General features: G+C 29.5%; 3 protein-coding genes and 1 long non-coding RNA gene across 5 annotated transcripts; 1 reads left to right on the forward strand and 3 right to left on the reverse strand.

The window, feature by feature from the left end:
* Nucleotides 1-8,202: 8,202 nt before the first annotated feature.
* On the reverse strand, nt 8,203-11,241 carry LOC145955892 (uncharacterized). Of its 2 annotated transcripts, XR_014432634.1 has the most exons (6): nt 10,904-11,241; nt 10,300-10,481; nt 10,150-10,227; nt 8,922-9,001; nt 8,546-8,635; nt 8,203-8,356 (listed from the first exon to the last, which is right to left on the reverse strand). It is a non-coding gene; the product is annotated as an uncharacterized LOC145955892 (long non-coding RNA). The 2 variants fall into 2 exon arrangements; XR_014432633.1 differs by lacking the exon at nt 8,203-8,356 and having other exon boundaries at nt 8,457-8,635.
* Nucleotides 11,242-22,166: 10,925 nt separating this feature from the next.
* Nucleotides 22,167-24,757, reverse strand: LOC109800503 (peroxidase RIP1). The gene is made up of 3 exons (XM_020361286.3): nt 24,496-24,757; nt 23,503-23,697; nt 22,167-22,859 (listed from the first exon to the last, which is right to left on the reverse strand). Exons 1-3 carry the CDS (start codon nt 24,703-24,705, stop codon nt 22,293-22,295), a joined length of 972 nt encoding a protein of 323 aa, XP_020216875.1. The 5' UTR covers nt 24,706-24,757; the 3' UTR covers nt 22,167-22,292.
* A 5,687-nt stretch (nt 24,758-30,444) lies between these two features.
* On the reverse strand, nt 30,445-34,015 carry LOC109800689 (peroxidase RIP1). The gene is made up of 3 exons (XM_020361521.3): nt 33,768-34,015; nt 32,423-32,617; nt 30,445-31,324 (listed from the first exon to the last, which is right to left on the reverse strand). The coding sequence occupies exons 1-3, from the start codon at nt 33,969-33,971 to the stop codon at nt 30,764-30,766; spliced, it is 960 nt and encodes a 319-aa protein (XP_020217110.1). The 5' UTR covers nt 33,972-34,015; the 3' UTR covers nt 30,445-30,763.
* Nucleotides 34,016-65,861: 31,846 nt separating this feature from the next.
* LOC109796096 (peroxidase 4) lies at nt 65,862-70,446 on the forward strand. The gene is made up of 4 exons (XM_020355731.3): nt 65,862-66,249; nt 68,555-68,746; nt 69,139-69,307; nt 69,841-70,446. The coding sequence occupies exons 1-4, from the start codon at nt 66,016-66,018 to the stop codon at nt 70,230-70,232; spliced, it is 987 nt and encodes a 328-aa protein (XP_020211320.1). The 5' UTR covers nt 65,862-66,015; the 3' UTR covers nt 70,233-70,446.
* The last annotated feature ends 1,643 nt before the right edge of the window (nt 70,447-72,089 follow it).

Raw genomic sequence — 72,089 nt, forward strand, 5'->3', positions numbered from 1 at the left:
CAATTTAATTTTTTGTCCTTTATTTTCAGTATTTTAACTATTTTTATATCTATTTTCTTTTTGGGGATTACTCTGTTGGTTCCCTTTTGTGAATATTTTGCTTTAGCACAATTTTTAATCTTGTTGATACTTGCTTTGCTTGTGGTCGATTCTGGGTTGTAGTTGCTTGATGTTTATGGTGTGTGTACCTTAGACATTTTCAAGTCATGTTAGATCTTTAGTTCATGACTAGTTGCATACGGGTTTCAATGTTGATCATAGAACTGAGCTGAGTGTGATAATTTGTGGATGCATAGCCAGGTGAGGTTTGAGCCTAAACACTGATGAGTGAACTACGCTTAAGTTACATGATAGACTTTGCTTGAGTTTCCCTGGGGGTTTGCTTATGTTGTGCACTTATATGATCAAGGCATTCATATTTCTTTATTTTGTTAACCATCTAAGCCAAAAAGCCATCTCCACTTTTCACTTGACTCATACCTTCCTAAACCTAAACACCACACCTTCCACTTGTCCCAAACCATGAAAAATTAACCATAACCTTTGCTTTGGTTAAGAGAGCAAATTGATGACATCAAATAAATTTGGGGGAGTTGAAGAATGAGGAATTTGGGAAAAAGAAAGTATGTGGTCAGCCATTCAAAAAAAAAAAAAAGAAGCAAAACAAAAGCAAAAATATTAAGATGCAAAAGAGTAAATATGCATCTCATAAAGGCTAATGGCTTGGATCCGATAAAGGGCATGTGCCAAAATGTTGTATTGGGGTATGGAGAGGGACATCATTGTAAAATCTCAATTGCTCTCTTAAGCTATAACACCTTCAATCCTTGAAAAACCATGAAATTGCTACTGCTTAACCTAGATTTTCCCTAATAAAGACCTTGTGATGAGTGCCTGCATTTGTTTTACCACTGGTTTCATTTGGAAACGAAGAGCAAAGTTGAATCATGTGGCGTGAGTAGTAGATATGAGAGAAACACTCACCCTGATACACTAGTGTGCATAGAGAGAAACACTTTCCTAGTGAGGATGCATTCACAGATAGTCATTAACTTTTCTCAGCTCTTTGATCTCTTTTGAAACCTTTGTTTGCACCTTGTCATGTTCCATTGCAATAATTGTGACTTAAAGTTCATCTGAGGTTCATGCTTGCGAAAGGAAAATATAAGTGAACTATGATGTAGAATTGGACACACATGCATTGCTTGTTATCTGCTAGATTTATTACCTGTTGCTTGAGGACAAGCAAGGTTCTAAGTTTGGGGGAGTTGTTAAGTCTCAATTTTACTTCTTTTTGGATGAGACTTATTGAACAATTCCACTCATCCTCTGAACCATTGCAATATAATTATTCTCTTTTTGGTTCATTTTACTTCTCCCCAAGCTCGTATTTGAAGGCAATTTCGGGGGGTTTTCTTAGCATTCACGCAGGGGCGCCTCCTTGGAGCTGCAGAAGGGATTCTCAGAGCTTGGGAACGTTCGTGTGTGGATCTTTCCTTCAGTTTCTTCATTTCTCTCTTCCATCTCTATTTTGTATTTACCTCATTGTTGAGTGGTTCTACCCATTTTTGTGGGGTTAGATGTAACCAACGAATTCTAGTGTAATCGTTATGTTTTTAATGATATATATATATATATATATATATATATATATATATATATATATATATATATATGTTGTTCATTCATTATTGTGTACGTTTCTATGCTTAATGCTTGCTTTGGATTGATCACCCTTTGCATGATTTAAGGTTCCATTGAGTATTGGGAAATACCATTGAAACTAGTTCTGGAACATATGCCTAGTGGAGATTGTATCTAGGGATAGAGTTTGACCCATTAGTAGTCTTAAACCCTAATCTGTAATGCGGGTGTAGGTATTGGGTACTCAAGGGATTGATATTCTCCCACTGTCATGTTTCCTTGTTTTAACTGCATATATTCTATTTCTTTAGCCCTCCTAACATCATTAGGAAAATATTTTTAAAAAAATTTGGCTCTAAATACTTCCCATGTAATGATTATTCCCCCTCCTTCTAATAATCTCCTGGTACTATCCCACCAATATTCTGCTTCTCCTACTAACATAAATACTGCATAGTTTACTTTTTGGTTATCAGGACAGTTCATAACTCGAAATATTTTTTCTATTTCTTTAATCCATAATTCAGCTTTTCAGGATTATATCCTCCATCGAATTGGGAAGGTTTATTGCTTCTAAATTCTATTAGTCCCTGTGACTCCCCCACTCTTTCCGGTTGTTGATTCCTTAACAAGGTGGCATCCATGTCTCTAATAGCCTGCACAGCCTCAGTCAGTTCTGTATTTCTCCTTCCTGCCATCTGAAATTTATAGATTAGTTATTATACTAGAAACATGGTTAGCGCATTTCCCCAAGTTACACATGGAACGTTGCTCTGATACCACTAAAATGTAACGTCTAAAATATAAAAAAAAATTAACCCTAATTTTATATATATTTATATATTTACTTATAACTTATATTTATATATTGTTTTGGATTGAAAACATAAATAAGTAATAAATAAAAAAATTAAACTTACATCCACTTAGTTAACTTATAAGGTCTTAAAATATTTGTAAAATTATATACATAAATCTAAACTACTCAAATTTTACATTATTATTTTCAATATTCACATACATCTCATTTTATTATTATGAGAGTACATACCTTACATATAGCTCTTTATATTTGCATCATATCAAAAATATTTACAATAATGTACATTTTTATGATCTACCTATTACCTATACTATATATATACTATATTTACATATCCGGTTGATATAAGTTTACTATAGGGTTGACATGATTGGTTGGAGGAAGATAAAAAGTGACTACTATCTGGCCATCTATAACTACGGGATGTTGCTGGGTTGGTGAAAAATAAAAAGATGACAATCCTATTCCTTGAAATGTAACCGCGTTGGCAGCTGCGTCCATAGCTCAACTAGTGCCTGGAAAGACTGCAGTGATAACGGTAGTAAAAGGGCCAGGAAGGATTGGTAGATCCATCTATTATAACATATTAAATTTTCACAAACAAGAAATAAGGAGTGACAACACTTATTAAATAAATATATTTAATTAAATAAAGAACAAGATTATATATAATAACATAAAAATTAAATAATAAAATTTGAATCATTTTAATAGTGACTAGTCAAGATAAATGAGCATTATTGTAGTATCAACCAAATGTCAACAGAATATTTACCATGAATGATTACTCATTTAAATCCCCAAGGTCAAACCTCCAGCTATAAATAATTCAAACTTTATCTTCTATGGCCATAGAACAATATTTATGTTCATAAATACGTGAAGAAATAATAACAATAAAACGAGTCCAAGATATCACAACTATATCATAGTTGATTATAAATATATTTATAATAAACATATTTACGTAAAAAGAATATATTTAAAAGTATCAATGATATAAATAAAAATGACAATCATTATAAAATAATTAAACTATAAAATATGAACATCTTAACAATTATTATAGATAAAAATAAACATAGGTTAAGCAAATAAATGAGGTTAGGGGCACCCCACTAAATAAATATACATAAAAAATAACATAAATAAATAAACATAGTAGTATATAAAATTTTAAAGAGATAAGGTTCTCCTCCCCCTTACCTTGAAATATATATTTGTAGTTGTGTAACTTCCTATTTTCTTACTGCTCGATTCCTCTTTTCTTCCTTCTCCCTTACTCTCTTTTTTTTTCTCTGCTCCGCTTGGTTTCTCAAATTTGGGTGTCCCAATTTACTATCACTGCTACCTATTTATAATGTTTACCGTAATGATTACTTTAGTTAAAATGAAATGGTAGTTTAATTATAATTAGCCAAGTTTCATCTTCGTTACATAGTTGAATATGCCTCATAATGTATATATATCCGTTGCCATGTAACCCACTGCACATGTGACATGTATATATATCCGCTGCCACAACTGCATATATACATAAATCACTGCACATTCCTTTTCTTTTCCTTTTAATTAAAAAAAGACCAAAAAGACCATGTAGGATTCGAACCCAACACTAAATACTTGAAGTCCTTAAGCACAAGGAGTGAAACCACTGAACCATTTTATTTTATATGTCTATAACATCATGTAAATTTATAATAAGTTATTTCTCATGGACAATACTTATAATGTAATTAGTTAGTACACACATACATATATATATATATATATATATATATATATATTATATATATATATATGTATATATATATATATTTATTAATCTTACTGAACATAAAATTTTATAAAATAAAACACTATTTATTTATACTAATTAATTTAATTATTTATTTAATATATATGTAATTATATTAAATAGTTTGTTATGTAATTATAATATTATAAATATCTATAATATCATTGGATTTATACATATATCTATATAGTTATATATATTTAATAATTAAAATATTATTCTAAAAATATGAATTATAACTAATTCTAAAAATAATAATACAACCATTTCATTTATTTTAAATAAGGTAATTGAAATTTAAAAGAAGTATTATTTTAAGAATATATATTTATATATATATATATATAATATTAATAATGTTGTATTACAAATTTAGAATATTACAATTCTTCCCCCCTTACAGAAATTTCGTCCTCGAAATTTTTATTGCTTAGAAATAAATAAGGATAGTTTTTCCTGATTTTCTCTTCCAATTCCCACGTAGCATCTCCAGTAACATCATTCCAGATGACCTTTACCAGTGAAATCTGTTTGCCTCTCAACTGCTTGATCCTCCTGTTTGTGATCTGTACAGACATTGTTTCAAATGTAAGGTTATCCTTTAACTATACTGTATCAGACATTATTACATGAGATGGATCAGAAATATATTTTCTTAATTGAGACACATGAAAAACATTGTGAAGATTAGAAAGAAAAGGAGGCAGAGAAATTTGGTAAGCAACATGACCTATTTTTCTGAGGATTTGATAAGGACCAATAAATCGAGGTGTGAGTTTCTTTGATTTCATTACCCTACCAATTCCAGTTGTTGGTGTAACTTTAAAAAATACATGATCACCTTCCTAAAATTCAAGAGGTCGTCTTCTTTTATCAGCATAACTTTTCTGTCTACTTTGAGTCGTTCTCAATTTTTCTTGAATCATTTTAATCTTTTCCGTGGTTTGTTGCACCAATTCAGGGCCCAAGATTAAATTTTCTCCTGTTTCAAACCAACACAAAGGAGTTCTACATCGTCTCCCATATAGAGCTTCATACACTAGTGCAAAAAAGGGTATTTACGTCACCCAATTTACGTCGCAAACCATAAACACCGACGTTGTAAAAATGCGGTGGCAGTTTCGTAAATAAGTGGAGACTAATTTACGTCGGATCCCCCATAGACCGACGTAAATTAGCTAATGTACGTCGGGGCCCTCTAATCCGACGTAAATTTACGTCGGACCCCCCCACTGCCGACATAAATTTACGTCGGAGAAGCATAGTTCGACGTAAAAAATTACACTATATTCCCCAACTTACCATTTTCTATTCTCGCGCTCACGGTTTATACGAAATCCCTCTCATTTTCTCTGAATTTCTGAGTCTCCCACATCGTTTATTGCTACATTCAACGTATCCAAGTCTCTAAGTGTCTGCACGTTGGTCGTTTGAGGTTAGTTTGTTGTCCACGTAATTTTTTTGTTTTTTTTTGCTATTTGTTCCTCTAGAACGGCCCGTTCTCCTTGCAGAACGGGCCGTTCCCCTTGCAGAATGGGCCGTTCTCCTAGCAGAACGGGCCATTTTCCTTGCAGAACGGGTCATTCTGCTTAAATTGTTGGCTTTGTAAATTGATTATCTAGAACGGCCCGTTCTAATTTCAGTACGGGCTGTTCCAGATGCATTAAATATTGACTTTTTTAGGATTGACCTTTAGTTTACCATCGTATTAGTAGAAATATTTATGGATTTTATCCAAAATTATTATCGATTTTTTAGGTTTGTAGTTTAGGTTAGAAAAATTATGAATAACTGAGTCAACAGTTAATTTGTGTTAATATATAGATAATGAATCGTTTTAATAATGAGAGTTTAATTTTTTAAGGATTATGGAAGATTCTGGGTCTGGCAGTGGAAGGAGGGAAGGTAGATCTGTCACCCGATTGTCTGGGTTGACAGCTGGGCGCATTGCCAAGGAGAGGACACCGATTGAGGTGGATCCTCGTTCTAGCAAGGCATCAGGCCCAAATGCTGCCAAGTTTAAGAGCTATTTGGGAGTCCTAGCTCGACGACATGTTTCTATTATCATTCCATCATGGGATGACGTTCAGGAGGTTGACAAGAACCTCATGTGGCAGGATATTCAGGTATATACTTTCACATCCCTTGAATATTATATAACTTAAATACATTATTTATTAATTGTTGTTATTTTCATAGCAAAATTTTGACATTCCCAATACTGAGGGCATGAGGAGGAAGATGTTATCTGCCCTGGCCACCAGGTGGAGAGACTTCAAGACTTTCTTGACACGGGAGTATGTATTTGGAGAGCGACAAAATGAGACTCCCTGTCTAAAGTACCAGATCACTGATGAGGAGTGGATGCAATTTCGTGCCACTCGATTGGACCCTTCGTGGCAGGTTAGTTATTGATAACTCTTACATTGACACAAATACTTAAGGTATATTTTAATTAATCTCATTTTCTTTTTTGTATTATTGCAGGCTAAAAGAATAGCTTCCCAAGAACGACAGGCCAAGAATGATGCACCCCATCTATTGTCAAGAGGGGGATATGAAAGAAAAAAAAAGGGAAATGAAGAAGGCTAGGGCAGAGGCAGCAAGGGTTGAGTCTGCTGACAGTGTGGAGTCACCTTCCCGCCATGAGATGTGGATAGCAGCCCGGACAAAATCAGATGGGCAAATGACTTCTGAGTCTGCAAGGGTCGTTGCGGATAAAATAGTAAGTAAAAATATACAAACTAAGACTCTTCATTTCAACTCATTTAATTCATAAGTGTAGTTTAGGGTATACTTATTGTTAATATGTTGTAGGAGGGTTTAGTTGAGCAGAGCACCCAGGGCTCATTTGTTTTCGATGGTCGGAATGATATCCTCACAACGACCATAGGAAGGCCAGAGCACGGAGGCCGTGTGCGTGGTGTTGGCGGTTCTTGGAGCCACCGAGATTTCTTTGGTACCCGATCATCGAGGAGCACTGTTGAATCTTGCAGTCAAAAGGTTATGCAGAGAATGGAGCAGAGATTGGAGAGTCAGTTTGAAGAGAGATTGAAGAATATTCAAAAAGAGTTTGAATAGAAGTTTGAACTTTTGGCTCGTTCTCAGCAACAGACTGCAGTTGCTCATGATGGTGTTCGAGTCAACACTAAAGGGAGTTGTGCTGCTCCAAATCCCTCACCGGATCAGACTCACACTGATGTACCAAACCAGTGTGAGTTATATGTTGAGGATGACCCCCCACGGTTAGTGGCTATTGGCCGAGTATTTGAGGGTGGCTCAACCATCCATGGTGTCCCTCTACAGCCAGACTGGACACGGGTTGTGTCCCTCTACAGCCAGACTGGCTCAAACATGTATGAGTGACTCAAGAAGAGATATATACATGGCTCCATACGTTGACGGGTTAGTTTTTTACACTACAAGAAAAATCAACATTATCTACGGAAAAAATCCGTAGATAATGATGAAAATCCGTAGATAACTGATAATTATCTACGGATTATCTACGGAAAAAAATCCGTAGATAATAAGGTCGTAGATAACGTTATCTACGGAAAATTTTCCGTAGATAACGTTATCTACGGATTTTATCTACGGATATAGAATTTATCTACGAATGCGTTTAGCTACGGAATTTATCTACGGATGCGTTTATCTACGGAAATTTCCATAGGTAACTTATCTACGGAAATTTTCGTAGGTAACTTATCTACGGAAATTTCCGTAGGTAACTTATCTACGGAAATTTCCGTAGGTAACTTACCTACGAAAATTTCCGTAGATAAGTTACCTACGGAAATTTCCGTAGATAACTTACCTACGGAAATACCTTTCCACACCAATCTTTATAAATAGTTTTACCTGGTTAGAAATATTAATAAAATCACTTCTCAGGGAAAAAAGCATAAGCAGAGAGCTGATACGAATTACAGGGAAAATAAAATGGAAATGAAGTTTGGCTAATGTTTCAATACATGCAAGCTTTAATTGAGGGACCAATTCCCTGTACCGTTCCAACACTTCTTCAAAACCATGACAAAATCTATCATCATAACAGAAACTAAAAACTTCCTGGTCATTTGTTGATGCTGCCAATACGAAACCCACACACAATATAACTCATTATTAGACTAGGTTGATGAAATAAAAATGACAATCAAAGCCAAGGTCAGATACAAAAAGAGCAAGAGAATATAATAAAAATGTTTTCACAATTAAGAAAAAAGTGATTTATAATATAAGGATTTATTAACAAATATTTTGTTAATCTCTCTTACTCTTCTGTTGTATTCACATTTGTTTTCACTAAACATCCGAGCTGCTTCTGAATTTGCTGGAGAGTTAGGATTTGGGTCGCAAAGCAACGACTGCAATAGGAAATCCAGTTTCATGTGAACAGAAAATATTCAGAACAATGCAAAAAAAATGCATTCTATCAAAATGCTTACTAATTTGTTGAGTGATGGAATTAAAAATGAATACAATAAATTCTTATGGTTTTCTATTTAAGAAGGAAAAAATCTGACATTACAAAACAATGAAGTTATAAAAAATAAGGCCATATGAGCTCTTTCATAACTTCACAGAAGCATAAATTCAATGCCAACATTAATAGTCTTAAAGCAATGTCAAAAGATAGAGGATAACTAGGACCTGAATTGAGGTAAGTATTGCAGCTACATCATAAATTGGGCTCCATTGATTTTGTAAAATGTCCAAGCATATGCTTCCATCTGCGTAAATGAACTAGTCAAAAGCAAATAGTACTATTCTCTTGCAGATACACTGATCCATTGGAAGAAACTACGAAACAATATTGAAAACCAAGAACAAACACAACCACTTGGAATGATTATGTAAGCCAATTTTTTTTATTTTATTTTGGTGTAGAATGTAAGCCAATATATTATGCACAATTACCATTTCAAGTAGTTATTCTTCATTCATGGTAAATAATTTCACAGTAAGTTCCACATTAGAAAGTCTCCAAAACTATTTGTTATGAGTCTTACAACTGGCACCATGGCACAGAAGCTAGGAGTCAAAAACAAAGAAATGTAGAGAAATTTTGGGTATTCTTATGGGTTAGGAGTTATGAAATTCGAGGAACTCTACTTTTATTATAAAAATTTCCCAAACAGAGACGGGTATAGAGAAAAGGACCACTTCATTCTTTGTTCATGTTATCACATAAAGTTTAGCATGTATTTATTAGAGAATGGATTTTTTTAAATATTTTAAAAAATATATGTATAGCTTAATTTAAATCAGGACAGAAGTAAACAACAACATATGTTTTATTTCCTAAATAACTTCTCTACGAGATGTTGCAGGAAGACAAAAATTCACCACCAACGAAGTTCAAAAAATGTTTCTCCAGGGAATTCCCAAATCCAAATTGATTTGGTGGATTTAAATAATGATTTTCAGTTCTGTTTAAAGTTGGATAGTAACCCTTGGGTGCTGAAACATAAATAGTTCAAGTGGTTGGCATTTCAATTTCATTATGTGATTGCAGGGTCCTATACATTTTGGCTCATAAAGAAGCGTAAAGTTGTGTGTAGGGTTTACTTATATTCAGTGTAACACAAGGTTGATTCAATTAATTTTCATGAAACTCAACCCACCAAGCCTTTATTACATATTTTATCTAGAATTAAAGGTTACAACCCAGCAATGTCACAACCACTTGGGTTATAATGAATTCTTCATGTTAGAATTGCATGTATGCATGCAACGCTAGAGGATAGAAGCCACGCATGAACAAAATAAATTAATTATAAGTGCTATAGCATAGGTACTTGCATTAAGTACAAAGAAGTAGCCTCTTTACTGCACCAAATATCAATGCTAGACAATACAACACAAAAATAACACTTACGCAATAGAGACCAATTCCTTCAATCTCTCTAGATCTACAGCTTTTTTTAAAGGTGTCATCCCATAACGCTTTTGTTCCCTGGAAGCAAGCTATTTAGAAAGAGTAACTAAAATAAATAATGTTAATAAACATTAATTAAGTATCACTCACTTAATTTCATTTCTTCGCTGAATATCCTCCTCCTTTTTTTGTAATTTCTTCACCTTTTCCTCAACAAAAAAATCAATGGCACTCCCAACATCTTGATTGTTCATTCGCAATGCTCTTTTTGCATCAAGTTCAAAGAACCCCATGCTCATAACAAGTGATAGGGCTTCATCTGGCACTTGCAGCTACAACAAAAACAAGACATTGATTACAAGAGGAGAAAAGTACAAAATGTCTATTTGGCTGGACAGTTAAGTTCTTTCTCTTCCTTCTTTGAAAGATAAAAAGGGTGTAGGGGGCATACAAAAAAAAACACAGTCTATTTCAAAAAACCTGAAGCCAGAGGGATTTTCAATATCTACCGGTAGTGGTGTCTTTAAAATTTAAAATTAGTAATGCTGAATTCTGAATGTTATAGGAGCTTGAGCTTGAGTTGATCTTTATCTCATTGAAGTGCATCTTGTAAGACTATGTTATATGTCACAGCGACCAATAACCATAGCAATGAAACATGGAGACCAAAAAATAGAACAGAAGCATAAAATTTTGACTTTCTTTCTTCTACCCAATTAATTTTTCAAAATATGCTATAATACTTTAATCACACCTGGACAAATTTTGCTCTTGCAAAGCCCAATGCTTTTCTTGATTTCTCCAACTGCCCAGTATGATATGCCACCACCCCTTCAAGCAGCTCTACTCTCAAATGCCTGTGAATGAAGGCAAATTAATCAGCTTACAAGTTGAAGAAGCTCTATAAGCTAAAACTAGTTTATGCATACATTAAAAATAAGACTTTGCAGAAGCTAATAAGAAAAATGGAACCCTAGGCTCGCTGAAGGACTCCACGGTGCTGCTCATGCCGCTGGTGGTGGGCCGGTTCACCTGGACCACGGGCTCGAACTTGGAGAAGCCGTGGGCCTGGTAGAGGGGAATCTGGTCGGACTCAGGCCCGCGAAAGGATGGGGCGGTGTTGTTGTAGGACGGGGCAGCATCCTCGGTGGAATCGAAGGTGTCGATCCAGACGAGCGACTTCTTCCAGGGATCTCGAATCTCGACTGCGAAGCGGCCCCAGGGGCGCTTCTTGACGCCGTGAAAGCGCGTCTCCTTGGGCAGAGGGTGGTGGTGGGCGGCGACGGCTCTCCCTCGGTGCATCTGGGTGTGGAGGGTGCAGAGAGTGGTTGTTGGGAGGAAGAGCAAGAACCACCAGGACGGTAGGTTTATTGCTCTTCTACAAGAACCATCAAGACAAGAGGAATGGGTTTGGGTGATGTGGCAGAGGAAGGCAAGGGAGTCAGAGGGAGAGGCAGCAACGACGGTGTAGGAGTGGAGGAGGGAGTTGGGGAAGTGGGGGTTGGAGGAGGAGGTTTGGGGATTTGAAGAGAGGGAGAGGAGGAGGGGGTTGGTGTTTGTTTGGAGGGAGAAGGGGTTAGGGTTCGCGATTGCGGAGCGGAATGAATGAGTAGGGTTTTTAGTTTTTACACTCCATTTCTTTCCCTTATTTATTTATTTATTTGTTTTACATTGTACATTACCCTTCTAGTACTGTAATAATTTTGATTGTTTAGGGCTAATACGTGGAAATAATTTTTCTTCCAGTAAAAAAACTAAACATATGACTCTCTCTCTATATCATGTTAGGGATGAAAATAAGTTAATTCATACTTGGAATATATATATCTGATTTATTATTTATTATGAATTTTCTATAGGTCTAACCTTTTTAAAAATTTAGTCTATCTTAATAAAAGTCTATTATATATTAATGATATTAATAAATTTAACTTTTTAAAAAAATTAACAAATTTATTTTCAAATATATTATTACGAGTATTTTTTAATTTACGTGATAAAAATATATTTTTCCTCGTTATCATTAAACAGGTTTCCCGTAAACATGATCAAAACATTCTTATTTTATCTCTTTCTCATAAACAGGTTTTCCGTAGAAACCCATAGAGCACTTTAATACATATCAAAACATGATCATTCTCAAAATCAACCACATATCTACACATCACATCCAACAAGAAGCCCAACAGAATAATCAAAAGGCAAAATAGAAAACGTTCAGAACGGCCTGTTCCAAAACTAGAATGGCCCGTTTTAAAATCACATTTTACCTGCAACGCCCATATTTGGAATGGCCTATTCCCAAATCTAAACGGCCCGTTCTGGCTTCGCATTTTACTCATATAATCATGTGTTGGAACGACCCATTCCAATCTAATCTTTATAAGCCATTTTTGTAGTCTAGAATGACCCATTCTAGTTTGAGATTGACCCGTTCTTGGTTACTAAAAATCAAAATATTATCCAAAAAGTATTATAATAAATAATGAAATTAAATTAATTAAATCTTATAATGGTTATTAGTATCAAAGAAATTGCTCTAGATTTTAGATTTTATTTATTATGTTTTATAATAAATAAAATCCAATATTAAATCAAAAGATTATAACAATCATAATTCAAATCCAGGTAAATATCTTTCATAATCAAAAGAAATCTAATATTAAATCAAAAGATAATAAAAATTATAACTAAAATATTCATAAAATTTCTAATATTAAATTTAGTATATATTAAAATTAATTAATTAAATATTTGTATTTAAGAAATTATTACAGATTTTAGATATATATTTTAAAGTTTTTATATTATTAAATTAATTAAAAATTAATTATATTTTATCACTTTTTAATCAAGTGAGTGAATGATAATGAATTAACTAAAATTCTAAAATATATTTTAATTAAAAATAATTTTTTGGTAAATACGGTAACTAAAAAGTATTATAATAAATAATTAAATTAAAAAAGAATAAATTTTATAATGATTATTTTTTTAATGATGTTAAATTAAATATTCTAATTATTTTATAATAAATAAAAATGAAAAGATAATAAAAATATGTTTTACCTATGGAATTTATCTACGGAAATTTCTGTAGCTAAGTTATCTACGGAAATTTCCGTAGATAACTTATCTACGGAAATTTCCATAGATAACTTATCTACGGAAATTTCCGTAGATAACTTATCTACAGAAATTTCCGTAGATAACTGGACATTATCTACGGAAAAAATTCCGTAGATAATATTCCGTAGATAACTAAATTTTATCTACGGAAAAAATTCCGTAGATAATATTCCGTAGATAATTAAATTTTATCTACGGAAAAATTTCCGTAGATAATATTCCGTAGATAATAACAGTTTTTCTTGTAGTGTTAATTGGTTTTTTAATCATGGTAATTTTATAACTAATTTGTTTGTCATACAATGTAGGTCCCATTGGCAGTTAATGGTAATCATTCCTAAGGAATACACCGTGGTGTGGTTTTGTTCACTACATCGAAAACCAAGCCACGAAATTAAATGCCAATTACAAGGGTAACTACATTTTTTCATTATGTTTTAAAACTGTAATTATATATATTGGCTAACATTTGTTTTTATTTAAATTAATTAGAATCGTGTCTGGAGCTAATATTTTAAGTGGAAGAGCCAGATCATCAAAGTCATTGCATTTCATATACCCTAAGGTTAGCAAATTAATTCATACAGTCAATAATATTTAAATTTATTGACTTTAGAAATAATAGTTATTTGTTTCTCATTTTAGTGTAATAAGCAACAAGACTCGTTTGAATGTGGCTATTACATCATGTATTGGATGAGAGCCATAGTTTCTGTGGGTATTACTGATTCTTGGGCGCAGGTAATTCATATCAAAATTTATTTAACTATATTTACCTTTAGGATAATTAACATTGCATATTAATGACACTTAAATTAATGTTTCAGGTCTTTCAAGATCCATCTCCATTGCCCGAAGATGAGTTGCTCAAGATAAGAGAACAATGGGCATCTTTTTTTCTAAGTTTAGTTAGTTAGATATTATGTTTATAGTTTGATAGTTAGTTAGTTAGATAGCATTGACAAACATATATTTTATAGCTTTTTTAGGATAATAGGATTTACATTGTCATAATTTATGTTTTTTAAGATTTATATATTATTTTCTTTTTGTCATTCAATTTTGAAATATAATTTGAATTTCTATTCTGGACTGCCTGGTTTAGATTTGGTATTTTGGACTATATTTATATGCAGGTGTTGGGTATATCAAAAATTTATAAACGTTTTAAAAAAAAAACTCCCACAAATTTACGTCGGACATGGCCTCGTCCGACGTAAATTTACGTCGGACGAGGCCATGTCCGACGTAAATTTGTGGGATGTTTTTTGTCCCTTTTTACGTCGGTCTGGGAGAATCTCCGACGTAAATTTACATCATGTTTCAGAGGCGACATAAATTTACGTCTCCCGTATTAACGTCGGATTCTTTTCCGACGTAAAAGGCTCAAAATAGGCGACGTAAAAGACCCTTTGTGTACTAGTGATAGGGTGCCATACCTATGCTAGAATGAAAACTGTTGTTATAAGTGAATTCAATTAAAGCGCAGGCGATTCTTTAAAACCGCCGCAAAATATGCAACGTTATTTCTTTTATTTGGTGTAGTGTCTAACTCAACCCTACAAAACAAATTTGTAAGGTGAGATCTCTAGTCGATAATCTTAATACTCTAGAGTTATCATTCACTTATATACTCTTTAATTATCTTATCTCTAGTCGATATGAGACTTAAGTTTTTCTCAATAAATAATTATCGCTAATAATAAAATTTGGTGTGGTGTAAATATATTTTTAGTAGTCATTATATATTAGTCTATTACATTTTTATTAGATAATAATAAGAGTAATTATTTTATTATTGTTAAATAATTATCAATAATAATAAATTTTATTGTAGTGATAATAATAATAATAATAATAATAATAATAATAATCCTTTACTATGATGCTTAGTCCATTCCATATATGATATATCATCATTTTTTCCACTAGTACAAAAATGGCTTTTAAAATCGGGGTTTTAAAATCGGTCATTAGGTAGCCGATTTTAAAAGTGACGCGGTGACAATTTTGTAAATAATGGCATTACTTTTAAAATCGGCTACGTTATGACCGATTTTAAAAGTCTCTGATGCTACTTTTAAAATCGGCTCTTGAATAGCCGATTTTAAAAGTGGGACTTTTAAAATCGGCTCTTGAACAGCCGATTTTAAAAGTCTACTTTTAAAATCGGCTCTAAACAGTCAATTTTAAAAGTCTACTTTTAAAATCGGCTATTGAGTAGCCAATTTTAAAAGTATTACTTTTAAAATCGGTTATTGAACAGCCGATTTTAAAAGTAGTATTAGAGGGTTAATTATATTATCTCTGCTCCCATTGCTCCATTCTCTTCTATTTTGCTTCAATATCATATATATTCTTCTCCTTACTCTCTCGGACTCTCATCTGAAGTGTGCAGCTTCTCATTTTCTGGGACGAATACAACATCGAGGTAACATTCTCGTCTCATGCGTATTATTTCATTATTTCTAGGCGAACTTTGAGTCTGGAACGGCCCCAGAACGGCCCGTTCTGCAAGCAGTACAGGCCGTTCTGCTTGCAGAACGACCCGCTCTGGGGCCGTTCAAGGGCCATTCCAGGCACTCTAAGTTCGCCCGGAAATAACGAAATAATATGGTGGCAACATGGGAGAAACCATTGGCAAGTTGAAACTGAGAGTTTCCTAACATAATAGTTTTGCCCTAATGCGCGCATGTGTCACCATATTTCATTTACCTTATAAGTTTTCATTAGCACTTAATTTTGGAGTTTCACTAGTGTTATAACTTCACATATACCTACACATATTTGTTAAGTATATTTGTGTCTTCCACCTTGTTATAATGCGCTTGTTTCTTTCTTTTCCTTAGATGCATGGTAGATGGTAAAAATGAGTGAAACGCATAGAGAAATGGAGAAGACTAGGAGAACTTTGAAACAATGGCTCTCATCATCGAAGGTTCTATGGAGCATGATATTAGTGCAAGTTTTTATTAGTGGGATGCAGCTATTATCAAAGGCCATACTAGTTAAAGGCTCTTTCATCTTTGCTATCGTTTCATATCGCCATACGGTTGCTGCCATTTGTATTCTCCCCTTTGCAATCTACTTTGAAAGGTAAGTTATTTTTTTTTATTCTTTTTATTATTTCATGCTTTGCTTTTATTCTCTCTATTTCTCTCTTACATTGTTTCTTCCTCTTCTTCAACTCCTCAATTCTTCATTTTCTCTTTTCTTTTACCTTCCATGTTTTTGGTTATGAAAGTGAATTGTTAGAGAGCATTTGCGGGAGAAGGAGAGAAGTTTGCAGGAGAAAGATAGTGTGAAAAAGGGAGATTGTGGAATTATATTTTTTTCATTAAAATAATATCATACAAGAAGAACTTTGTTATGAATATTCTCATAATTAAAAAGAATATAGAATTTTTAACTAAAGAATAAGTTATCACCATTAGGGAGCAATAGGCTACATTTTTCATTGAAACATTGGCTAGCTACGAGTTATGATTATAGTTTTACTCATTTTGTAGTTTAGGATGTACATAATTTGTAAGTTACTTTGATTACATATATGGTTGACATTTACCAACTATTGTTATTTGTATGTAATTTAGTATATTAAAAATATATGAATTGTCTGGTAATTTATTAATTTGCAGGTTTTGTTCAGGGATCTTCCTAAAATAAGTCAAATATTTAAAAAAAATTAACAACTTTTAAAATCGTTCATGCCATGACTGATGTTAAAAGTAGGACTTTTAAAATCGGTCATGCCATGACCGATTTTAAAAGTCCCACTTTTCAAAATAGGCTCTTTTAAAATCGATCGGAGAACCGATTTTAAAAGTCAAAAACGACCGATTTTAAAAGTGTTTTTTCCATTAGTGTCCCATCCTTTCCAACACCTTTTTTTTTTCTTTCCATGTTGGATGAATTTCTTTCACTCCTTGTTGGGCCACTCCACCGTCTGATTTTCTATTGTTGGTTGTCTGTACTTGTCCTGCTTTAGACATTCCTCTACTGATTTCCCCTTCTATGATTTGTTGCCTTCTCTGTTGATTCTTCCACACTCCTTGGGTTAGGGGTGCTTATGAATCGGATTTTTCAAAAATCTAAACTAAATCGAACTGATCTGTTTTATAAAAGTAGATCGATTAACCGATCCATTTTTTATAAAATGTATTGGTTTGATTTTTTAAAAATATGGATCAGATTTTTTTGAAATCAGATCAGTTTGGTACAGTGCAATTTTTTATTTTTTACTCATATATGGATCATTTAAAAAAAAATCGAACTGAATCGATCCACTTTGTAAAAAATATATCGGATAACTAAACCAATTTCGTAAAGTGGATCGATTTAGATTTTTCAATACGGATCGGATTGATTATAAATTGGTTCGGATCAATTTGAATTTTTTTGTCGCCCCTACCTTGGGTATAGTTTGAAATGTTTACATGCATTTTTACATTACCAAAATATATTATCTAATTATTCTTCAAGACATTTGTCATTTAGAACATTAAGGAACCTGACAAAGCCATAACATTGACCCATCTATCCCTTTTACTAGCCGTGAATACCTCCCATATTCTCCCTTATCTTTGTAAGACTTTCCATAGATAAATTTCTTTGTATTCCTTCGAGAACATTTTGAAAAAGAAAGTCAATATGCGTCTAATTGTGTTGTCTTTGACTCACCCACCATCATGTGCTTTTCGTTCATTCAACTGACTTGCCATTCTTCAAAATTGTAAGACAAAGCTAATAATGGTGGGTAGATTAGAAAAAACACAACTGTAAGATAAAGCTTATGTCACTCAAGACTTTAACATTTTTATATATTAATGAAAAATTTTAAAAATGTTACGAAAGTGATATTTTGCAAAATTTTAATAATGTTGCTATTTTTTTTAAACTTTATAAAATGATAACTAGTATTAGCATAAATTATACTACCATTTATACTTTATATGACTTTTTTTACAAGTCCTTTAAGGTTAAAAATATCTTAATTTTTTTTTTTCTAAAAGAGAAGATGTCCTAAGTTAGTTATCATCAAATCTAAATCATATATCAAAGTTCATTTATCTTAAATTTCACTCTATAGTTATATATGTGACACCCTCTACCATACCATGATACTTAAAATAAATAAACTAAATCAAGAAGTTTATCATAATGAAAATCCATTGTGTGTTCAACATAGAGAGTATGACATGTTAATAAAACAAAACCAACTAATATACAAATAAAATCTATTACAAGAAAACTAATAATTATCTCAAAACATGACAAAAAAAGATAATCCCTAACCAAGTCTCGATGTCACATCCTATTAGAGCATAACCTTTCTATGAGGATTAAGTCTCATCACCAACATCCTTAACATCATGCTGAAGAACAACACAAAATAAGAAGAGTGAGAAACATCTCACTCTGGCTCACAGCATAAGATGTAGCTGAGCAACCAAACACAAATAAAACATATATCAATATAACATAAATATATCGATCATATAACATATTTCATTCATTCACAATATAACAACTGAATATCACATAGTATTAAGATGCATTATGTAATGGACAAGGACTATATGTTGTCATGTATGTGATGTCAGTAAAAATATATATCACATATCACACTTGTGCATTGCCGCTAGCAATATACACAAAGTAATCTAGGAGTATATGTTAGGCCATACCCTCTACATACTCTCACTAGAAAGACATACTACTAAGGCCTGATTAGGATAGCTACGTCACGCAACATACATCCCATGCTCACGAGGGCAAGACTGAGACTTTCAAATGGAGTTATCCTCATGATTGGTTCTCAAACTTTTACACAAAGGACCTTCCCTAACAATATATTTCATATTGTATTCTTTTAAAACATTTTATACATATGATGTATGTCAAACAAACTTTATACATTAACATTCACATGGTCTTATACCATAACACATCACACATCTTATCATATTATATCATGGATAAGCTTCGATTAATTAGAATTCTCATCATATGACCTTTGTAAGATCCATACACATCAAATGCATCAATATCAAAACACACTAATCAATATATACATAACTCATAATATGTCATATATATCAATGACATACTCACACTACAATCAATTATTAAGTAATACAATGATTACACAATACACCTCAAGTAAGAATTATTATGAGATCATTTAATCATATGTTAGAACCTCAACTAAAGTCACTAAGATTAATGTCACAAAGAATTTAAACCAATAGCTTAACTAGTCTAGCAACTTTATATATGAAGTCCTTAGATATCACTATCATTAAAACACCTCTCAAGTCATTAACAATCAACTTACATCATAGCCTATTAAAATTCTTTTCTACCATAATTCATCCTTCCAAAACATTGATATAAGTAACTCAAACCATTAATAAGATAAAAAAACTTACAAGATAAAACTATTCATCATCATCATTCACAAACTACATTTCCACAACTTAACCTTCTAAGACATCGTGTGATCCAAACGTCCTATCTAGAGTTATATATATGATATCAAGTTGATCTTATTTTATTAGAAAGATAAGGCAATTATCTTTGATTTCTATGTTGATCTTAAAAGCTAATTATGTCATCTACTATTTTTTAAAAATACAAAATCGTAACATTTCTGCCTAAACGTGATAGTTTGACCTTCGCTCAGTAATTTGATCATAACTAGTTCTAGACCTCCTTTTTAAGTGATTTCAAAAGAATTTGAAAGCTAACATGCAGGGCTACAACTTTTATGAAGATTACACAACTTAGTTCTATCATTTAAGTCTACTCGAAAAGCTTATAACGTATGCATATTATATTTCGCACACAAAATATGAGGTTCATCTTTTAACTCACATAACTCGGTCGTTCCTTAATATTTTTGTGTGATTCTTAATTCTAAACTATAGTTCTAAATGTCCAATTTCTAACCCAATAATCAAAACTCAATTTCCCTAATCACACATAGAGAAATCAGATAAATACTAAGGTATGTTCATACCAAAAATTTCAAAATTTGACACAACTCACATCCAAGCTCTCTTCTCTTGATCGAATCAACAAAAATCAAAATTAAAGTTTAATACTACTCTATTATATCATCAATTATTCAAATCCAACATCAATTTTGCATTCTAATTATATATTCCTATTAATTACTCACACAATATCCATTTAAGGTGTCCACAAGAACCCATAAGCAATCCAAACTTCACAATTATAGGTCCAATTCACAAAATTGGAGATATATACAACTACACAACCTCAAATAGAACAACAAAGACAAAAGAACATATAATGTAATCAAATGGAAAAACCCTCTTATATAATACAAGCAACAAAGAAGGGATTGAGAATCAATTTCGCTACCCAACATACATCCCATGCCTAAAACAAGACTTGTAACAACCCGGACACACCAGAATGAAAGCGATCCAAATTAAGATTGAACCAAGTAAGAGATTGTATAGTTGAGAATGATCGACTTAAAAGGAATTAATTTGTACTACTTATACCAACAAGATGCATCTACTTTTCGGTAGCTTATTCCATAAGATCCCCACAATTAATCGTGAGTTGAAAAATCTTGTATTGGTTTATGGGGTCAGTCGTTGATCCTAAAAACATACGAACGTCTCAAAAAGGGCTACTCATGGAGGGTTCTAATCGGTGAAAGATTCTAATCAATGAGGAGTGCGTGAAATGTCATCGTGTGAATTGTTGTTAAGTGGAACTGCGAGAGGTCAAATCTGAGGGGCGTTACAAGAATACTTACTCTTCTGTTACCTCGATGATCACCAGACTCTCAATGATCACCAAACTTTAGAAGCGGATCTCCAAGGTTGTCCCTGACTACCTTTGTTTCTCCCTTCTCTTCTTCAAATCATGAGACACACGTGTTAGTGATAATGTGAAGTGAAACAACCCTAACTCTACTATTGCATTTATAGAGACGCTAACTCTAACAATCGCATGACCCATCCACGAAAGCTCAATTAATCATTTGTCACAATTATAAAAAAATTAAATTAAGAATATATCTTTCAAATAATAGATAAATAAGCTATTATCTTAAAATATCTTTCAAAATATATTATTACCCTAATTAATGATTTCTCACTATTTTGAAAATAAGTAAAATAACTACTATTATTTTGAAATATCACTCAGAATATAATACTAGCCTAATTAATCAATTAAAAATATTACATATAAATATATAAGATAATATCTCTTCGAATAATATAATTTTGAAATCTTTATTTTTCTTATCTTAAAACGTTCATAAAACCTCCAAAATAATCAAAATTATAATATCTAATCAAAATATGTTAAATAAAATATAGTTATATCTCTAACAATAATAAATAATTTCACAAATCTTTCTTTAATTAGCAAAAATAATCAAAGTCATTTAAAAAAATCTTTAATATAATTACAAAACTTATTTATTTAATTAAAATATCCTTTTAATAATTTTATAAAACTTGGAATGTTACAATATATACTCTTTTTGTGTCATTTTTTAACTTGATGTGGAACTTTAATTTAGAAAATAATTAAAAATTAGATAAGTATATTCTATATGTTATTCTTTTATTCTATGTGGGACTTAAAAACAATTAATTTTAAAAAAATTTGTTTATAAATTTAAGTATTGTTGTGCTAAATACATTTATGTTTTTATAAACAACATTTTTACAAAATAAAATAAAATAACTAAGATGAGAAATTATAATACCTCCTGAACACGTGCACTAATGCGATAAAACTGATAAAAATAAAATAAAATAAAAAAACCTTCAAAAGCCTTGAGCCTCAACCATTAACAATGTTTTTTTTTGGTTTTTTTAAACCTTGAACATTCCTAATAAAAATAAATGTCAATCAACATTAGCAATATTTTATTTAATATTCTTAAACAAAATTTAAACTTTAAAACAATCTCATTCGCATCATTAATTATGGAAACCCTAGCATCACTAAGAAAGCATTTAGTTGATTCTTCTACAATTGTTTCTGATCTCTCCAACACTCCCAGTAAGAGTCTTCATGTTACCCATCTTGACCATGGAAGCCTTAAAATCCCTAGCAAAAGCAAAAGGGTTCTTGCTGTATAGCTTCACCAAATTGTCACTTTCACCACCATCTCCTTTGAAGAGCTCTTGATCGGAATGAAGTAGACCCTTTTTACTCAGCAATGCAGAATAGAATGAAGTGTCAAATCTTGAGGGAGTGGCACGATCCAATGCTGCCAGATTGCTATCTCCACCACTACTTCTAGGGCACGTGCCCTGCAAAGAAGATGCAAAGTTGGGGTCTATGTTGGTATCATTGTAGATCCTGTTCCTAAAGGTGGAGCATTGGGCAAATCCAATGGTGTGAGCACCAGAAAGAGCTACGAGGTCTTTGAGGTCCAAACCATGAGACTGAAAACTAGAAAGAAGCTGAGAGAAAGTGAAAAATGGAGGAGGAAGATTTGAGTTTGCAGCATCCTTGCTAGCAGTTGTTGCATCCCTTCTGCCTAGTAAAACTTTGTACCAGTAGAGTGACCCTCCCAACTGTTAACATAAATCCATACACCACCTTAGAGTAATGATACTCATGTATTTACTCTCTTCTTTTTATCCCAATTTTTTTTTTTATCATATCATTTATTATTTATCATCCCTTTTAATTTTACACCTTAAAAAAATGATGTACGACTATATTTTTGCTTTTTTTTCCAACCCCTTTTATACACCCTAACTCATAAATTTCACTAAAACCAAGTTAAATTTTCCTTAAAAAAAGGATATAGTGTATAAATAAATAAAATAATAAAATCCGATCCTTGTCTAGATTAATTGTAAACATATCAAATTAATTTATCTAATGAACACAAGGGAAAAGACCGTGTAAAGAAGCTCTTAATCAATATATGTAGTTAGGTGTAAAAAATAATGAAAGATAATAATTCTTCTTAAATAATTTTTTTAGACTCTTATTATTTATTTATTTATTTTGCTACTCTGAGGCCCATTTTATTTATGGCACAAAAAGGAATGTTAGAAACTTATTTGGCTCTTTCTCTTTTTTTCTTAACAGGGTAGGAGTAAACATTTATGGGTCTGAAAATTTTATTTTATTTTTTGTTTTAGATTTTAGAGTAGATATAATTAAATAGCAATGAGAGAATAAAACTAGGATTAGTAAGAGACTCACTATGGAGACAGAATCACGAGCAGCTATAGCTAAGATATCAGCACATGATACTACAGGACGTTTGCAAGCTTTGTCAACTGCTGCTTTAATTTCATCAATTACTTCCAAACCTCTTAGTGACCCAATATTTGGTAGGGCACTCTTCTCCCCGGTCAAGTTCGGGGTGTCATCTAGCAGAACTGATCCATCACAGCCCTATACACATTGTTTCGAGGGCACAACATAATATTAAATTATTAGTAATATATAATATATTAGAGATGACATGCTTCCATGCATTAATAATTCTGTTAGAAACTTTCTGCTATATATGGCTTCTGACTTGGACTACCTTTCCTCATTTGTCCTTTTTCTGCGTTCTCATAGTTTAAACTAGAAATTCTTATTTACATTATTCAACTTGACCTAGTCAACTTGGATACTTGAAAATGATATATATGATCGATATTCCATGGCAAGGAATTTGGATTCTCTTCATTTTTTTTCTCTTCATTTATTCTTTATTTCATATAGTTTATTATATAATAGATATTAAATATTAATCATCAAAATGTAATATCTTTTATACACTCAAAACTTTGTTAGGAACAAGGAAATAAACACTAAAACATGGAGAGGATTCAAATTCATTGTCAAGAGGGGACTAAAACAAAAATCAGAGAAAATTACCATGAATGATAAACCTCTTACACGTTATTTCGAAACAGTTAAGATAAGCACACGAAAACAAGGGTGTTTAAGAATTAAGATTAACCATTTGCAGATATATGTGGGTGTATAGTTACACTACTGTATAATATTTGTTTACATTACTTGATTTATAATTTTTTGTAAATAAAATTTCTCATACAAAAATGTGATATAAAATACCTGTCTCAGTTGGTTGAACATTTATACGAGCTATGCTATTTAACACCGAATTTGATAAAAAAAAAATATATGCAATTAATGACACTAGACCACTTATCATGCATGAATTTGTAATTAACTCACATTGACAAAACAGTCATGGAAATGCAAGCGAAGTAAAGATGCTCCCATGCGTCGTTCACGGAATATTGCTCGTTGAACAACTGACTCAATGATAGGCAGTGCCTGAGGGCAAACTTTGTCGTAAAATTCAGGAGTGAGTTGTGCATGAGAAGGGATCGTGACAAGTGTGGCCATGGCAAACACAATGAAATATTGAAGACAAGAAGCCATTTCGTTTTTGATCGATCTTAACAAGTGTTATTGACTTTTGAGTTTATCTTGGTTGTGTAGGATTTAATGATTTATATAGAGAGGAAGTAGCAACTAGTTTACTTGCTTCAGTTATTTACATAATATTTTAGTTATCGTCGCGTTCCAACCGGATTTTGGTTAATACCATTGACGTAAAACCGTGTAAGAGAAATGTTCAAATATTATTACCTACACACATCTCCATGCATTGCATGCAATTACCACTGCTTAATGCATGCCAGCTTGAGAAGGGAAAAAGTCGCATGTTATGCCAAAAGTAAGAATGTTAACAAAACAAAAACAAAAACAAAAACAAAGTGAAGAAATTTGAAAGAATCTTGCCCTAAAAAATTGAGTGATCTTTTCGGTGTATAAAAAAATACTGTATATAAGGGTATGTACACGGAAAGTTTTGAAACGCGGATTCACGAAACAAAAAGAAAAATGAAAGCCATAAATAGTTGAGGAAAAAGATACAGAAGTAAAGAAAAAAAAATGGAAGTGTTTGATAAAAGTATTGTGAATTATGTCGGAGAGTTTTACACCAAGAAACATTTCACACAATAGATAGTAAATAAATTACATAAGTAAGTTTGACATTATAATATGAGTTAATTATTCATACACTGTCAGTGTAAAGTTTTTTACACTGGCAACCAATGAAATCTTTTAAATTATTTTATTTTATTTTTATTTAATTAAATAAATAACTGATATGTCACTATTAAAAGATATGATTGGTTGTCAGTGTAAAAATTTTTTACACTGATAGTGTATAAATGATTAACTCTTATAATACAACTTCAAACATTTAAAGAGACTTTTAATACAAAAGACGATCTCACCCTTGAATTTCCTTCCACGGTATTGAAATTTTATATTGGAGAGCTAACACTTCACACAATAAATAATGAGAAAATTATATAAGTAAATTTCATACCACAACATAACTTGAAATTTTAAAACATTATGTAAGTAAATCTTTTTCACTTATATATTACTCAATATGTCTAACTCTAATCATAGATTTACTTCATACTTAAACTCCAACAAATTATATGAATCATTTCAACGTATTATTTAATTTCAACTTTCACTCATCAATTTTTATCTCTAAATTGATAACATTTCAAATAATTTTGGTCAATGATTCCAATATATTATATCATTTTCTCATAAAAAAATTTGTGTAAACCATATCAATTATTAACATATAAAAAAAAATATTAACGTATAAAATTATGAGCAGGCTGCCAAAAGTCAATACCAACTTTTCGGTGTAAATTGATTATAAACATGCACTTGAGGCACTTGAGAATAGCTAACTGGTATTTTTTCTCATTATAATTATTATTTATATATGAATATAATAAGCTCGCATTGAAAATTTTCAATCAAGTAGAGTCGACAACATTGGAACGAAAAACTCGGCCAAATACTATACAATGTTAAAATATAGTTCAAGAGTATATCGTATATTATAATTTCTTTCTGTGCAGTGCACGACCACTACTAATATAAAGGTAGAATTATTAGGTGGTTTTGAGTTATACGATCTTTAACTAGTCTTTATATTAAGTATTATTAATTTTTTATAAATTAAAAAACTTAAATACATACTATATAATGATCACTTAAAAAAATTAACATATGATAATCCAAGAATATATTTTTTAAAATCAATCTGCCTTTCTTTGTAAAAGACAAATCTTAGATAGGATAGATTAATGAAATAATTGAAACAGCTAAAAGGTAAAAATAAGAAGTCTTTTATTTTGAAAAAACCTATGATTCAATCAACTGGACTTTCTTATACTACATGATGGGCAAACTTGGATTTTGTGAAAAATGGAGGGGTTGGATTAGAGGTTGTATTTGCACTAGTCAAGTATGTTCTTCTTAACAGTTCCCTACGAACAAAATTCAATTATTAAAAGACCTTAGGCAAGGAGATTCGCTTGTCCCTTTTATCTTTTTAATAGTGGTCGAGGGACTCATTAGTCTAATGCGTATGGCTTATGAGTTTGGAAAATTCTTTGGATTTAAATTTAGTAAAGAAGGTCAATTTTCAATACTATAGTTTGCAGATGATAAATTCTTGGTTTGGGAGGCTAACTAGAATAATTTGTGGGTGTTAAAAACTATACTAAGGTGTTTTGAGCTTATTTCAAGATTAAAAGTAAGTTAATTGGCTTAAATGTGGAAGAACAATTCTTGAGGTTAGCTATCACTTTTCTACATTGTAACATTGTGGATGTTCCTTTTAGGTTTCTTGGGATTCCAATTGGGGCTAACCCAAGATTGCTCGGCGACCACTTATGACTACAATGAGAAATAATTAAATTGACATCTTGAAAGGGGAGATATTTATCTTTGGGAGGTCCGATTGTCTTGATTAATTTTGTGTTGTCATGCTTACCTTTGTACCCTTTATCATTTTTCAAGTTGCCCAAGAAATTTCTTAAAACTATCATTGGCATTCAAAGATCCTTATTATGGAGTAGTAAAGAAGATTCTCTTAAAATAGGTTGGGTTAGTTGGCAAAAAATGTGCCAACCAAAGAAATCAGGAGGTTTGGGTATTAAAAACATTGAGATTTTTAATATTTGTTTACTTGCAAAATGGAGGTGGCACTTTTTGACTGATACAAAGACTATTTGGCATGAATTATTGTCTTCTAGATATGGTCCCCTGTTTCAGGTTCTATCAGTAGCAAATTCCAATCCAACACCATGCTCTATTTGGTGGAGGTATATTTGTTTAGTTGATAACAATAAGTGTGTGGCTCCTTGTTGGTTTTTTTCAACTCTTGGTAAAATGGTGAGAGATGAAAAACAGGTGAGCTTTTGACATGATGTTTGGATAGGTACAACCTATTTGAAAGATATTCTAGGTTATATCAAATATCCATTGATAAAGATACTTTTATTGTTGATATGGAGGAATTGATAAATGATTTGTGGTGCTGGAATTGGAAGTGGATCAGGGAACCTTTTATGTGGGAGCAAGAAATCAAATTTATTGTTTTCTGTTTCACTTGTAAGATACAAGACTGATGAATGGATTTGGAAGCTTGATAAATCTCACACTTTTTCTGTAAAATCTGCATATACCTTTTTGGTTTATATATGAACAAATGTCTGTAAGGAGCCACAATATTTCAACTAGAATATTCAACAAGTTTTGGTCTACTTCGATTCCTTCAAGGGTTTTGGCATTTTTCATGGAGATTGTTACTTGACAGATTACCTTCATGCTCTGCTTTAGTTCGAAGAGGTGTCATTCAAGATGTATCAGAAGCTAAATGCATATTTTGCAATCTTCATGAGGAAATAGTTAATCACTTGTTCTTTTTTTGTTCGATATTGCTACAAGTTTGGGGATCTGTATATGGTTGGACTGGATTTTCTATTTTCATCTTTGATTTTGGTGAATCATATTAGCTACAACATAGGGGATTAATAAAAAGAAAAATAAGGAAAAAAAAATATGGATGAGTATTTGGCATGCCACAGTGTGGTCAATGTGGTTGATAAGAAGTAGTGTATTGTATTTTAAAATGAGTCTTTTGATTTGCTTAATTTGATGGATCTTATTAAACTCAACGTATGATCTTGGTTTTCAGTAAATGTACGAGGGCTCACATCATTATTGGTGTATTAATCCAATGAGATTTTTTTTTCTTGATGTAACTTGTTGATCCTTTATTATTCATTAGACTATGTATACAAGTTAGAATACCCATAGTACTCTAATTAATTTGATTTTGCTTATAGAAAAAATATAAAGGGGCCAACTGTCCACCAGTGATGGAGGTATAGATGATTTGCACAAAGTCTTATTTTAAATTTTATTGTCTCATTGTAAAAAAAAAAAAAAAACACTAATATAAAGAGACATTATATATGTAATTAGATTTCACAAACTCATATAATTAGTATTTTTTTAACTTCTTTTTTACCTCATATATCAAACTGACCCCTCGGATTTATTGAAAATGAAAACTAAAATATTTCAATCATAATGATTAATTTTTTAACGAATCAACGATGCGTGCATATTTATATAATGATATATATATAAAATAAAAAGCTATTACATTGACATTGAATTAATGATAATATGAATCTCTAAGAAAATAAAAATACCATTTGTGTAGGCGGACAGCCGGACATAGTGACTAAATATATAATAGGACAAATCGTCCTTCTAAAAAAGTTTGTTTTAATTTAAACAATTTGTTCTATTTAGATCCTTTTAATTTGAAAATGTAACACTTTCGACCCTTAAAATTATTTAAATAATATTTTACTACTCTGGTGTATTTTCAAAATAAGATAGATTAAAATAGTTAAAAAAACTATTCAAGAGATTAAAATCGAATTTAAAAAATTTGAAAGAGATTAAAAACATTCTTTTAATGTAAAAAAAAAAAAAACCATTCTCCCTATAAAATATTTGTTTTATGCAATTCAGTCTTAAAGGAAAATTAATTTTCTTTTATCGCAATACTTGTTAAATTAACACAGAATTATTACGAGTGAAAAAGTTCCAACACCAAATAATTAATTGAGATTACATACTTAAAACTTCAATTTAAGGCTACATATTAAACTGGAAAATTTCTGTAACATTTAATTCCCATTTCGATCGGTACATTGTTAATTAAGAATTGAGATGTAACCAAAAATATTGAGTAGGTATTATTAATAATTGATAGCGGTGCGGCATGCATCTCTGTCAATTAGATAGTATATACTATGATAGTATATTCCAAGTGACTTTTTCAGTTTTCAAATAAAAAATATATAAATTACTATGGGAGCAGAACAGTTCCAAATAATTAATGGAGATTGTTATTAATTTTCTTGTGGATTCTTTCACCTTGACCAGATGTAATAATGTTTTAAAATTGTTTCATAAACGTTATTGGCTTAGTATATATCAACCAGATTATTTCCCCTTATTTTATTGCAGGCCAAATTTCCCTACGTATAAAGGATTTTTAAACTTTTAATGTATGCCCTAAAATTAAGGCCATGAATGGTGCCATATGTAACGCAGAGAGGAAGAGCTAATCAAGGGAGCTATTTATTTATTTGACTGAAAAGGGAGCGTTCATGTTAAATGCATTATGGAGACATTATAAGTCTATTATAAGGATATAAACAAGTTTCTAAACATATTGTAACTAATTCTTACTAAAGTAGTTTACAATTGATTATTAATTTTATGGATTAATTCCTTTAAAGTGGGAAACTCGCTTAAAACAATGAAGTAAATTGTAAATAAATGTCAGTTCAGTTGTTAATACATATACAACAAATTATAAATGGGATAGAATAAGTCAGTGGATGATCTGATTTCCATTTTTGCAGAACACGTCATTGGAAAAGATCAAAGCTTACTGGACTATAAGTTTTACCGAAGAATCAAGATTTAGTTTCTTTTCCTAAAAGTAAACTTAGAATTTATTTAAATACAAGTTTAAAAAAGTTTTTGATGATTTTTTTATTAAAAATAAAAAGTTTTTAATAGAATTTTTTTTTCTTTCAAAATTTAACCTAAATCCAAACAGACTCTTAATTCTGGTGATAATTAAAAAAAAAATATGATAGAGTACATTATTATTAATTTTCTTATTAACCACTAAAATTACTTAATTACTTTATTCATGTTTACTTTTAATAAAATCAAATCTTGATTTTCTTGGTATTTAAAATTAATAACAAAAATTTAATTAAAAATTCTTGCGATGATTCCCTTAGTGCATGCATTCAAAAAGTACAAATTTTTGCATCATCTGACCTTTATTCTTTAGCTGATTTCTTTGAGACTTGAATTTAATTGGTTCAGCATCAGCTGAACCTAACACATTAATCTTAATAAAATATAAAATACAAAATAACACAATCTCCGACCGTTAAAAATTACATGCATGCAGGGCTTGACATACAATAAATTAATAATTAACACTCGTTCTTAATTAATAATCTTTATTAATGTTGCCCATATCCTTGTAACTCCAACAACAACACTAATTAACTCTTCTGCAATTGCGTCTGATCTCTCCCATGTTCCCAGTGAGAGGCTTAATGTTCCCCATCTTGATCATAGAACCCTTAAAGTCTTTCGCAAACGCAAAAGGGTTTCTGCTATATAGCTCCACCAACCTGTCACTTTCACTTCCATTCCCCTTGTACAGTTCTTGATCCGAATGAAGGACACCCTTTTTGCACATCAACTCCTTGAAGTAAGAGGTGTCGACCCTCGCAGGAGTTTGGTCCAACGGAGCCAGGTTGTTGTCGTCGCCAACTCTAGGGCACGTTTTGCGCAAAGAGGCTGCAAAGGTAGGGTTTATGTTGGTGTCATTGTAGATGCGGTTTCTGAAGGTGGTGCACCTGGCGAACCCTAGAGTGTGGCCACCAGAGAGTGCCACGAGGTCCTTGAGGCCAAGTCCGTGAGAGACGAAGTTGGAGAGAAGCTGTGAGAAGCTGAAGAATGGAGGAGGGAGGTTGGTGTTTGCAGCGTCCCTGCTTGCAGTTCTAGAGTCTCTTCTGCCTAGTGATACTGGGTACCATAGGAGTCGACCACCTAACTGTTGTTAATAGAAGACAATATCATACTTTTTAGGGTTTTCATTAACTAATAATGAATAAACTAAGGAAAAATTATAATTATCTTTTTTGCTTGTTTGATTTCAAGTAGTGAGATACTAGTTAATGGTAATTTTAGATAAATTTTCATGAACAAAACTTTAGTATAATTTTTTAGGTTCAATTAGAATTGTTTTTCAATCAGGATTCAAGTTTTACTTCAATAATGAGATATTATTGAATATAAATATATATTATTGGGATAAAATTTTAATTTTAATCAGAAAAAACAACATCGATTACACTTTAAAAAAAAAAAACTGTACCTACTGCTTAAGTTTCATCCAATTTTCACATTCTTATTTCACATATGGAGAAATTTATTTGTGTATAATTGATTTTGAGTTGAATTAACTTTAACTAACTTTTGGGTTCCATAAATATTTTATAGAGTTTTTTTCTTAACTTCCTTTAACATCTAAATATAAATTACATCATTTCAAAACCAATGTTTACCAAAGTCAATCTCATCTCATTCGAAATTAATTTGTGAATGTAATTCATCCAAACAGTATAACACACATTCTTCCATCACTTTTTTGTTTGTTCTTTCTTTCTCACCACATTATTTTTCATTTGCGTCACTTTCTCTGTCTTTTTTCTTAATTATATCTCTTCTTTCTACCTGGCATAAATCATTTTATACTATATATGTTTGGTTAAATAGATCTAGACGGACGTAAGACTGGCAGTGAATAGATCGAAAACGTGAAATTTTATAATCCTTTTTTCATTTGGTAAAATGTAGGATGGAAGGTTTAAATAAATAAATAAATAAATAAATAAATAAATATATATATATATATACACACTTTTATGGCGTTCATATATATCATATCGTTAAAGTAAACTCTGGTTTTATTTTATTAATTAATTTATTTTTTGTGCAAAGAGTCTATATATACCAGTATTTTTTTTAATTTAAAACTTAATAATAAGAATATAAATAACTTAAGATTTTATTCCAACAAATTAATTAAGCACATAATTGCTAGGTTGAAGGAAAGGTTTGGTTAATTAATTAGAATTAGAATACTTACTATGGCAACAGAATCACGAGCAGCTGTAGCTAAGATATCAGCACATGATACGACAGGTCGTTTGCAAGCTTTGTCAACTGCTGCCTTAATCTCATCAACCACTTCGAAGCCTCTTATTGAATTCAGATTTGGTAGGGCTGTCTTCTCTCCAGTGAAGTTCCTTGTGTCATCCAGCAAAACTGATCCATCACAACCCTGTATGTGCTCCCATAAATTTTTACTATATTATTTTACATCACATAATTATGTTTTTTTTTTTTTTTACATCCTAATTCCATTCAAACAAATAAGGTGTAAAAGAGGAAGAAAGTGATTTTAGCTTTTAGAACATCTTCAACAGTACAACCATAATGAAATGATAACTCTTGAATATAGTGTCATAGATATTATTAATGTTGTTCTCATATTAGAATTAGAATTTATCCTCAATAATTAATATACATAATCAAACATTGCATTAAAGAATTGTGAAACAATTAATTATACTGTGTGACCTATTTTATGTTTTTAAAGGTTGTTACCATTCGAGAGAACTTATTGAATTTTTAAATTTTATGTGGCATGCATTGCAAGACTCACCAAAACTAGGTTAAGCAATTTCATTATCAACAAAACTTAAGTACAATATTGTTGGTAATATTGATATTGTTCACTAATCAAAATAGCTTTACATAAGTAATATATATTTAATAATCATTTCTTATATAAATATCATTATTTTAGTGTATTAATGAAATCGAGTCATTTCACACATATTAAAAATAAAGTAAAAATTAAGATTAAGAAATAAAAATATATTGGTTTAACTAGTATTATGATTTATTTTTGAATTTCAAGATTTTGAATTTGATAAAAATATTAATTTTTAAATTTTGTTAATAATAAAATTATATAATAATTTACCAAATGTAAAAATTAAAATGACTATTAAAAAGGATATCTCTTTTATATATTAATATAGATACTGTCATGTCAATTATTCCAATAACAATTTATTAAAATATTTATTATTTATCCCATAAACATATCTAATTAGCAAAAGCTACAGAAAAAAGTGGTTTTAGCTACAAGAACCAAAAAGAAACTTTTATTTATGTAAATCATACATACATAAATTGATATAAGAAACTTTAATTGGCCAATGGCCATGTATGTAGTAAATATTAATAAGATTTCAACATTGATTTTAGCAAATTAATATAGGAAAAACTAGACCACAATATTACTTAATTAGTTATGTAGAATTAATTAAAACAAGAAAGCATAATCATATAAATGATTGAACGTGTATGTGTATATATATAAAGAACATATAGCTTGTATACCATTAATTTCACACACTTACATTAACAAAGCAGTCATGGAAATGCAAACGCAGCAAGGATGCTCCAATGCGACGTTCACGAATAATGGCTCGATGAACCACTGATCTTATGATTGGCAATGCCTGGGGACAAATTTTGTTATAGAATTTAGGACTTAGCTTTGCATTTGAAGGGATCATAAATGCTAAAACAAGCACAAACAGATATTGGATCTTAGAAGCCATCGTGTTGTGTGCTCTTACCCTGCTTTCAGCTAATTAAGTTACAATTTCTTTGGCTATGGATATGATTTATATAGAAAGGATATCAAGTAGCCATAACAAGGCACATCGAACAAAATTAATTAATTAATTACAGAGTTTACTTGCTTAAGCTATTCACATGATTTTTTAGTTCATATAATCATATTATATACATAATACAACTGGATTGTGGTCCATAGCATTGCCCCACGTCGCCTACAAACTCAAGTCAAGAGGTTTTATATATATCTTTGCAAAGTGAATTAGTAATATTTGCTTTAAGCCTTAAATAAGATGTACTAATCACTTACACAACTTATGGCACAATTTTAGTATTTACTAACTTTTTGTTATTTTCCTTTTTATTCAATCATATAATATTCTTATATATTGTCACAACAAATTTTCAATAGTACCCTAAGCATAAAATAATAAAAAGATTTGATATATATTTCCTAATCACAATTTACAACCTATAGGCTTTCAAGCTAATTGCAAAATAGTGTAGGAGGCATGCATCCGATCCTGAAGGCTGAAGCTTTCAATAGCTAAAGAATCAATTTAGAATTTTTTTTTATAACAGTGAGCTGGCAACTATGAACCAAAAGCAGTTGTTTTTCTTTCTTGTTAATAATTAATAATTAAATAATTTTATTTGCATTATATAGTAAGATACAAGCATGTTGTGGTCATGCCTTGAAAAAAAAAAAAAAAGGCAAGTTGTGGCCTTGTGGCATGATTGTCTAACACCTATTAGTTAAATTTAAAAATTAAAATTGATATCATGTGTGCCTATAAATATGTAAGACAAGAGCTAAACATGCCATTTCCGATAAATAAAGTCCAAAACATTCGACTGTCAACTTGCAGAATACTAAAAAAAATCAATTAAATAACATATGCAGATCTTAATTAGTTATTTCTGTTCAATGTTTATTTTCGTTTTCCTTTCTTAATCAGTTGATAATTTGGTACATCTTTTGCGTGTAAATTTTGGACTCTTTGTTGCCCTGAGTTTGCCGCGGAATGTTGGAGTATATTTGTATATGTACAGCTAGCTGCACATACACTCAATCATTTTTCATATATTATTTTTATTTGACTTTCTAATATCATAAAATATTCGATTTATTTTCCAAACAAATAAGATAGCTGTAACATAATTAACAATTACTAATTTCGACACTAAATAACTTTTTTTTTTTACAAACAAAAAAAATCTATTAATTTTATAAGCGCATAAAATATGATTGTCTTGGAGAATATATATTATCATACACTACAAGAAATATTACATGTAATGACATACAAAAAGTGTCATTATAGGTATAATATATGTAGATATATGTCTATTTGACATATAGTTATACACAATTTTAGTATTGATTTTGATTGAGATTTAACAACATATTTTATATGTCATTATAGTCTATACCTACACTTTTTAATAATATATCAACATATATTATAGTTATTGTGTGTGTAAAAATAATTTTTAGTGATATATATAGTGTCACTATAGGATATGTGTCACTATATGACAATTTTGTTGTAGTGATAGGAGAGACTGATATTGTAAACGACTATATGTTGATATAACATAATATACATCTTAGAATTGTCTAATTTCATTATTCCTAATCTTAACAAAAGGAGCTGAGTTTACAAATATAAAGAAAAACATATCAATTATAGTCATTGTACACCCAAAATTCCATGATAAAGTCAATCAATAATAAACATATACATATCAATAATACACTTTTCAATATATATATATATATATATATATATATATATATATATATATATATATATATATATATATATATATTAATTAGTGACACTTACTCCTTCATTACTACTGGTTCACTTTAACAAAAGTTAACCTCATTTGTTTGCCATTTGTACATTGATTCTACCATGTAAACAAATGTGAGAGATGCACATGTGAGAATGTGAGGAATGTAATTAACAATTTTCCTAAAATCGGAATTCAGAACATAATTGCGAAAAGGGGTACCATCAAGAATCATATTTTTCCATTATTGACATTGATATATAAAAAGAATCTTATATTTCTTGGGTCAAAAGCATACTTCCCGTTGACCCCGAGGCTGTGACTCAATTATATATAGTTTGAGCATAAAAATAATACGACACATATGTTATATACAGCTTGATGTTATCCAAAAGCTTGTCAACAGTATTATTAAATGCAAGCTTATTATTAGTCTGTCCAAATTCTGCCTTCTTATTAGAGCCAATGCAATGTTTCTTATTATGCTTTTGACATAATCATCCTGTCAAATAAGATATTGGCAACTACATATGATTTTTTTTCTGCAATTTCAAGTAAACAAAAATTTGTTTTATGTTGTTCTTGGTATGAACCCGGAGGTGGATTCAGGTGAAAGTTAAGCTTATACACCATGCACATATTATTTAAATCGACCAAGCATGAAAGGGCAAAACTAATTATTACCAAAGCTGGTGGTCAAGCAAAGTTGTTTCGACTCACATCATATCATTGCATGCTAGCTACTAATAAGAAACATGCAGGCAAAAAGTTTGGGAATTAAAATTAGTTTACACACCTTTGTTATTATTATTATGTGAGATATACACGTACGAAATGTCTTATATATATTATCGATGATTTCGACCAGTACATACAGACAATTTGCTTCTTGATAAATTCTTACTTATAATAACAGATTGTTATGAACGTTATTTTGTGTAAATTGAAAATTACCGAGATGTTTATTGTTTTTTATATTCATTAAAAAAAAAAAATTATACATAACGGACAAGAAGATTTCGAACATAAAATCTCATGCCTGAGTCCTTTTTCATATCTGAAGTAGCTATTGTTGACATTACCTGCCAAAGATTTCACCTTCCATAAATCTAAATCATATCGACGGCCTCATGGCTATTGGAAAGATACGTTGATAATAACTATTTTTTTAATGACTATATTATGTCAACTCTTAGAACCATTCCTACATATATAAGCATTTTTTTTGTCAGACAAAGAAAATTATATTATATATATAAAAGTTATAGGGCACCCCAGCCCTTATAATAAGTGAAACTAAACCTACCCAATATAATTCCAGCACAATATAAACCTACCAACCTTCGTAGTTCATACAACTTGTATACAGTAGTCCTTTACAGCAAAAAATATAATGTTGCCTACAGCCCCTTCAAACAATTAACATTCTATATAAGGGATTATTAATATTAGACGTACACTCATAAACTAAAAAGAAAATGCCTTTTACAATCAAACCATCTATGGTGAATAACCAAGCAAAAATCTAAATTTTATCGATTCAAGTACATATTCAGTATTTGGGACATTATAATTAAAAATAATGTTATTTCTATATATATGTAGTCATACACAGAGTCAAACAACAACAACAAACCATACAACCCACCATGTCATCTTTAATTTCTATACATAAAACCAGGCACGGATCCACGAAGAAGAGAGTGAGGGCACTTGCCCACACTACCATTTTACACACACATATTTTTTTATCCCAAAAAAATATATTTTTAAAAATAAAAATTATATTTTAATTAAAAAAACATATATATTTAAATTATCGTATTATAAAATATAAATTTAAAAAATTTGTTCATTTATTTGATATTTACCAAATTTTTAAAGGAGATTAGTTCTCTTATGAAATAAAAAATACTCTTTAATAACGAATTAAATTTTTTTAAAAGTTTAATTTTTGATAAAATAAAATTTGTAATATATATATTTACCTTTTGTTCTTTTTATTTATGTATACATTGATTAAAAAATTAAAATAGTAAAAATTGTAAGATTCTATACGTTAATTAAAAAAATCAAAATGGAAAAGATTGAAAAATTTATATTCTATTTAAAAATTTTATTATAAAATATGTTTGAAATAAATTATTATCTAAAATATTATATTAGATATTAAAAACATGTTTATATTATAAATAAATTAAACTTGATTTTTATACAATTTAACATATTTATTTTTATGTTTTTATTAGTATTAAATTATTATAAAGTATATTTTTAAGATTGTAGTTCTAACCAAATATTAAAAAATATCTTTAATAGATAAATAAGTCATATTTAGGACATGTATTTTAAAAAAAAGTTAGGATCAAACTTACTAAATTATAATATAATATAGTCTGACTTAATTTATTTTCATCCTTAATCGTAAGCATAGATATAAAAGTTTGTAAAAAATAATTATGATATATATTTATATTTTTAAAAATTATATGTAAAAATTTTAATATTATAAATATATAAATAATTATTGCCCCACTATCTAAAATTTATGGATCCGTCACTGCATAAAACTCGCAATGAGGATTGTAGAAAAGTGATCTTTTGGTTCCAATTTCCATATGTTGCACAACTTATATACCCCTAACTAACTATATGTAGCATTGATTTTAAACCATAAAAAAATTATATTTCTTTTTTGTAAATATTTAGCGATCAAATAAGGATAATTTGTCCACACAATATTTCCCATCAGTTCATTTCATAAAAGGTTGTGCTATCCACAATACAAATTCAATCTTCTTTTTTTTTAAAGTTCCTTCGGTTGGATATATATTAACTCAAACCCCAGAATATTGCACACCGATTCATTGAATTTGAATGTGTAGAAGCTGTTTGAAACAAACAAAATTTTCATAAAAGGAATTTAAAAACACACACTAAAAAGCCGAAAGAAAAATGTAAAAGTAAAAAAAGAAGGAAAATGCGTTTAGCAATTGCTCTCAAAGTACATCTATTCTAAGCCCAAGTGTTTAGAAGACCAATTACATCCTTACTTTCAGGGCTCTTGAACCAAAAGCCCATGAAGAAAACAAATAAAGGCCCAAATGTGTAAAAGTCACTTAAGAAATGATTTTTTTTTTCCAGGAATTATTTTGTACGGTATGAACGATAAAAATGTATTTTTGTTTTTGCCGTAATTTAGTTTCTTCAAATTGTGATATAAAATACACAATATTATCAGTATATCATTCGGAAGAGTTTTTCATCACGAATTTAATTATTTAATCACATTTGTGCAAGAGAAAAGTGAGTTTAGATTAATTATAAAAAAATATTTTAATAATCTATTATAGTCAAAATTTATCATTTTGTTAATTGATAATACAAATAAGTTAACAATTTTATAATAAAATTACAATATATATATATATATATATATGTAGATGAAGCTATTTGTCATGGTTTATTTTGTCTTTAAAATTATCAACTATTGGGGTTAAAGTTAGAAAATAAATACATAAAATAATTTGATAGCTTTTAATCATAATCTTCAAGTGCTTGCTTTTGAGATATATATCTGGTTTCTTGGGAACATAAGCAGTTTTGGAGAAAAACAAGTACCAATTTTTTAGCTATTAGCTAATTCATTTGGAAAATTAGATGAAAAACTGATAAATCTGTTTAGCTTTTGTTAAACTAAAAAAAAAACTTTTATCCTTCGAAATAAATTTTTCATCACAATCTAATCCTTACCAAAAACACTGTCACCTAAGATTGAACTCATTAGTGGTGAAAAAATTCGATAATATGCATATAATTATATATTTAAGCCGCTACACTGTCATTATCGATACAAAAGGTGAGCAATTACTCTAAAAAATTGATTAATGTTTACAAATTGACAAAAATATAAACACACCCTTCCATTTACAATATTTTTTATTATTAAAAAAAATTTGTTATAACTTAATAGAAAGTTTCATTCAAATCTAATTAAAAAAGATAACCAAATTTTCTTCCTATCATTTGTTTTTTTTTTTAGCTTAGCTTATTTGGTCGGCCATCATGCTGATTTAACAAGCATTTAAAGTTGAAACAAGATAGAGAACAAAAAGTCTATCTATCTATGCTGCCATTAATAGAATACTGTGATACATATAGAGGGACTTTACACTTTACATGCACTTGTCAATCAACAAATAGATTTTTCCATCATAACAAAACAAATAATTTTTTTAAGTATGGATGTTATTCATAAAAAGACATGCTCATCACCTCTGATGATTTAATTACTATATTTTTCCCTCCCTAAAGTGAGAAAAGTATGATCGATTGTGCTCAAGTCAATGCACACAAGTTATTCCTGAATAAGAATATATAACATTGAGACAAATGCCCTTTGTTTCGTCTCGTGTCTCCCTTTTTAAGAAATAAAAACATCAAAACGAAAGTGATGTGCTCAAAGAATCACTTTTTTTTTTTTTTCATATTTCAGTTGAATTGAATATTGCACATAAACTCTAATATTTTCAACTTCAACCTATGAAAAAATAACTAGACTTCACCAGTTAAAAAGTATAAATTATCGAAGTGATAGAATTAAACCACTTGCTTCATTATTGTTTGTGTGGTGGTGTTCTACACAAATGCTATAATACAAGCTTTATTGTATTCTTAGTAAAAATAAAAATAAAAAAAATACTCAAGATCCAGACAGACTAACACAAGTATTAGAAATCTTATATCAACGACCAGATCTGATCAGGAGTTTGAAATTTGGCTCGAGAAAATCTAAGAACTTTTTTTAACATTTATATATAAATATTATTTTAACATCATAAATAATTTATTAATATTTATATTTTTTTCTCACTCTTTCTAACACATGATATATCAATTATGTATATATTTTTCTCTTTCGTTTCTTAAGTGTAAGTTAACATAATAATTTTTATTTATCAATTTATAATATATTTTTTAAATTTTAGAAAGATCATAAAATATTTTATAATAATTTTAATACATTAAAAAAATGAGAGGGGGAAGCATGATCCCTCCCTCCCTCCACCACCAGATCTATATTATCATAAGAAATTTAATTGAACTCTAATTCAGCTTTTTAAATTTGATTTATAAAATTAAAAATGTTCTCCATTTATATTCTTTATTAATATTTTATTATTAATCGATATAGGATTTCTATTAATACTTATACTCATTACTATTAAAAAAAATCTCATATTTGTATAATCCCAGCTATAAAACTATAGCTAAAATTATTTTTTTAAGTAAAATAATTATCTATTGATTTTTAGCCAAAATTTAACAATGTGTGCTAGAATCTGACAACCATCTAATGCACATGAAAATTTCTAATTAGTTAACCCAATGAGCTGTATATATAGGTTAATGATTAGGATGGGCTTTTTCAATGTTTTTTATCCATATAAGTTATATATAACTAGGGTTTAATTTGTTACCTTGTGAGTAGGGGTGGGCAAAACGAACTGAACTGAACTGAACTTATAAAAACTATACTGAACTTAAAAGTAGTTCATATGAACTGAACTAAACTAAATATTAGTTCAGACGAACTGAACTGAACTATTCTTTTGTGTCATTGAACTGAACTGAACTATACTATAAAAACTTGAACTGAACTGCAATTTAAACTGCACTAAACTGTTATGATATTTTGAATTGAACAATTTTGACTCATTGATCTATCAAAATAAGACACATTTGTCAACTTTACTTTATTTTCCATTTTATTTAAATTTTTCAAAGGAAAAAAATATAAAATTAAGTCAAATAAACTCAGTGAATTTTAAGCCTAAAAATAAGTAGTTCAACATAACTCAATTGATCCGTTAAGTTCAACAAAATTGATACAATTTTTTTTCAAATCACTTTTTTTCTAAAATTTTGGTTATTAAACTATCGAGCTAATCTATTAAGACATAACATGTTAAACACATTTAATTTTTATTCTTTTATAAAAATAGTTCAATTTTTATAATTCAGTTCAGTTTTTATAGTTCAGTACAGTTCAACTTTACAACAGTTCAGTTCAGTTCAGTTTTTTTTTTAAACAGTTCAGTTCAGTTTTTTTTACAAACAGTTCAGTTTTTTATAGTACAGTTCACCACCAGTTCAGTTCAGTTCAGTTCAGTTCAGTTTTTTTTGCCCACCCCTACTTGTGAGACCCGTTCGTGCATGATTAACAGTGTGTCTGACAAATGAGCAATATAAAAGTAACGGTATCTTTAGTGGTATCTTTATTTTACAGAAATCAATGAAAGAGAAAAAAAAATTAAAAAAATGTGATAATTTTTTTAAAATTATTTGTCCGTTCCTCCCTTTTTTAACAAAAGAAAAACGAATCTTTCATGATACCCTTCCCGTTCTCGCGGTCAAACCCATTTCTGTATCATACTCGTATCGATTAATTTTTTTATTTTTTATTTTTTTTAAAAAAATATATTTTTAAATTATTTTTTTTATTATATTATAATTATAATTAAGTTATTTTTCTATCTCATATTATAATAAATAATCACGCATAAAAAATATTAAAATTCTTTAATATAATTAAATTGAAAGTGGATATTAAATTAAAAATGAAAACGGGGACGGGAACGGGTACGAGAACGAGGCGGGTAAGTACATACTCATACCCATACTTCACTACAATAAAATGAACTTTTAGTGGCATTTAATATGATTTTTAGTGGCAATAAAAATTGTTACAAAATCTTTTACCGGCATTTCACACATTAGCCATTGTATGCAGTGTCGCTAAAACATTTACCGAAAATTATTCTATATGCTAGTAAAGACCCTCATAATGGTCGAGAAAAGTGTATAACTTTTTGTGTTATTTATTACTGACATAACTTTTTATGTCATTTGTTACTGACATTTAAAATTGTCGCTAAAAGTTTAAAAAAAAATTATAATACTCTTTAATTATCTTATTTCTAGTCGATGTAGGACTTGTAAAATGAGTACAAATACTCTTTAGTTACTTTATTTCTAATTGATGTGAGACTTAGAAGATGAAGGTTATCTTCTAAGTATATAATCTTTAATTTTTTTTAATTATCTTATCTCTTAAATACCAACTTAGAATAGTAAGTTTAGGCCTAACTCAACCTTATAAAACATACTTGTAAGGTGAGAGTTATGATTCACTTCTATACTCTTTAATTATTTTATTTCTAGTCGATGTGGGACTTAAGTTTTTTCTAACAAATAATTATCGCTAATAGTAAATTTTGATGTGATGTAAATATATTTTTAGTGGCCACTATATAATAGTCATTAATATTTTTATTAAATAATAAAATAGAGGTAATTAATTTATTGTAATTAAATAATTATCAATAATACTAAATTTTTTTGTAGTGCCCGTACCGATCAAACTGGGTATTTCCCGTCAAAATCGAAACAGGTTCGAGTATTATTCGCATGTACGGGTATATTTGTGATCAGTACGTACGTGTGTCCCTTATCGTTACGCTCTCTTTCATGCATTCCAAGATCAGAGTCAATACTATTCATTTTTCACGTTCAAAAACATGTGACTTTTCAATATATTTTCATGTTTGAAGCGTTTGTCTTCAACTTTATTTTTTAAAGCATTTATGGTTACGTTTTACAGGGTAACATGTACTTTACAACAAAGGGGTTAGAGATAGCCAGCCAACCATAGCTGCCATGCATGCATTGATTTAGATCGTAGTCAATTAATTAATTTGATGCATTTGATAAAAGTGGATTTTAATTCTCTCATCGTACAGAAGACTTTATTGGAATAAATAGCATCCTTTCGGTGATCTTTACATCATAAAAGAAATTAATTTGTGACTATCAATCAGATATATTCCTGATTCACATTTTTTTTTATATATATCAAAGTAAATTATGTTATTTGATTTTTAATTTCAAATCGTTATTCAGTTAGCCCTGTATACTATAGTAAATCCAAGGCAATAATTCATTTTACTAGTTATACATTTTCTTAACTTTTCTAAGCCTTTTTTATCACTTAAAAAATTTGGGTAAAAGTGAAAATTACTACAACTAAGTTAGTAAACCCAAAAGCATAGCCAAACTAAACAAAGATAAAGGATTTTAAAGGTTTTTCATTTACTCATTAATCCTAAACTTCAAGATTTAGTAATAAAAAGAAATTAAGGGAATAAGTTGAAAAGGGTGTAAAATTGTAAGGAGATAAAATATAATTTATCCACCTTATTTACTATTCTCATTCAAAACCATGTTAATCCTTTCGTATAATTACACCAATTACTTTTGAAAGTAGTCTTAAATGTTTATTTAGGTACCTTTAAAAATGTGCATAAAAAGAATTAATTGTTTAATTATAAATATATCAAACTAATTTTTTAACCAACTAAACATTAGTTCAAGTTATATTATTGAACTCAATTTCATTAAATAAATCTCAATTGAGTTTTATATATATGAAGAAAAAAATGTGATTAGAAAAGAAGATCTTTTAAAGATGATCAATCATATTCTCCAACTGAGATTAATTATCGGTAAAATTATTACATAGGCATATAATATGATTAAAAAAAACTAGTTTTTCAATATTAATTTATGTCATCAACTTGTTAACACCGTTTTTTTTAATTATCACTTTTGAGAAAGTAAAATATTTTCATTTATTATTTTAGTATCTTTTGGACAACTTCAATTTATATTTAGTAAATTAAACATGTGGATCAGTGCGAATTTGTTCTAACTTATCAATCTTGAATTCCGATCATAAATATGTAATGTATCACGTTAAATATTTGAAGAACAAATTTAAAAGTTTTATCACTCATTAATCCAACAAAATTCTAGTTGAATTATAGTGTAAAGCATATACATGTCTATAAATTAAATTATATTTAGGGTTTGTTTGGATAGATTCTGAAAGGATTTCTAGAAACTTATCTATCAGTATAAACTTTTTACTATTTAAAAGTGGTGTTTGGGTATTAATTTTTTTTGGCTTTTAGAAAAGTCATAAGCTCCCAGTAGATTTCAGCTTCTCATGTTTGCAACTTTTGGGAAGTTGTAGCATTTTTTCATTGGGCAAAATTATCCTCTTAAAAAATTAAAAATTACAATTGTGTTCCACACATTTTTCACACAAGAAAACTCTTACTTTCACTCATCCAATAGCATTCCTCTTTCCTTAGGGCGTATTCTGTTTTCATTCATCCCTCTTTGATTTGATAGCATCCAAGGTTAGTTAATGATAAATTTCATCATTGAATCTCAATTTCTTATTTAAATTGTTGATTTCTATCTTTTGTGAATGCTTCATGTTCATTTTCTTCTCTCTGATTTGTGAAATGAAATTTTTTCATGCTAAATGGTGGCTGATGAGTTGAGCAAAGTTCTGTGAGGTCTTGGATTTTTGTTTTTTTTGGATTAAACATCTTACATTTTAGGTGGGGACTATGCTTGTTCTTTTGAATGATAGTTTTATAGATACTTAAATATTGAAAATCAAATATTGAAACCTGTACATACAAGAAAAGTTATTAAAAAAACACAAGCAATAATATAGTTCAACAATTACAATTTCTGCCTAATTTTGAACAAGAAGAATTAATATTTCCTAATATTTAAGATTCGAGACTCAAAATTATCAATTGTACTGATTTTTCTTCGAACTTCCTTTTCTACTTCCTTACACTTGAGTGTCACTAACATAATAGAATTCCCATCATAAAAAGTGTTACAAAGTATTATATAAAAAAAAGGTTTTAGATTGCATTCTCATCAAAAAAAACTTAGAAAAATGCAAAATCAAAGAATCTAAAGTAATCAAAGAGGAAACCAACAATAAAGATAAGATTAAAAAGTGAAAAAAAAATGATTCTTAGAATTTGTTTACCTGCCAACCAACACCACGACTAATTAAGAACTAAAAGTGGAATGGGTGTTGCACTTGCATATGTCTAAAAGAGACATGAGATTCAAATTGATATACCCAATTAAAGGTAATCCACATGTGAGATGTCTAAAAGAGACACATGATTCAAATTAATAATTTTGATATACTCGTATGCGAGACATCTCAAAATTATTTGTTAGTGAGAGAGATAGTTAGTTGCAACAAGAATAGTGATAACAATTGGGCCTTTACTGGGAATGTCAAATTTATCCAATTCCTTTTTAATGACTTTACTAGTCTCAAATTCTTCATATCGATTTCTAGATTTTCATGAATCTTCTTTCTGACCATCCAATCATTATTTAATATGAATGTTTGTTTTATATTCCTCTTTTAATTTACTTGAGCAATATATTCTTGCCCATCATTATTTTTGCATCTAAAAGAGCAAAATATTATTTTAATTAGTATAGTTAAAGAGTTAAGTAAGATAAATACAAAGTATTTTTATACTAGTTCATCTCAACTATCGAGACTATGTTCAGTTCTTGATTAACCCGATCAAGTTTTACTATCTTTTATGAAAATACAAATATTCTTTCACAAGCCACTTTTGCCTCAACTTAAGTGTTTTTTGACTTGTCTCTTCAAACAATTACCCAAGTATTCTTTTAACACAAATTCTTTCTAGGCTTCAACAACCAAGTATTATTTTACAGTCAAATCTCTTCAAGCTTTAACAACCAAGTATTCTTTTATAGTCAAATCTCTCTAGGTTTAAAGTAATAATACAAAGTTAAAGTTGAGAAGTCACTATGTTGTTTCCTCTTACTATCAAAACATAATACAATCAATTAAGTACAAAGTTTTTTACAAAAAAACATATTTTTTTACAAAAGTAGTTCTATGTGTGTATGTTGTCTCTCTGTCTTGAATCTTCAAACTTCTTTATATAGGTGTTTCATGAAAATAACCATTCCAAATCCTTGATTTTGTCTCACAAGTTTGTTTCGTCTATCTTCATCTTTATTTTTTATGGAGGAAGTCTTCGTTGGTACATTAAATGTGAGCATTAAATATGTTTCAACAAATTTTCACTTCTTATTTGATCAAAAAAGTTGATTATCTCCTTTAAGTTACTAAAAGAGAGGAACAACTGTGTGTATGTGTGTTATTCAGAAATTATTTTTGCATTCTTCAAGGGATTTACATGTCATTTTTCTGTCACAAAATATGTTTGTATTCCTTTTTGAAGTGAATACTGAAGAAGCTTTTTTATTTCTTTTGATTTGTTAATAAATAAAATAAATAAAGATGATTTGGTTGTAAGATATCATAAATGGTATATAATGAATGTTTTGCCTTACAAATGAAATGATTCATTTAAGAGACTTAATGTCAAAACAACCAATTAGTCATTTTATCATTGTTCATCTTATACTATGATCTAAAAAACCTTTATTTTAATATTTAAATTTCATATGATGTCTTCATCTATCGATGATATAACATCAAGTGACTCTTTATTATCATTAAATGAGTCTTCATTAGATGAGATGACCAAATTACAAAGGAAAAGGTGTTGGTGTTGGTTGTAGCTAGTATTACCAATTACTTCATGAATTATGTTGTGAAGAGTCCATGTAGAGATTCAAGTAGGGATGGCAAATAAACTTGTACCCGTGGGTAATACCCGAACTCGTCCCAACTTTAACGGGGAATACCTGCTTTGACCGGGTACGGATACGGGTACGAGTAAAACCCGATAAATAAAATCGGGTACGGGTACGAGTATATACTTACCCGCCTCGTCCTCGTCCCCATCCCCGTCCCCGGTTAAATACCCGTCCCCGATTTATTTATTTTAAAAAAATTAACATTTCAAAAATAATGTTCTAAAATCTAAAGGGCCACGCTGAGCAACGCAAACACTTAGGGTTTCAATTTTCAAATCCCATTCACACTCCCACCTCTGACAACCAAGCACTGTAGCACCGCACCAGCCACGGAGCCATCGCACCAGCCACTCCAGCCTCCACTTTGTCCCTCCGAGCGGCTCCCTCACCACGACTGGTACGTCTCTCTCTCGCTCAATCTTCTTTCTTCCTTCCCTCGCAGTCCACTCGCTATGCTTCGCCAGTCCGCACGCCGTCATTGTCGGCAGGCTGGTATCCGTCGAGGTTGCGCCGTCGATTGTCGCTCAATCATGTGGATCTTTTTTTTTCTTTCTTTCTCTATACTGCCTCCCATGATTTCTATGGTAAAAAAGTAATGTGGGGTGGTTTTAATCAGATAGCTACATAGTTAGTATTATGTTTTCTCGCTTTTGCATGTCTTGGGACCAAACTCGGAGACATCATTCTTCCACATTCATAAAAAATATGCTTTCTATTTGTCTTTATTCTGCTTGGTTGGACTTGAGTTTGTGATGCACACATTTCTATCGACAATATTAATTTGTAGACAGGTTGTGTTTTGTTCACTTCTTTATATCCCAAGCCATATTCATGTGTTTGTCTCAGCTACTCGTAATTTCCTTAGCTTCCATATTGTCTCCGATTCTTACTAGAGGTTATACTCATCAATTTAACAAAATTATAGTTAGACATAAAGATAAGTTAAAAATATATTTTTTTTAAAAAAAATTATTTTTTTTACGGGTACGGGTATACCCGATACCCGACGGGGACGGGGATGGGACAAAATTTACATACCCGACGAGTATGGGGACGGGGATGGGACAAAATTTACATACTGACGAGTATGGGGACGGGGAAGGGTATGGGTTTAAGTCGCGGGGACAGGGACGGGTATCATGAAATCCGTACCCGCCCCGTCCCGTTGCCATCCCTAGATTCAAGCCTAACAAGCCATATTTGGATATTTCAAATTCTTAGTGGTCATCCAATATGTTGTTATCAAATATTTAGAGTGTAAAAAAAATGTGTTTCTTTAATCATGTAATATACTGCAAAACAAGTACCACGTGAAGGCGACTCGAAGTGTAGGAATTTTTGAGCAAGTTGGCTTGTTTTTATACATGTTGGATGAACTAGGTTCTATTCATAATTGCGAGGAAAGATTTTAGCACTCATGTAAAATAATATCAAGACATTTTCATAGTGTCCTAGAAGTTGTGTGTATGCTTGCAAGAGACATAATTAAGCCTATTGATTCATCGTTCAAAAATGTTCCTGATGAGATTGTGAAATATACTAGATATTACCCTTATTTTAAGGATTGTATTAGTGCAATATAGTTGGTACTCATACGAGTTTGTGTTCCTTCTCATCTTTAGGCAACTTATATTGGTTGGAAAGATTATTTTACCACTAATGATTGTTTGTGACTTTAGCATGTGTTTCACCTTCATTACATTTTCCTCATGCTCCTCAAGGTACTTCTCATTAATTTACATAGCATAAATATATTTCTTTTATAAACTTGTGCGTTAACATATGACATTATTTTTCCTTTTTAGGTAAATATTAATTTGTTGATGTTAGCTATCCTAATTTTATGAGTCTTCTAGGATCCTACAAGAAAAATAGGTATCATTTTTCACACTTTAGAAATGGGCCTAGAGTCAAGGAAAGAGTTTAATTTCTTATGTTTCAAGTACCTTTTCATTTTACTAGAAGATATTATTATATTTTTTTTTTATTGGCAAAGATAGTTATATTATAAAGGTATAAGGGATACCAAAAACTTGTACACCAGTAGAACGTAATATAAAGATACACAATAATACATAAATAGGTGGTTGTGTATGTTCATGAGTTAAATACATTTGAAAAGTTTTATATTGAGTAACAGTTATATTTTATGTTTCTACACATTTGCTATTGATTATATTAATAATTAATTATATCATTATTAAGTTAATGACATTTTATATTTTTTTTACAAATTATAATTGCATAAATAATAAAATTATTAATAAATGTGAAAGATTATATTGTTGCAAAAATAATATTTAAATTATTAACGTAGAGAGGGGAGTAATTATTTTTAATAATATAATAATAATATTTTATTAACAATTGATAAAAAAAATTATTTTTAATATTATTTTAAATTATTTAATTTTAATAACCTTTTCTTTATTAATTTTAATTATAAAAAAGCGTTTTTATGATTTTATCCAAACATCACTTATCATGTTGAATAAACACTAAAATATAAATCATCCAAACACCTAATTAACTGATCTACATGGAACTTTTCACGATAGAACTTCTAAATAAGCTCTTCTCCTATAAGTTTTACCAGAAAACTTCATCCAAACATGTACTTATATTATATGAAAATTGGAATCTTAATATCCAAAAGAATTCCCCTTTTAAGGTTAAATGATTATACAAAGTAATCATGAGAACAACAAGCTGGCCAACTAAGATTTTGTCCCTTGTGTTTATTGTAAAGTTTCAAGTCAAATATTTCATGCCACGAGTACCAGACGTAGGTACATTAAGAAAATAAAAATAAAAAGAAAATAGTAGGCATCACCTAAAAAGTCTATATCTATTAATTTGCAGAACTCATCACCACACACCATCTTCTATTAATTAATTACAATGGTCCACATTATTATCCTATCACAATTCAAAAGATTTTATGTAGTTTCAGTCAAATCACATGCATAAATGAGGATTCAAACTTTTTAACTAACTCATAGTTATATCGACACGAGATATATGCTTCACCACAAAAGCTTTTGAAGTTGTTTTTCTTTTACATCTTTCATCTGAATATATATGACATTTTAAAAAGATAACTTAAAATATTAGTATTGTTGATATATATATATATATATATATATATATATATATATATATATATATATATATATATATATATATGGGATCAAATTATTTCATAAATAACTTTTTTTAAAATTACTTTATTCAATTACCATTAAATAAAAAAAATTATTAATATATACATCAAGTTTACAATTTATTTAAAAAAATTAACTCATATGATATTTCGCTATATAAATTTAAATTACATATAAAATATTTTTATAATTATCTATCAATTTAAATTAATAAAATAAATTATCAGATACTTTTTAATTTTTATAATTTATAAACTTAATATATGTATTAAAAAATTCTAATTTTTAATGAATTATTGAATGAAGTAATTTTATCAAAAGTTATTCTTGAAATAATTTGATCACTCTTCATATATATATATAGAGAGAGAGAAGAGATCCGTTTACTTTAAGAGTAAATTTACCTAGACTTAGGGGGTGTATTGGATTAGGATTTTAAAGGACTTTTTTAGTTAAAAAAAATCCTGCGGATTTTAAAAGACTTTGCAGGATTTTCATGACTTTTAAGATTTTACAAGATTCTACAAGACTTAAAATCAGGATTTTAATGGATTCTGCAAGACTTTTAAATTATGATTTTAATGGATTCTGTGGGATTTTGTGGAGTTTTGACATTTGATAAGATTTAAAAAAAATTATACATTCAAATTTAAAAAGAGTCAAAGATAAAAATAATAAATAAAAAAATTAATGTCTAGATAAATAATAATAATAATTCTCTATAATATTCTATCCTCTTTTTATAGCATCCACTATCAATTGTAACAATTCATCGGAATCATCCTTAATCCAAGCTTCATAGTTTTCTTTCTCTTTTCATTTTTCTTTATTATTTCCTTGTGAATCTCCCATTTGAATTACTAAAACAATATATGTTAAAAAATAGTTATATAAATAATTACGGATAATAGACAAAATCAATAAAATTATATTATTATTTTTAGAAGCACACCATCATACAAGATCGAATATATTTTTGCTATCCAAATGGATCAAATACCTCAGTTATTATAAAAAAAATGTAAAAACGAAAATATAGAAACATAAGATAATTTTTTATATAAAAAAATTAGTATATTCGATACTGAAAAAATATTTAGATATATAATTTTTTTTATATAAACAGAAGTATTTAGATATAGAGAATATATATATATATATATATATATATATATATATGATAATTTTTAACGATATTTATAAATATAAATTATTCTAACAAATATTTTAACAATATTTTCTTTTTTAAAAAATAAGTTAATGAAGGCATAAATCCTAAACCCTAAAAAATTAGATATTGCAATGTTTTATGTTAATTTTCTTTTTTTAAAATATAAAAAATCTTAATTTCATAATATAAAAATAAAAAAGAAAAATTCATAGTAAAAAAAATAAAATAATTGTTGAGTCATAAAAGGAGGAGGGATAAGAGTAACAAATTCAAGGAAAAGAGAGAATTCGCAAATTTTATGCTAAGAGGGTTCTTCCCCCTACTAAGATCCATTTTTATCTCATTCTACTCACAAAAACCCTAACAAATTCATCTTTTATATATATATATATATATATATATATATATATATATATATATATATATATATATATATATATATATTGTTGAGATTATGATATCAATTTCATCTTTCACCTTTTTCTTTTCTTAACGTGTGTCATAAAAAAAATTACCACTTAAAAGTTAAAATTTCAAGTATTTTTTTGTGTTATATAAAGGAACAAATTCAACTACATAGAATAAAATAAAGTAAGTCAATTAAAGAGAACGAACAGAAAAATAAAACAAGTCAATGACACTATCATTTACATATTAGAGTTTCACAAAATAGGAGAATGGTATGAGAATAGTATTATATATGAGCAATGAACAATAGTGTAGTATTATTAGTAGAGAAAAAAATGGAGAAGACAGGAGCATAGAAAAAAAAGATGAAAAACTCACTTGAAAATTCTTAAAACACTTGAAAAATCATTTCAAACAATCCTTCAAAATCCGATGGGTTTGGATGGGATTGTTTTATGAATCTGGTATTTATAGATAACACTAGAAAGTCTTTCAAAATCCCTCTCACACAACAATCCTTTAAAATCCTTAAATTTTTGAATACCAATGGATTGTTTTTAAGTTGTAAAAAATCTCAAATGAATACCAGTGGATTTTAATGGACTCTTTAAAAAATCCTGAAAATCCAGATTGAATACCACTGGATTGTTTTTAAGTGACATAAAATCCTGATTGAATACCAATGGACTTTTTTACTCAAAAAAAGTCTTTTAAAATCCTACGAAATCCTAAACCAATACACCCCCCTTATTTTATTCAATAACTCATGTTCTACCTCAAATTCTTAATGTATAAATCAAGTCTATAATTTTTTAAAAAAAATTTAAAAGTTATTTGATACTTTGTTTCATTAATTCAAATTAATATATAAAATACTTTTATGATTATCCATCAATTTGAATTAATGAAAGGAATTTGATCTATATATTAAAAACTTTAAATTCAAGAGTTATATCGTTAAAATTTTATGTAGAACATGAGTTATTTAATGAAATAAACGGATGCCTCCTCATATATATATATATAAGTTAAAGATGCAAGTTAACGGTTAATGACAAAATTTCAATCCTAATTTAAGTACATAATCCAAGTTTATACGATTGATCGAATTTTTTACAAATATAAGTAAGTCTTTTTCGCAAGTACTCAAAATTGGTATTTTTAAAATAAAAACTAGAAATAGGTAAATTGTGTGGTTTCACAAACACGACTAATCTATTTTTAGATTTTTTTTTTATAAATTCTTATTTTGGAGATTCTGAAAAAATAATTCACCTACTTTTTTTTTTTTTAAATCCATTTGAATATTGTCCGGTTTTATACTCGAGTAATCATGTTTTGGGTTCATCACTTCAAAATAGAAATCGAAGACAGAAGAATTGAGGAATGAAAGTTTTAAAAATAGTTAAATTAATATCAAATGTAATATTTTGATATTAGGGTTCAAATCGAAGGGAACAATTACTTTTAGAATTCAAATCAAGATACTTGGATGGTAAAAATTCATGATGTTTACATGTGTTTGTATAATACAATTCGAGGATTCCATTGTTAGAGTTGAAAGTTTATAAAATAAATGTACTTTTTTTTGTTAAAATATTTACACAATTACACTACATATATATCTTGTAACACCTACTATGCCTCTGGTTCAGTAACATTAATTTTAAAATTTTCTACTCTAAATGTAAAAATAATATAGTTATATTTTATTAAAATTAAAATTTAAATATTATATTTAAACTTTTACATGAATTTTAAAATATATATATATATATATATATATATATATAATGATGTTTTATTTAACTTTAGTATTATAAAACTCATGTCACCACAGGGGTAACTTGGCTGCTTTCACATGTATATTTATGTAATATTATTTTGTGTATTATTTAAATATTATTATTATTATTTTATTAATATTAATTTGACAATAATTCAACCACAATTAAATCATCCAGACCTTTGACTAGTTCAATGATTAGTGTAATTTAAAAACATTGATAAATATGATGTGGATAACCAACTAATAATATGTTGACATGAGAATCGAGAATAATATATTTATAATTTTCTAATGTCACTTAATAGGAATTGTATTTGTAAAACTAATTTAAACAATTTTGTACGACAAGGATGAAAGAAAAATATTTACTACTCCATACTAAAATATAAACAACAAAAAATTGTTTGATGAACTAAAATATAAATAAAATGCTTGGTAGTAACAATAGTGGTGGCAACAACAACGATAATGAAGGTGGTGGCTGTAACGACCCGTCATGGTCTCTACACTTAGAGGAATCATGCTAACGATACTAATCATCTAAGACAAAAGACTAAGTTGGAAAACAAAATATACACATAAAGAAAGTAATAAAAGAAATTAAATTTATATACGAAATATTGTACTATGTATATATAGTCATCCAAAATAATACTGCCCTAGTGCCGGTCAAACACAGACAAAATAGTTATCCAAAATGGTAACTTTGACACGAATACAAATTCCACGTCTTGCAGCGATCACAGCAACCCTCTCCAACCTCTAATCCTGACCTGCTCTTATACACCGTATGATCATCGCAGTCCATCCATATTGAAACAGAAGGGTAAGCTAGAGTTCATAAATAACCATACAAGTATAGAATAATAGTCTATACTATACAATTATCCAATCATGTCCTAAGGGACTTCCGTCTCAAACAATCATCAACCTATCAATCATGAAGTCAAACACCATACACTTCATCATAATAGCAATCATGCAATAAATGTAACTCATGACAGATCATATCAATGCATATCAATTATCCAATACGTCGTTACGCATTCACCTAGGAGATCTTCGAGCTGAGCAGCATAAGTGACATCTCAATCCTACCGAAACCACCCCAACCGTTTTCACGCCCAATATGTCCGCTCAGTCATAGCTAAACATGATATAAATCCTCACTTAGGTTTACTCGGATGATGTCACTTACACACTTAGAAGTTCAGTTTCACCATCAAGTATAGCACAACTGGGTACATGCTTACCACGACCTTGACATGCATTACCAAGTCACTTGTGGAGTTCACCCACCGACTATCCGCAAGGAACTACACACCTTCCCCAGTACTTGGTTAAGGGAATAACCCTCGACCTCATACCCCGCCCCAACACTAGCTAAGGACTTAGAGGAGACTCACCCAAAGCAGTGGCCTATCCAAGCACCACTCTCACCCCAAAACCAGTGGCCTATCTAAGCACCACTCTCATTTATATCAGTGGCCTATCCAAGCACCATTCTCAAGAGACTCTATGTGAGCTCTTCCAGTTCGAAAACATTTTCCCTCTCCTCAAGTCCTAGGCTAGACACATGCCATAAGGCATCACATGCAATAATGCATCATACATCATACATTATCAATCCACCATCATAATCAATATCATTCTCATATGAACATACACACATGTCATATCATGCTTAAACATTCATATATATCATTACAAAGCATACATATGAATCAAGCGCCAGTTTACATCATATATAATACATATATGAACCAATATACAACATAATATCAAGCAACGTTTTAATCTACATGATAACAACTTAACTTATGCTGACAACTTGACTCCTGTTCACTAAAACAGCCATATCTAGAGTTCTAGACCTCTTTTTTAGGTGATTCCAACGTCATTCGAAAGCTAAGATTCAAGGCTACAACTTTCATCCAGACCATAAAGTCAAATTCTGAGAGTACAGAAGCGCTCAGCGCATCCAAAGCGTTCAGCGCTTCCAAAGCGCTCAGGCCTTTACCTCTAGGAACTCTCTCCTGGCACACTGCCCCCAAAGGGCTCAGCCCTTCAAAATGGATCATCCATTTCAAAAGCGCTCAGCCCTTTAAAATGGCTCATCCCTTTGGTTCCAGAAACCCTCCTCTGTCATGCAGCCCCTCAAGGGCTCAGTCCTTTAAAACGGCTCAGCCGTTTGATGATAGAGGCATCATGTTCTTCACCATTTTTGGACCTCCACACCTGAAACTCAGAAAAGAACCCACATGCAATGGAGGAGATAGAATCCATGCACCAAAAACAGTTCAATTCAAGTCCTAGAAATAACATGCACTCATTCGATGCATCAAATCAGCCAAAACCCCATTTTAGCCCGAAAACCCCGAAAATTGGAAAGAATCCCTCAAATCAGCAAATCAACCTCCAATTCATGCATCAATTGAGTTTTTAAACTCACATGCAACCAATCTATCACAATCCTAGCTTCCCTCACCTGAAAATTGGCTCAAAATAGCCAAGAACAAAGTAGAAGAAGAAATTCCTCCAAGCTCAACCCGTGGACTTCAATCCTCCAAAAGCAAGCTTCCTAGCCTGAATTTCAAAAGAAGATAGAAGAGATTAGTAATCTAGAAGAGAAGAGAAATCAAACAGAGAAATTTGGGAGGGAAAGGAGCTCACGGACCCAGAGTTCTTCTCTCTAAAACTTCTCCCTAAGTTTCTTTGAGAATGAACTTATGAAGTTCCCTTCTCAGAGAAACCCTTATATACTCTTCTCTCTAGAGTCAACTAAACTCTGAAATCTACTCACTACGTTACAGTAGCGATAGTTTCAATAATAATAATAATTGTAAATACCCAATTTTATTCCTTTCTATTTCTTTACCAATTTTCCTTTATTCCACTCATTTAACATTCATTAATTTCTTTTTCAAAAATTCTAAATCAATCGCATAATAATATTTCCTTTCTCTTTTGGGTTGGGTTTCTTTAACCCAATTAAGAAAATAGACCAATCCAGTACAAATTAGTGTTTCAAAAATAATTTACAAATCAAATTTACAATTAAATAAAAATATATAAAAAGAAAATTCAGAAAAGGACAAAGAAAGAAAAAAGAGAAAAGATCTTCCTTTGCACCAAATCTCCACCACCCTACATCCTATTATTGCCTTTGAACCTGCTCTAACCAGCTCCACTTGAGCCTCCCTACCAGAGCCACCAACAAGCTCCCAAGATCTCGCTTCTACCATATATGCTTCCAAAATCATAAATTTGACACCAACTACCAAAGGAGATTTCAACTATAGTGATACAAAAAATTCAAATTATGAGTCTATAAATATCACAACATAAGATAAATAAGGAGTTGAAAAAAAAATTGCTACAAAAATTATAAATAAAAAAACATAAGTAATTTATGAGCACTATAAGGATTTTGTAGAACGGAAGATAGTCATGACTATTACAAGATATTTGTGCAACATTGGTATGGCCTTTTACTCCCCTCCCATTTCTTGTTTGATGTTTAACAATGTTATTGTTTACCGAATTCCTCTATTTTGGTTCTAAAATAATTTCATGAGCACACATATGCATAATGATCACATACATATAATCACAAAACATATAAATCACTTCATTCTTTGCTTTGTTAAAATATCACCCTAATCATATCATTTAAATGCTTGAAAATATAAGAAAACAAACAACTGACCAAAGCTACCAACTTGCTTCAAGCAAGTTATCAAAGTCAACTAAACAAAAGAAGCAAAATAAATAAAGAAAACAAATAAAAAAAGGTTTGTCTCACTGTTATCTAGCACTGCCATCGGAGGCAATTTTCGATGGCAACAATACTATCTTTATCTTCTTTCTCGCATTCTTCTTGTGTTGTGTACTCGACTGTTGTTACAATGAACCATTGTGCTGACCAACCCGTCGTGCATAGTCGCCAAAGGCAATTTCTAGCGGTGATGATGTCCACTTTATCTTCTTCCTCACGCATTTGTTGTACATACTATTGATAAAAACGAATTGTGGAATGAACCAAACCACTGAACAAAGCAAATCATTGTACATTGTTGTCAAAGGTGATTTCTAACAGCAACTCTTCATTTCTCTTCGCACTCCATCCACTCTCATTGTCAAGCCTTGCATGCCAACCTTCTTTTTTTTTTTTGGCTGCCTCACCCTTGCCTTCTTCAAGCTTATCTGCATGTGTGAGTATAAGGATAGAAAAACAAGCATTTCTTTTTACCTTTCCATGAAACTCCCAACAGTTGCTGACTTGATCTTCTCATTTTTTTTTTAAAATTTTCTTTTTTTATTTTTTTTCTTCACTTATACTTTGTATGGGCCAGACCTTTCATTTGATGACACAAGATTTTTTAGTCATTTTAAATTAAACTTTTAGATGTTATTTTGTTTTGTTTGTTTTAATATATTAGAATAAAATTTTTTAATAATAATTTAGTTTTATAAAACCACGAATAAGGTTATCTAGATATATATATAATGTTGAAAATAATAATAATAATAATAATAATAACCATGATATTTTTTTATCAACATTAATATTAATAAAATATATCATTTAATAAAGAAAGAATTATTTGAATGTGATATATCATTTAATAATTGATATTCTCATAATCATAGAGATTAAAGATACAAGTTGTGACAACTTATTATCTTAACTATTTATCTAAATTCAAAAATATATAATTAAGTATTAAAAATGTTATTACAATGTTTAATATAAATATTTGAAGTTATTATATGAAAAGATTTTGCTGGATAAATGATTAATTAGATGTGACATCTTCTTAATATTTAAGTTTAAGATACAAGTTGTGACAACTTGATGTCTTTAAATTTTTTCTCCAAAATAAAAATATCAAATCAAAATCTTTTTCAATATATATCACAATAAACAAATAATAATAATAATTAATAATAATAATAATAGTAGTAGTAGTAGTAGTAGTAATAGTAGTAAACAATAGTGATGACAAAAATTTAAATATTAACATGAGTTTGTTTTGGTGTAAACCTCTATCAATTTTATATTTTAGGACGTATGAGTTATAATAATTCAAAATTCATAAATTTAATTAAAATAAATAAAAATTAATTAAAAATTCCAACAAACAAATATTTTGTACAAGAATTACGTAATTTTGATTCTCCATTATACATGGAGATACATAGGAATAGATGTCTCTCCTATTAAAAATTAACTCTTTTTATTAACCAACACCACCAACAACAACAATAATAATTATTATTATTATTATAGTTTTTGTTAAAATAAATATACTCACTTATTAAATAAATAATTGAAATCTTTGTCAAAATTAATTTTAGTTTTTAGGGTGAAATGAATATTTTATAAGTTACAAATAATTTCTTCAACTAATTAAAGGTAAATTATCTTAGGACAAAAGTTGTAGGGTGCTGATACTGTTTCTATGCATAATTGATTTCTGAATTCAAAATTTTGTTTTCAAAGGTTTTTTTTATTTAAAATTTTTCCAATATTTTCCTAAAATAAATATTAATGTCGATTTTACATTTTTAATTTATTTTCAACACCATATTACAATCTCGGTGATACAATAACAATGATAAAAAAAATTTATGATGACAATTATACATTGTAGATTTATTTATAATATTCTAATCAAATTATTTATTTTAATCTAAGGATTATTACTCATTGTGTTTTCACTATATATAAGTAATATATATTATTTAATTATATTAATATATAATAAGTGGAGGGTGGGACATGTGCTATACTACCCGAATCATAAGCCATACTTGCACAATTTTGCAAGTATATATACTTGTGATCTCATACTGAAACCTAAAATTATGGGTAAATATCCATGCTTTATGCAAATATTTTTGCAAGAACTTGTAAGGTATAAGTATATTTTGTCATCTCCACCTATTTCGGGACACCAGAATTGATCTAATTATCAATTTTTATTAATATTAAAATAATGTTTAGGGTTTAGAGTTTTAAAAAAAGTTGTCGTCTTGGAGAGCATCGACATTGTCCATGACAGGAAGGATTTGCTTGATAAATTCGGTGTTGACCTCCCTGTCATTATACATTATGTCATTCTATAGAATGCCCAAGATGGTGACCAAGCAATTGACAACTATTCAGCGCAGCTTTCTATGGGGTGGTAAGCTGGATGAGAAGAAAAAGGCATGGGTATCTTGGGAGAAAATTTGTCGGCCTAAGAAGGAAGGGGGTCTGGGAATTAAGAAGCTGGATGCTTTTAATGAGGCGCTATTAGCTAAGTGGCGCTAGGGACTTTTTTAGCAACCAAAGTCAATGTGGGGCAGAATTCTCTTATCTAAATACGGTGATAGCATCATGCACAATACTCGTCTAAGAGGAAGCTCAAATTCTATGTGGTGGGGTGATGTATTGAAGGCTTTGGGTGAGGACACCAGTGACTCTTGGTTTATGAATTCATTGTCATGGAGGTTGGGGGTGGGTGATCGAATTCAATTCTGGTTTGATGCATGGGCGGAGGCAGAGCCTCTAGCGAATAGATTCCCAAGGATTTTCTCGAATTCACTGCAAAAGTCAAGTGTGTTGGCGAATATGGGTCATTGGAGTAGGGAAAGTTGGCAATGGAGATTTTAGTGGAGAAGAGCTTGGTTCACTTGGGAATTAAATGATGTGTAACAGTTCATGAATCTAGTGGAGGCAGGGGTACTAAGAGAGGGTCTACAAGACTCAAGGCTTTGGACACTAGATAGCTCGGGATGCTTCTCAGTAAGATTTGGGTATCGGGCTTTGATGGATCGTGGCTCCTCATCACAGTTGCCAAAGGTTGCTGCTGTAGCTTGGGACATAAAAGTTCCAACTAAAGTTAAATGCTTCATTTGGAGGTTATTTATGGGCGTTTTTCCTACAAAGGAAAACTTGTTGAGGAGAAATGTGATAGACTCGAGAGATCAAGCAACCTGCCCCTTCTACAATGTGGATATCGAGTCGGCAGAACACATATTGTTATATTGTAGCAACACTAACCCGATTTGGAAAAAATGGATGTTGTGGTTGGATAGCCCGACTCCTCTATCTAGTTCGTTTGAAGGAAACTTATTTGCTCATCCAAGTATACTATTGTCTAAAAAGAGGGTTGATCAGTGGCATGTTATATGGACTGCAATATTATGGTGCACCTGGAGAGCTAGGAACAAATGTGTGTTTGAAGGGGAGCACCTCGATGGGAACCGCTTATTGCAGCAAACTGTGTTATACTCATGGTCTTGGCTTACCTGTTTAAATAATTCATTCAACTATTCATTTAGTCAATGGAAAGCTAATCCTGGACTTTGTATCATTTCCTAAGATCTTTGGTGGGGTTTTGAGGAGTCTTTATAGTAGTCTAGTATGCAAATAATAGATTTTGGACCTTTTAGTTGGAGGCTAATTTGTAATTTAAATTAGGCCCAACTTCGTTGTGTCCTCCGCATGCAAACCTGTATTTGAGTTTGGTATCTCTTGTACCATTTCATTATATAAATTATTTCTTTGTTGTTCAAAAAAAATTAAAATAATGTTTAGTTGATATATAGAAGTTATGTTCTGTGAGTATAAATTAATTTTTTATTGTGAGTTTTATAAGATTGTGTCAATCATATACATAAACCAAATTAATTATATATTAAATTTATAATTAAATGATATGAGTTTAATAATTACCCGCAAGGAAAACTAGTTTGTAATTGAGTTTTTCTTTTTTCTTCATATTTTTTAATTTAGCTCCCAAAGTTAATGATTGGTTTACAATTCATAAAATTTAACACAAGATTCTTTAATATTTTCATTCCTAGACAACTAATTTCAAAGTTTGAAAACAATTTTGAGAATTATGTTCAGCGATAGAGATATTACGCAAATTTGATCGATGATTAGAGATTAAGAGGTTGGAAATTAGTAACTAGGGAGGTTACGAGAATTTTAACAAGTAGGAATTGAAATTTGATACACATTAGTGATGAAGAAAATAACAATCTAATGTTGTCCATATATGAAAATATAAAGAATATTTCATCAAATTTCACAAATTGTAGATAAACTTCTAATCATAAGAATTAAATTATACAAATATACACTACAAAAAATGTTATATATAGTGATATACAAAAAGTGTCACTATAAATACAATATATGTAAGTATATATCTATTTGACATATAGTTACATACAATTTTAGTATTGATTTTGAATAGGATTCAACAACATATTTTGTCTGTCACTATAGCCTATACCCACACTTTTTAATAATATACCAACATATATTATATTTACTATGTGAGTAAAATTAATTTTTAGTAATATGTATTATGTCACTATACGTGTGTCGGTTGTAACACCCGATTGTAACGCCCAATTTATATAATAATAATTATATATTTTCTTATATAATATTTTTGCAATTATATCATTAAAAATATTTTTTTTAATGAAGATAAAGGAAAAGAATATTTTATGAATTTAAGATATGACATATCGTTCTAAAATATTTACAATAATATATTATTTTACACAATATTTCTTTCTTTCACTTCTATTACAATATTTACATTGATAATGGAAGTAAATTTACAATAATAAATAAAATTATAATAGATTCATCAAATAGCCTCCACATTCTCATTTCCTTCCAAGGAAGACAACAACTATAACAACTGCAAAATGATCTGGAATCCCAAGTAGATCCATCTATTTTATAATATATTTAATTTTAAAAACAAAGAAAAGAGAAGAGTAAGAACAATATCCAATAAATACAATAATTCAAAAGAATAAACAGAATTATTTATAATCAATATTAAACATATATATATATATATATAAATATATATAGAAATCATATATTAGATTTTCATGATACAATAAAATTTGAATTATACTTGTAGTGACTAGTCAGGATAAATGAGCATCATCATAATATCAACCAATAAAAGGATATTTCACCTTAACCAACAATAGGATATTTCACCTTCATTTCTTACTCATTTAAATCCCCAAGGTCAAACCTCCAGCTACAAATAATTCAAACTTTATCTTCTATGGCCATAGAACAATATTTATGAAGATAAATACATGAGGAAATAAGTCCAAAGTATCACAACTATATTATTATCGATTATAATATATATTTATAATAAATATATTTACGTAAAGAGAATATATTAAGAGTACCAATAATATAAATAAAAATGACAATCATTATAGAATAATTAAACAATATAAAATATAAACACCTTAATAATTAATATGGATAAAAATAATCATAAGTTAAGCAAATAATGAGGTTAGGGACACCCCACTGAATAAATACACATAAAAAATAACATAAATAAATAAACATAATAATATATAAAATTTTAAAGAGATAAGGTTCTCCTCCCCTTTACCTGAATAAGCAGGAACTAAAACTTGAGCAAAACCTCCCCTTCTAGATTCCCTCTTTCTTTCCCCCCCCTCTCTCTCTCTCTCTCTCTCTCTCTCTCTCTCTAAAATTTTCACCTTCTCCCTCAGCTATAATTTTTTCTTCACCCCCTGCCTCCTATTTATAGGCATTCTGGCGTACCCGGAACGGCCTGTACTGAATTCAGAATGGCCCGTTCTGGAACCTTCAAATATAGGCAAATTTTTCAACTGGAACGGCCCGTTCTAAAATCGGAATGACCCGTTTCCAAAAGGCAGAACGGCCCGTTCTGGGTTTCATTTTTACACACATTGACCATAATTAGAACGGCCGTTTCCAACTTAACTTTTTAGGCATTTTTTAAAATCTCGGAACGGCCCGTTTCCCTTTGGGAACGACCCGTTCTAGTAAAAAAACAAATAGGCCTTTTTACAAATTTGGAACGGCCCGTTCCGGGCCAACAAACACAAGCCTTTTTAGAAATCTGGAACGGCCCGTTCCACTTTTGGGAACGGCCGTTCTGAGCCCAGAAAATTATTTTATTATTTTTAATTATAAAATCTCTTTAATAATCCCATAAATATTTAAAATACATAATAATCATTTATTAAAATCTCTAAAATATTCTAGAACCCTTTTTATTAATTAATAACTATAGAAAAATAATTTTCATAAATATAAAGTATAAAACTTGGGATGTTACATCGGTAATTTTCTTGTAGTGATAAGAAAATGAATAATATGATTGCAATTTTTTTTAAGAACCTAATTAAAATTTCCAAAAAAATAAATAAATAAGTCAGAGAACAAATTTACAAGAAATTCTTGTCTTTCGTTTTGACTTGTTTCATGCTGTTATCTTTGTCTTAACTTTTAAGTTATTTTAGTTCTTTAGTTATGACTATTACTTGCATGTTTGTATGATTCTTGTACACTTTAGTAAAATTTTATGTTCTCTTAAAAAAAATAATGCTGGAAAGAGGCAACAGTATAGCTATGTCATCCTGATGATGTCTTTGATTTGCAAGTTAATTTCTTTCGCAACGAACAAGGACCAGAAGTTTGTTTCAAGGCAACATTTCAACCTCAAATTAATAATTTATTGGCATGAACTATCTAGTTCTATATAGAGAGACACAAAATTTGCAGATCTAAGTAGTGTGGTTGTGCATCTTTGTCTCAATACAATAGCTATTTTTGTCAAGAATAATCTAACTGAGAACGACAAACTTGACCAAACATCCTTTTCAGCAAACGTAAATCAAAAACTAATGATAATTTAATTAGCTTAATTATAATATATAAACCACGTTACAACCAATTAGAAAGGCATGCATGTGCATAACAATAATCAATCAACGCACGTCGTGCTCATGCATTACTTTTTAATCTCACTTTCAAACTAAAGTTTACGATCTTTGAGCTTAATTGACTCGATCTTCGTTGATCCACACAATTTTGTGAAAGATCACTATTAAGCAATAGGGAGAAAACATAATATTGAAAGGGCCAACGCAACATAAAACTGTTCCATTTTCTTAATCAAGAAGGACAATACTTTATGTTTCACAATTATTTGTATCTAAATTAGAGTGAGATGTGTCAACGAAGAGAAAAAGTTAAAGAGTTTTTTTTTTTTTTTTTTCTATCTATTGGGGAGCGTGTGTGGCCAATATAATATAAATACATGTTCTATATGTATTGGTGAACATCTCTGCTTTATCACATGCAATGGAAATTTAAAAAAGAACAACAAAACAAGCAAGCTCGGACATTTAAGTAGTTGTCTATCTTTTCAAATATTTTTAAAGCTTGTATTAATTAATATCATAAGAATTGGACACGTAATTACAATATTTTATTATTACTTTGTTAAATATTACTTTATAGTATCTTTATGTTATAAAGATAATACAAAATATCTCTGGGTTAATAATATAAAATATATATCACGGGCTTTTCGCAACTTTTTAATAACAGTCAACATTGGCATGTCGTTTCCTAACAGCTACCCAACACAAATGGGGACCCTACATTGTTGAAAAATCAAAAAGCATGGGCACCCCTGATTGAACAAATTAAGTTCACTTCATCGATCTTAATACAACGTTCATGTACCAAGATAGATAATATAATATACAGTTCACAAATAATTAAATTTCTTAAATATATAGTTTTTTTTACACCATCTTAAACATGCAGTTAAGAATTCAATTTTCAAGTTTATGTATAAAAAAAAAATAACCTTTAAAATAAATCTTTGTATATTGAGGATATTGATCTTTAATTCTCAACGAAAGATAAAAAAAAGGATATTTATAATTTAATAGAAAAAGCTAAACAGATCATTTTTATGGATATGAAGCTGTTAATTTTAGATCTCAAGATGAGTCTTTTAATATATAGTTGTGACAAATATTTATAAAGAGAGTTTTGTTATTTATATAAATATATCTGAATTGAATAACATTACTTTGGGCAGAGGATATCTGTGATTTAATCCACATGTTGATGTAAAGCTATTAAAAATGATTAGGTGAGGGTGTGAGCTACCAGGTTGATGCATCATGCATGGTCTATATATTGGAGAAGTACTCATGTGCAATATTTCTCACACTAGAACAAGTTGATAAGAAGAATGGGTGTTTCTCCTTTTCGGACTTGTAATTCTTCTTCAGCCATTGTTGTTGCATTAGTTGTGTTGCTGTTTCTTGCTGGGACCTCTTCGGCAAATCTCTCAAACAACTTCTATTCTAAGAAGTGTCCCAATGTTTTCAGAACTGTAAAATCTGTTGTTAAATCTGCTGTGGCCAAAGAACCTCGCATTGGAGCATCTATTCTTCGTCTCTTCTTCCATGACTGCTTTGTTGATGTAATACTCCTTACCCTTTCTTTCATATTTGATGTAATTTGCATGTCATGAACCTTTTGTTCACAAAGTAATTAATTCTTGTTAATTATCGGAAAAAACTATAATCTTACGTTGATTTAAAGATAAATCATAAAATAAAATATATAGGTATGAAACAATCATCATCTTAATTATTTATCAATTTTTTAAACTTTGTTAAACACAAACTCACCTTTTAAGATTATCAAACTAGCTAGCTCATATTATATTTCAAAACTTCACTCTCGTTTTCAGAATGTTCTCGTAGTTAATTAAGATCTCATCCATGGCAATTACATATAACTTCCACTCATGATGTTTTTTCCTTTTATATAGGAAAAAATATTAGTTTTCATTAATAAAAACATATGGATGATATCATTTGTAATATAATCTTCGGAAAAGATAAGATGGAAGTTTTATAATCTTTCCATGTTTTTCTTTTTCCTTCCTTGTTGAAGGAGAAGTGTTCAACCATCTAGCCATGAATAGTTAAATAGTGTTATTATTCGACCTATCAGTCAATTATGCTTTAGCTAGTAACATTAATTTTAATTTTTTTTAACTCTTAAAAGTAGAGTTTACTATACTCTAATAGTAAGTAAATAAATTATTATATATACTTATTACTTTTTGTTATGTAGTAATGATACACATCACATGTACATTATATGTTCCCATATGACACTCTTGGTTATTCTTTATTTTTCTTTTTATCATTTATCATTTCTATTATATTTACACTTGTCTCTGTTGCTTGTATTATGTCCCTTTCTAAGCGTCTAATATATAAATAACTAAATAAGTATATGATGCACAGACATCCATGCATTGTTTAGCTTTAATAAAAATGTATGAGAGAGATTGATGTGACAAAAAGGTTAAAATAATTTTACTTAATACTGTAGAAGTAATCAGTAGTGCAATTTTGCTTTATGGGCATTTGTATGATGACGTGTTTTTCTTTCTTTCTTTCGATAGATTTTCAAATAATCAGTTGTTGAATAGTGACAGTGTGCCAACTGTTTGAATTGTACATCTCAAGTTGATAAATGACGTGAGGTCCTAAATGTTTATTATTGAGATCTTAATAATTAAATACATTAAGTATTATTTAAATTATAGTTATGAAATTAATTATAATATATTATCAATCAATTATAATGATTTAACATTTCATACTTAACTAACAAGATAAATTAGACAACATATAATAATATTATAGAATTCCGTTGTCCCGTTGTAATTTTTACTGATAGTAAAAAGAAAAAGATAAATAGTTATTATGTTAATGTATTTCGAATAAGTTTTAATTTTAAATTTTAATCATGAATTTTATATTACTACGTAAAAAATTAATTTTGATCCTGATCTAAAGTTCTAAATCTAAACTATCATTGAGGATATATCATATATGTCCCACTTCTTTTGTTTTGTTTATCACATTAGTGCGTTGATTTGACACTTGGAAATTGATTTGTCTTCTTTGAGTAATCTACTTTACAGATAAAAGTAAAATAACCCAAATTAATGTTATTTAAAAATACATAATTTATAATTTATTGTACAAATATCAATATTCATTAATAACTGATATGTTTTATTTATAACTATAAAATTGATATAAGATATTTACAATTTCATCAGTGATTAATCTTTGACAGAAAATTTAATTGAACATTTATAAAACCTTCTTTTTTAATTACGTTTTTTTCATTTATAATTTTTTAATATAAAACTTCATTTAAAAAATTGAATCCAATTTAACTCCTGTTAACTTGTTAGTCATTAATAACTAATATGCTTCATATTTTAGTGATAGAAAAATAAGCGAGTAAATATTTTTGTTTTTAGGCTTAAATATATTTTTAGTTCTTCAAATTTAAAATAAATTTATTTTTATTCCTTAAATTTAAAAGTGTTATTTTTAATCTCTGTAATTTTTAAAAATCTTGTTTTAGTCCCTTAGGTCACAAGAAACATACTTGAAAGTAACTAATTATGACAATTATGCAATATTAACCGGATTTAATGTGATATTTTCACTAATAGAGATACGAATAGGTATTGTTTTATGAAATATTGTTTGATGAATTTTTTAATAAAATTTGAATATAAAAACTAAAATAAATTTTTTTTAAATTACAAAGACTAAAAACAATAATTTTAAATTTGAGGGACTAAAAATAAATTTATCCTAAATTTGAGAGAGTAAAAACATATTTAAGCCTTATTTTTATTTAATGTTATTATAAAAATATCCCATTAATGATTTTGAAATTAACAGGGGTGTGATGGGTCATTACTACTTGATGACACTCCATCGTTCCAAGGAGAGAAGACTGCAGCAGCTAACAACAATTCTGTGAGAGGTTTTGAAGTAATTGATGATATAAAGTCTAAGGTTGAGAAATTATGCCCTCGTGTTGTCTCATGTGCTGATATCTTGGCCATTGCTTCTCGTGACTCTGTTGTGCTCGTAAGTTCATAACTAAACACTCACTTTCACCAATTTTTAATAACCAACCCTAGATATTATTATTCTACATCCATGTTCAAGAGTAAACATACATTAATCAACAAGTCATTAATTTAAGTGGTATTAGATTTGATTCTTAAATTTAAATTTTATAAATAAAAAAGTATAATTAAAAAAATAATCTCTATTAAAAATGGTCAATGAAATAAAAATTAGTTATGAAACCAATATAACAAGTTGGTAATATTTATATTAATTATCTCATTTTTATTAAATAAAATTTATGTCAAAGAAGCCTAACCTAATGATTAATCATTAACATATAAACTTATGTTTGTAGTGTGATATTTTAAACATAGTTGATAAATTAGTTGTTTTGATGTATTGTGTAGCTTGGAGGGCCTTTTTGGAAAGTAAAAGTTGGAAGAAGGGATTCTAGGACAGCAAATTTCACAGCTGCAAACACTGGTGTTATTCCACCTCCAACATCTAACCTCAGCAACCTTATCACAACTTTCAGGAATCAAGGGCTCTCTGTTAGGGACATGGTTGCCTTATCTGGTATCTCTCTCTTATTATTCTCCCTTCCATTATATGAACCATTAATCCCTTTGTCTGTGCCCAGTTGAGACATGTTTTAATGATGATTTCGTATCTAACAGTGGTTTTTCCTAACAAAATTCATGCCAGAATGTGACATTCAAACAACCACGTGCATTGGATCAAGTCCTTTTTAATGAGCTTAATATAGTCAAATTCATTTGACAGTAACACATTAAGAAAGGCACATTTAACCATCTCAGAATCATCCATGATATTTCGATTTCAATGTCCAATGAAATAAGTGAATCAAAGAAATTACTGCCATTCATATTTCATTCATAACTAATGAATATAATATCTTCTTAAACTTTAAGTTTGAACCTAACTCAACTTCAAAAGTTAACTATCAAGATAAGAATTATTCTTACTTATATACACTATTTTGATTATATTTAATACTAATTATAGCTACAACAAATCAATCATTAAAAATTATATAGTAACATTGAAGAATTCTTTGTTTCTATCGATGATATCTTGTGTGCTCTCAGGATCTCACACAATTGGCAAAGCAAGGTGTACTAGCTTCAGAAGCCGCATATACAATGAGAGTAACATTGACAGAACATTTGCATTGGCCAGGCAGAGGAGGTGTCCAAGGACTAATGGCACAGGAGACAACAACCTAGCAGTTCTAGACTTCAGAACTCCAAACCACTTTGACAACAACTACTACAAGAACCTCCTCATCAAAAGGGGACTCCTCCATTCTGATCAAGTTCTATTCAGTGGTGGATCCACTGATTCATTGGTCAGAACTTATAGCCAGAACAACAAGGCCTTTGATTCTGACTTTGTTGCTGCAATGATCAAGATGGGGAATAACAAACCCTTAACTGGCTCACAAGGGGAGATTAGGAGGAACTGCAGGAGAGTGAATTAATTAGAAAAGACATGTGAATTTATTTGTTGTGTTAAAACTGTGGGAAGTTGTTTGGTCAATTGAGATGTTTGAGTTGTTTCTCTTGTGGATTGGAAAATTGTGAATTGCAATTAGTTTAGTTTATATTGTACTCTAGTAAGTTGTAACTTCATCACTTATTATGGAATAAATTGCAAGGCATTTTGCCTAGTAATTATCAAAAAAGAGAACACAAGCAGGCGCCTAAGATTTTGCTTTTCTTTGATATTCAGTGTAATTCCCGCAAGAAATCCAAAAATTGGAAATTATTTCAATATTTCAATCCCACCACAATTAATTGATACTTAATTATAAAGTAGTCAATGACTTGTACCATCAAAATCTCTAAACTATTAAAGTTAGTCCAATGATAAAGAGTTGAAATATTATATACATAATTTTAAATTTAAATTTTATTGTTGTCGCTATAATTAATATATAACTTTTTATATATTAGAATTATAATGATGGTAATAAAGTTTGAACTTAAGATCTTATGCATATTATTGCAATTCTTCATTGTTAAGTTGATTCTAATGGTTAATATAACTTGTTTAAGTAATCATAAATTACTTATCAAGTAGATGGAAGAAAAAGAACATATATTTTTTTATGAAAGATATTACTCTTAAGAATGAATATGAAATTTGGCATAATTCAACTTTAGGAAACAAGTTTATAAGTTAAAAGATTATTTTCTCTTATATATAATATTTTAACTATATTACTAGTAGATATCATATCTCTAATAATTATTCTCAAGTAATTATCTAATATTATTATAAGATGAATGAAATAAATCTATTTTTAGAACATTTCCCCAGCTGAATGTATTTTGGTTAAGAAAAATGACTCATATTACTATTAATTTTAGGTGTATAGGCATTGAATATTTTTGGAAGTGGACACTTATACCATTGATTTACGCGATAGGTATCTGCAAACTGCAATTGTTTGTGATAGAAACTGTAGTGTATAAGGCATTATGTCTTGTTTATGGCTATCCATTTCTTTTGTATCTAAGAATGGGGAGATTGATATTGGAGAATCGGTAGAAAGAACATCAGATAAAACTAAAAACAATTTTTGAAAATACAAATTAAAGTTGCCCTTAATTTATTCTTGGTTTTTTTTTCATCCACTTAATTTAAAATTTCAGATACAATTTGTTGAAAAATACTTTATATTAAATTAAATCAAAAATTATTTTTTGATAAATTATTTTCAAAGCAGTTAATTACAGCTTAATTTTCTAATTTCCAAAAGTCGCCAAATATATACAATTAAGTTTACTTCGGCTTGGAGTGACTCATATGTAGCAATCACCAGCACTAGAGTTTGTCATCCAAATCACAATCATATCCTTTAGAATCACTGATGTGAAAACTTCATTTGGATGTTGTTGATCTTACTACTTTTATTTTATAAGTTCTCTGACTTTTTTTTATCTTCAATCTGTCATAATCATTGTTAATAACTATCACTAAAAAAGATAATTCTAAGAATTGAAGAAAACCAACGAAATCAGTTATTTGATTCAATTTTCTAACAGATCTGATTTGATTCTGAAAAGCAAGTTTGTATGCTTTCATTGACTATGAGCTCAGATTGAATCTTCTTGATTAAGTAAAATCATAAACTTCACAAGTATTGGGGAAAATTATTTGTGCTAAATAGGAAGGTAAAATTCTACCGGAACATTTTTGCATGTGTTTCACGACACCTTTTTTTTTACAATGTGCATTCTATTTTCTAAATCTGAATTTTTTTTAATAATTAGATTTCTTTTTTTTTAATACTTAGATTTCTTAGATTCCTTACAAATTTCAAAATTGAAAA

This window comes from Cajanus cajan, chromosome 3, assembly GCF_000230855.2.
Source record: "Cajanus cajan strain Asha chromosome 3, NIPB_CcT2T_4, whole genome shotgun sequence".
NCBI lineage: Eukaryota > Viridiplantae > Streptophyta > Magnoliopsida > Fabales > Fabaceae > Cajanus > Cajanus cajan.

Coding starts and splice junctions, on each gene's coding strand:
- LOC109800503 (XM_020361286.3), bottom strand. CDS start 24,705: ATGGCTTCTTGTCTTCAATATTTCATTGTGTTTGCCATGGCCACACTT. Junction 23,698..24,495: donor TCCATGACTGTTTTGTCAAT/GTGAGTTAATTA, acceptor CAATGTGTATAG/GGCTGTGATGGATCAGTTCT. Junction 22,860..23,502: donor CTCGTGATTCTGTCTCCATA/GTGAGTCTCTTA, acceptor TTATGTTAACAG/TTGGGAGGGTCACTCTACTG.
- LOC109800689 (XM_020361521.3), bottom strand. CDS start 33,971: ATGGCTTCTAAGATCCAATATCTGTTTGTGCTTGTTTTAGCATTTATG. Junction 32,618..33,767: donor TCCATGACTGCTTTGTTAAT/GTAAGTGTGTGA, acceptor GAGCACATACAG/GGTTGTGATGGATCAGTTTT. Junction 31,325..32,422: donor CTCGTGATTCTGTTGCCATA/GTAAGTATTCTA, acceptor TATTAACAACAG/TTAGGTGGTCGACTCCTATG.
- LOC109796096 (XM_020355731.3), top strand. CDS start 66,016: ATGGGTGTTTCTCCTTTTCGGACTTGTAATTCTTCTTCAGCCATTGTT. Junction 68,747..69,138: donor CTCGTGACTCTGTTGTGCTC/GTAAGTTCATAA, acceptor TGTATTGTGTAG/CTTGGAGGGCCTTTTTGGAA. Junction 69,308..69,840: donor GGACATGGTTGCCTTATCTG/GTATCTCTCTCT, acceptor GTGTGCTCTCAG/GATCTCACACAATTGGCAAA.